The sequence below is a fragment of the Pteropus medius genome, unplaced genomic scaffold, assembly GCF_902729225.1.
Source record: "Pteropus medius unplaced genomic scaffold, Ma_sr-lr_union100, whole genome shotgun sequence".
In the NCBI taxonomy this organism is placed as follows: domain Eukaryota; kingdom Metazoa; phylum Chordata; class Mammalia; order Chiroptera; family Pteropodidae; genus Pteropus; species Pteropus medius.
In genome coordinates, this window is record NW_024349800.1 from 42,057,735 (window position 1) to 42,128,970 (window position 71,236).

The 71,236-nt window shown below is 41.1% G+C and overlaps 1 protein-coding gene and 1 long non-coding RNA gene across 4 annotated transcripts; one reads left to right on the plus strand and one right to left on the minus strand.

Moving 5' to 3' along the window:
• Positions 1-12,745: 12,745 nt before the first annotated feature.
• Positions 12,746-18,630, minus strand: LOC120621765 (uncharacterized). The gene is made up of 2 exons (XR_005658291.1): positions 18,508-18,630; positions 12,746-12,902 (listed from the first exon to the last, which is right to left on the minus strand). It is a non-coding gene; the product is annotated as an uncharacterized LOC120621765 (long non-coding RNA).
• A 27,125-nt stretch (positions 18,631-45,755) lies between these two features.
• Positions 45,756-54,284, plus strand: CYP1B1 (cytochrome P450 family 1 subfamily B member 1). 3 transcript variants are annotated; one of them, XM_039887389.1, is made up of 4 exons: positions 45,756-46,163; positions 46,318-46,499; positions 46,587-47,630; positions 50,510-54,284. In XM_039887389.1, exons 3-4 carry the CDS (start codon positions 46,588-46,590, stop codon positions 51,087-51,089), a joined length of 1,623 nt encoding a protein of 540 aa, XP_039743323.1. In that variant the 5' UTR covers positions 45,756-46,163; positions 46,318-46,499; position 46,587; the 3' UTR covers positions 51,090-54,284. The 3 variants fall into 3 exon arrangements, with proteins under 3 accessions (XP_039743323.1, XP_039743322.1, XP_039743324.1); XM_039887388.1 differs by having other exon boundaries at positions 45,757-46,163; positions 46,318-46,451; XM_039887390.1 differs by lacking the exon at positions 46,318-46,499 and having other exon boundaries at positions 45,757-46,163.
• Positions 54,285-71,236: the final 16,952 nt, after the last annotated feature.

A 71,236-nucleotide genomic window follows, 5' to 3' on the forward strand; every position in this document is an offset into this window, starting at 1 on the left:
CAGAACATGAAGATATTCCTTGAACATCCAGAGGAAATTTTCCCAGGTACAGGGAACTGCTGAAGCAGGAATATTTCTTTTGGTGCCCCCCATGTGTACTTTCAGAAACCCCGTTTTGCTTCCCATTCAACCCTTACACCCCCTTCTTCTTCCTTGCTCTCTCCTATCCTCCTCTTCCCCTCCCTTCCTTCCTTCTTCAAATATTTATCGAGCACCCATTATGTGCCGAGGGTTTAGCAGAAAGTCTCTTCTCTCATGGATCTTATGTTCTAGTCAGGCAAGCCACACTACAAACACACATGTAACTGTTAAACATGTCAAGTGGTAAAAAAAAAAAAAAAAAAAAAAAAGCTATGAAGGAAAACAAAGTAGGATAAGGGTGCATGGTGGCCAAGAAAGATCAGTCTACCAAGATGACATTTGAGCAGAGCCCTGGATGAAAGGAAGGAACGAGCCATACAGATAAGACGAGGGTGGGCAAAGGCTGCGCGCTAGGAGCACATGTGGCTGTTTGAGAATCAGCAAAGAGGCCCGTGTAGCTGCAGCCAAGTCAGGAAGAGAAGAGAGTGGGGAGAATGAAGTCAGGGGTAACCAAAGGCCAGACCATGTGGTAGGCGCTAGCTATATCTCATTCGACTTCAGGAATTTGTCGTCCCAGGGTAAATTTTCTCAGTGGCTTCTCAAATACTGACTAAGCATCAAAACTTAAGTGAATCATTCTAGAGTGTCCTTTCAACATCTGGGGGAGAAATGCTTCAAACCCCACTATTAATATCTGCCTTTCACAGCCTTGCTTCCCTTCTCCTCTCTAAAAGTTGTTTTCAGGCTGAAGATGTGGGGGTGGCAGAGGAAGGGGGACTTCCTGCAGCAGGAAAAGAAAACATCAGACTGTGTTCGCTGGCAACAGGCCTCCTCCCACCCAACGGATGTCTTTGGGGAGGGCTGCAAGGCGTGTGGGAAGTAGGTGAAACACCCCCAGTGGCTTGAGCCTGGCTTCCCCTGCCTCATCATGCTGAGTCTCATCTTCCAGTGGCTCAAAATCTCTCAGATGTCAACAGGTTTTTCTTCCTAAAATAAGATTAAGCCTCAGGATTCTGTGAACTTTAAAAAAAAATGTGCTCACAGATTTTTGGGAAACTCGTGGTTCCCATTTGCTTTCTGGAACTTTCTCTGACATCTATGAGGTTGAATAATCAAAAGCTTTTCTGCTAAATTTGAATGTTGAAATGAATTATTTACCATTTTGTTTTCCTACGGAGAACTGGTGTTTAAAATTGCACTTAACATATGGAAAGAGAAAGTTTCTAGTTCCAAACAAATTAGTCATTGGCAGTATTTAGTTAAAGAAGAGATAGAGTTCATGCTTTCTTTTCTTTTCTTTTTTTTTGAAGGACCAAATACTTGACTGAAAGTTCTCTTTTAGTGAGGAATGTACGTCTTTGTGAAAGGAAAGATCGGTTTCTCCCAATATTTTGCCCCTTCACTAAAAAACTGTCTTTCTACTTTTATGTGTCTGAAATGACAAAAATCACCCAAAAATCAGAGAAATAAAACATGACATGAGAAGCAAGCATAGATAAAAATGCCTCAAGTCTATCTGATTTAATAGTCAACAAGCCACTTTACTCTTGAGTTCCAGACTAATGTATTGTCTTGAGTTCCAGACTAATGTATTTACTTGTCCCATGATGCCTTTCTGCCCCCGACATCCACCTTGTGTACTCCATTTAATTTCTGGAGCATCCTTCACATCTTTCCTTACCTTTAGTTTTTTATCCCTAGACCATGGATTCGATTTCCACTTTCAGAAGCTATCTCTATCTCGGCAGTAATTGTTGACATCAACTCCTTTCTGGCCACCAGTCATTGTTTCATACTTGGTCTTAATAATCACCTTCAATTCTCCAGGATTAGCCTCTTCAGTACAATCCCGAACCATATCTTTCCCTTAGAAATAGGGACCTTGTTCCTCCAAGACAGCAATAGCCTAGCCCAGCCAGAAACTTGACAGTATAGTAGAGAATCCCTTGGAAAGAAATTTCTCATGCTGGAAGTAAAGCATTAAAAAGCAGATGAAGACTTGGAGCTTACGATCCCCTTGATGGCAGAATCATTCTGTTGGCTTCTCATGGCCTACAGGGAGGAAGGACAAAGTGAGTCACCTGTCCCACAGCAGACACTTTTCAATGACGGTTTATAGTTTATCTTCCTAGGATCAAAGTATCAATTTGAATATTTCATTTTTATTTTTAAGGAAGAAGCAAAGATTTCCTCTTACAACCTAATTTAAGGGATGAATTTATTTCGTTTCTGTGTTACTGGATTTTCTTGCTGTCTTACCATTCCTTTACCTCCTCTCCTGCTTAACTAATTTGCTATAGAGGTAGGGATAACTCTAAGCATGATTATTAAAGAGAACCATGAAGGAAAATTTTTATACTTGTTTAATAAATATTTATTGAACGCATATACTGTGCTTGATGCTGGATATATAAGAGTGAGCAAAATCATTTACAATTTTTGATTTCACAGAGCTTAAAATTCAGCAGAGGTGTCCTACATGAATGAAATAATCATGAAAATCAATGTAAAATTACAAAAGTTAGAAGCACTACAAATGAGAGGTACATTGTGCCACTGCGAACACAAAGGAGTGATATTTGACTTGGTCTGTTGGTCCAGGGAAGGCTTCCTCCAGAAAAGAACAATTGATTTCAGATCTAGAAGAGGGGGAGGAGCTAACCAGGTGGTGAAGAGAGGAAAGAACATTTCATACAGATGGAAGAGCATAGGCAAAGATTAGCGGCAGGATGAGAGATAAAGGACTGAGACGGGACCATCAGAGTGGGCACCGCAAAAGAAAAGATCAGTCAACTTGAACACACAGCAATAGAAAGCATCCAAACTGAAGCTCAGAGAAAAAAAATGCTGAAAAAAATTAAAAGAACAGAGCCTCTGTCATTTGTAAAACACTATTAAGTGCCCGATTGTACATGTAATTGAAAGCCCAGGGAAAAAAAAAGAGATTGAGATAGAAAATCTTCAAGAACTAATTGTTAGATTCCTCCCCCTCCAAATCTGATTAAAAGTATCAACATAGAGATTCAAGAAGTTCACCGAATATCAAACTGGGGGAAGTAAAACCGGCCAAAGAAAGTCACATCTTGGAACATCATAATCAAATTGTTGAAGAGTAATGACGAAAAGAAAATTTTAAAAGCAACCAGAGAATAAAAGACATATCAAGCACAGAGGAACAAAGATAAGAACGACTCCAAACTCCTTAGTAGAAACCACGCAAGCTGACATGTTCAAAGTGCTAACAGAAAAATTCTCAACTCAAAATTCCATGCACTGGAAAAATATCTTCCAAACACGAAGGCAAGATAGCGAGTTTTCCATACAAACTAAAACTAAGACACTTCATTGCCCATAGGTATACAGAAATGTTTAAGCAAAAAAAGTTCTTAAAGCTGAAGAAAAGTGATGTCAAATGGAAACATATATTTACACAAAGGAATAAAAAGCACTGGAAATAAAAATGTGTGTTAATATAAAAGTTTTTTTATTTCTTGTTTCTTCACATAATTTGCTGACTTCCAGGTATAGAAAACAATGGTGGCTGTTTGATTTTAAATCTCTCCATACAACTTAAAACAAACGAAAAAAAAAAAACCTCAATCCCCCCCAAAATCAAAACTCATAAAATAAAAAAGGAGAGAAAATAGAAAATAATATGTTTTCAGCCTTACTAAGAATCAGAGAATACTACAAGCTTCGAATTATCAAGTAGAAAAAAGAAACAAATTCCAACAATCTCAACTCCAGAAACTTGGTTAAAAGTCCAACTAAGTTCAAAGAATATTAAATACAACAGTTCAGAACTTGGTGGTTCACAGCACCAGCTACAGCGAAAGGAAATGGAAACGAGTGAGACAAGAAGTGGGGCCTGGGAGAAACACTGCTGCTTTGGGAGCAGAGTGGTGCGATCGTGCAGAAGGATAGCAGCAAAAGGAAAGAAAGAACTAAAAGGATAAAATTAATAATCTTGAAAAAAGGCACATTAAACCCTTTTCCTTCTTCCCGCCCTCACCGTCAACATCTTGCATGAAAGAATCTGCACAGAAAAAGGCAAAACTGACAGAAGATGCTGCTCTCACACCAGCAGCCCTCTCCGTAAAATGAATAGGAATAGGAAAAAGATCATACCCAAACAAAACCGTTGTTTGAAAATGTGAATCAAAGTAATCCAGCTAAAAAAATACCGCCCCCTAAATCCCAGGAAACTGAGGAAAACTAGCAAAATACTCCAATAAAAGTTAATTATCTTTAAAGAAAAAGTTCAAGATATATTAAAAACACTGTGAATCAGAAATATAAAACCTAAGAACACAAATGGACCAAAAAAAAAGAAGAAGAAATATAATCATGATTGCTGAATTTAGGAAAAATATAAAAGGAAAAGATCAAATCATACCAGAAATGAAAACCAAATTACAAAGCCCAAGGAAGAATACATTTAAATAGAAATTTAATCGAAGACATTTAAAGAAAAACAGGAAAACAACCAAGAGAGTAAAAATGAGATAAAGAAGTAAAAAGGGTCAGAGGAAAATAATAGCAATGGAAGACAAAGCATGTTCCTAAACGAAGATATCAAAACAATGGATCAGAAGTAATATTTAAAATTATAATCCGAGAAAACTTTGTAGAAATAAATCACAAACTGAATCTACACAGTAAAGGGATCTGGAATGATCATCTCAGAGATATATCCTAGTAAAACTGCTTGGCTTTAAAGAGAAAGAAAAAAAATCCATTGGGCCTTCTGACGAAAACCTGAAATAGCTTGAATGAAAGATAGGATTAGATTGGCATTAGATTTCTCAAAAACAACACATAATGCAGAACCATAATGGAGAAGCATTTTCAAGAAACTAAGAAAATACAAACCAAGACCTTATATGCAGCCAAGCTATTCTTCAAGTATTGAGGATGTAGAAAAACAGTTTTGAATATGCAAGAACTCAAAAATACTATGCACATGTGCCTTTCCTGATGAATCCATTCTACCTTCCAGATGTTTCTGGGGTGTCAGATCTATGGCAGCATTAAGGGCATATTTTGAATCCATTTTATCTCCCAGTAATCTATGATTTCTTCTAGCTTCTTGTTGATATTATACTAGGAGAATACGAACACCCCATTATAGCAAATGCTGTGCTTCTAAACTAGTTCACCTATAAAGCTACATTCCCTTGAAAACCAAAAGAATGGAATAAGAGAAGGCATTAAAAGGCAGGTCTTCCAAGGAGACTTGACAATTGCACCTACTGAAGGACTTCAGACAGTCCCACACCACCTTGTCCTGGAAAAAGGCAGCTGGGCTCGGTGCTGCAGTGAAGGGCATTTCTTTTAGGCCTGCTGCCTGAAATCTTGAAATTCCTGGCCTCTGAGAACCTGTTGAATTTTGTTGGCAGACTGGCATTCCTGACCCCTCTCTGCTGTCATCACCCTCTTCTTTGGGGACTCCAGGCTCCCAGCTGGAGAAGACTCAGCTGCAGATATTTAATTATTCAGATGCATTTTTGTACACACAATGATCTGTAGACCGAACTCCAGGCTCCTGTGGATTTATGTCTTGTGCCCCCAACCCCGGGCGCTGCGTCCTGCCTGGTGCCCCACCCAGCCCTGATGGAGGTCCCACCATATGTGCCACAAACTAGACAGGCCCCTAGAGTTTGGGAAAGTGTTGCGCACACACTAACTTTTGCGTCAGTGGCGCCAGCCCACGCCCCCCACGCCCAGCACCTGCAATGTCTTGTAGCTTACTAATGAATCGCTGTAAGTGGGGAATTTGTGGACTCGAGGAAGCTTATTTTGTGTATTTTTCAATTTGTGCTTCCAGCCGGCATTTTACCAGTACCCTGCTGCAAGCGATTACATTTACCGTCATCAGGAAGGCAGCCGGCCAGGGGAAGGATGGGTCGGTCAGTACATTCCTGTCCTCGGGTTCTGCACAAACAGTACTTCGAAAGTAATTAATGTGCTTTAAAAAGACAAACTTAGAGGGTAATTTCCAACCTCTTTCATCTCTCTTCTAATGCTCCAGAAGTTCACTGTATTTATCGCATCTCTGGGCATCGTTTCTATATACTAACTGCCTCGTTTCTGTTCTTTCAACCTGATTGAAAAAGAAACGCATTGAGAGAGGCATCAGTGAGCTTCTTAGAACCCCAGCCTCAGTTTCAGGGTCTTCCCTGTAGCAATAGTTAAAAAGATTCAACGAAAACTTGCTGAAAATGTTTTGAAACACAGAAGCTTCAAGGACATTCTTTAAAAGGGTATACATCATGCCAAGCTGGGCTATATACTGGCTATTTTGTTGTTATTCTGAACTGAGTGGGAATGTGAGCCCTGGAAGAAGGGTCCCAAACAGGGGGTGCTTCCCCAGCCCACACAGCAGTGAAGGAGATGGCCTAGGTGCCACTTCTCAGAGGAGCCCCTGGGCTCCTGGAGATAAGCGGCCAGGAGAGCAGAGGTCACTGGGAGGCAGAGCCAGGTTCAGGCAGCTCGAAGATGAGATCCAGAAAAAGACAGCTGCCTGTCTTCCATAATGTCAAGATCACATTCTGAAAACTCTGACACAGTCTCAGCTGTCAGGAAGAGGCTCATATTGTTTCTCTTTAAGAGAGGATGATAATACACATCTGGTGACAGAAGAGACATATTCGAAAGTTGCTGACTTTCGAGAGTGCCACTGAACACTCTTTACCCTGTACTAGACCCAAGCTAAGCATCCACAGTAAAGACTCACCACTCACCACTACTGCCAGCCCCACTCCAGAGCCAGGGGCACAGCCCTGCAGCATATTTGTGGCTTCTGTGTTTCCAGCCAGAAAACTTAGGAGATTGTGGCCTATTGTTGTGCCAGCCTGGACGGTGAGGGCTCTGGAGGGCCCTGAAGGCTCCCATCGTTTGACTTTGATTCCAATAGCCAAGCCCTTTTTCTCCCGGCTATGTAGCTGATACCCAAGACTTTCCCAGGGATCGACACTGACAGAAATCTTTTAAGAGGTATACATCAACTGTGTGAGGTTTGCCTTCATTTATTTTCTGGACCAATGTTCAAGCATAGACCTCTCTAGTTCCTAAAGGGCTTGACTCTTGCAGGGGCTGGCAAGCTACAGCCTATGGATTGCGGGCCAAATCTGACCATGCCATTCAATATCTATATCTCTATCTCTATCTCTATCTCTATCTCTATCTCTATCTCTATCTCTATCTCTATCTCTATCTCTATCTCATCTATCTATATATCTGATAACTTCTTGCAAATGGCAGAGTTGAGTAACAGAGACCAAAGGATCTACAAGAGCAAAAATTTAGTCTCTGGCCCTTTGCAGAAACAGTTTTCTGGCCCCTGCTGTAGAGTCAGACCAGTTCTCCTGGGGGCAAAGTGTTGTCCTTGCTCCTGGCCAATGCCCCTAGTAGGGGTGGGATAGGGGGTCCACTTCCCCACTTGATTCTGATGAGAAAAATCAGGGTGGTCTGACTGGAACATAGCAATCCTTTAACTTTAGGGCATCAGTGTCTTTATTTTAAACATCCAGTCATTCCATGGAACTAGAATAGAAGCTCCTCACAGTAGGAAATCGTGACTCTTTGAGGACCCCTGTAAAATACAAACAAAAAGAACAAGTAATTCATGTTTGTGTTTCATGTAAAGTGAATTCAGTTACCAATACTGTGAAGCTGGTTTCCAATCACTGACATGGATACAGTTGTGATCATGTTCAGGCAGATGTGATTTAGAACTTCCAAGAAACAGGCCTGTGCCTTCAATCAGAGGTAGCCCAAACAACGAAGCTACAATTTTTCCATCTACAGTGGCTCAGGAGACAGAAAATAGCCTTAAACCCTGTTAGGCTTCTGCATATTTACCATACCTGAACCCTGAGACAAAAATCTAAATCTAAATCATCACAGGTAGTTACCATGATCATATTTTCCCTTAAGAATCATATGTGAGATAGAAGATAATTAATCTCTCAAAGGTCATCACTGCCAATTCCCATGTCAGCACAGTTGCCTGGGTCAATACTTAAAACTGGTGTGGGAAGACTTTTTCAAACCCAGCTCTGTCTTTGTGATGATCTATACAACAGCCTCCATGTGGAGAATCACTATGAATGTATGCTTTTCTCTCATGCTGATGAGGCATTTTATACTCTGGAAGAATATTCTGGAGGAAGGTAGTTAGTTAAAGATGGGCAAAGTAGAGAAGACATTTTAACAAAATTTTTATATTTACTTGATCTCACTATGTAGCCTCCATATCTTTTTCCAAAGAACATTTTAGCAGTGACTATTTTTTTGGTATGCTAAAAAGTGGCATGCTGATTAGATTATTTGTAAGTTGTAGATCGTACTAATATAAGAACATAATTTTGGAGTTTAGTGGGATCTTGGAAGATTCTCTATCACCAGGCAGAGAGTTGCCCCTTTTGCAGATAAGTAAATAAAACACCAGAGGTTGTGTCACCAAGGTCCCACCACATCCTCTCCTTCCATTTACCACCAAATCCTTAGTCTGGTTGCAGAAAATATAAAAGATTTCTTTTTGTAGCAGTCAACTTCTCTAGACTATATTGACTCTATGAAGAGAATTCCAGAAGCAACTCTTAAATTCAACTTTTTTGTTGTTTATTTCCACCACCACACTCCACTAGCCATGTGACAAGAGTAATGTACAGTAAGAATTAAAAACAGAAGTGAATTACAACAGCCTTTACACCCTCCTACGTTCACCGCTGTTGGTGACTTGCATGGTGGTAAGTGGCCACGCTAAACAGTACCCATCCCCAGAGATGGCTGTGTCCAGGGAGGCTGGAATTACTCATCCTTTTCCATCTGTAGCCCAGGTTTTCCCCTCTCCCTAACTTCCATGAGAATGCAATTGTAGAACAGAGACTCCCCTAGTGAGCAGAACCCCAGTCCATCTGGAAAAGGTCCTGAATCTGGTGTAAATTCTACCATGGCTGAAAATGAAACCCAGTGGGACATATCAAGGGCAAACTTGAAGGAGACAGAAGTCACAGAGCAATATGGGTATAGGAACTGGACTAGTTACACCAGTCATTTTCTCCATCGCCTCCCCTTCTCGTGAACCTTACCTTGCCCACAGTTTCTGAGATGCAACCACATGACCCAAACCCTTGGCCATCAGAAACTGAACCAGGAGTGGACACCTGGCCCACTTTGAGCCAATCAGATATTTTTATATAGAAGTTGGAGTTGGGACACTGAGAGCCTATGGCTGTTAGTTGTCTATAGGTGCTGGACTCCTAAGATTCTGTGGCAGGATCTTGGGAGACAGGCAGGCATCTTAAGTCATGTACAAATGAGGGAAAGCAGATCAGAGAGAGAAGATGAAATGGATTCCCAAGGACAAAGAAAATTGAGAAGAAGGGGAGAACTCAGGCTTTTCAGTGCCGTGGGAGTAATTCTCAAAATTGGGTTTCCTAATATTCCTATATAAATGTATAAGCAATCCCGTTTGTTTAAGTTAGTTCAAATGGGTTTCTGGCTAAAGTAAGTGAATATTACCCCACTCTAAGATGAGATGGCTGGAATGGAGGTGGGGGGCAGCTAGAGAAGGAGCCAGGAGGAAAGATACTCTGGGCACTTTTCTGGAGAGAATCAATCTGCGAGTCCAAGTGCATGCACAATATCCACACATTTTAATTTTATGAGACAGTCTTATTTCCCAAGTGTCAGCTTGCCCAAATGTCTGTTTAGAGATATATGACGTATCTGTTTAAATATGTAATCTTAGCATGGAGAAGGCCTTCTTCCTAAGTAAGACACAAATCTGGAAACCATAAAGAAAAGATTGACAGATTAGACTACCCATCTTCGAATTTTAAATAACCTTTGACAAGAGACATCATAAACAAAATTAAAAGTGAAGGATCTACTTGAGAGTTGGAGACTTCCCGCACAGTTCCAGACTCCCTCTGGCTGAAGATGAGATGCTCCCTGAAGGCTGCTAGAAGGGGTCTGACCACAGCTTTGTGGCTGCCATGACTACTGAGAGTGTTGCAACTGTTGGCAGCAAGACCATGGCCTCTCGGTGTCCCTAAATGAGGAAATGAAAGGGAAGAAAGAGGAAATAAGATAGAATGAAAAATAGATGGGAATAACAGAGAGAGAGCAAGAAATATTGAGAAAGATAAAAGAAATGAGCTGTTTATCTCTCTTCTGCTTCTGGACCCTCTCCTTTGTGATTCCCTGGTCGTGCATTAACTTGCTGAACCGTTTTTATCTCAGTCCTGGGCTTAGTGTGGAAAAGGAGTTGTGGGAACGAAAATGAACTGAGGGGTTATGAAGATAGTTTAGGAATGCAATCCACTTCATCTGACCCCAAGCCCTCACTTGGGTTAATTAAATCCATTGATTATCCAAAAGACTTCTGAATAAATCTTTAAGTCTAAGATTTCCTTCCCATTCTTATCATTTCCTCTTCTCCTACATTAAATTCCCTTTAATCTACCACCCATCAGAATGGAGAATTGAAATTAGTTTTTTTCACTTAATAGCTTGCCAAACTATAAACAACTCTCTCAAACTAAGCCGCGTCTCATCTAGGGAGAGGGCAATAAAAATAATGATCTATGCGGTCAAGAGTCCACTGAGACATTTTTATAGCATCACAGATGGTTTTCCAAATTGCAGAGCAGCTTTCTTTCTTTCTTTATATATCAATTTCTCAGTCCATAATTTGAAAATAATACCAACTGCCTGCTGCCAATTTTTCAGGTGAATTGGTTAGATGGTGAGAGTTTCTCTCTATAAAAGCACTTAGAATCTTAGAGAGAAGGTGGAAAAAATCATAGGGGAGCCTTGTGTAATGAGAAGGCTAGGTATATTGCAATGTTTGGGGGGGAAATGATTTGGCCCAGAGAACACTTGACTTTATGCAGTGTAAGCTGCTTAAGAGGATTCGAGTCTAAACAGTGAACCGATATTTCAGATACATCTTCAATAGATTTAGAGTTTCAATAGTTACAGGAAGTACCTGTATAGCAAGATGGTAAGAAATGGAGTGGGATGGTAAGAGAAAAAAGATTAGCATTTACACCCTAATCCTCCTACCAATTTTAAAAATAAAACTGCTTGACTTCGATTTTCATCATGGTGCCTTTGTGACTCTGGCCTCAGTCCCAGCTCTATACACAGTATCTGTTCTAAACTCAGCCCTAGATGTTCGTTAGATTTGTTCTCAGCACACTACCTTTTCTCTCTACCCAAACCAAGGGCACTGGGTCCCTGAGTTTTGACAACCCAGATCAGAAGTGACACCTACTGTGTTGACAGCACTGGCTCCAGGGCAAGCCTGCCTTTCTGACCTCCTCATCTATAAAGTGGGTGTGACTAAAATATTCAATCATAGGGCTATTGGAATAATGAGACAGGGCCAACAAAGCACTAGCACACTGCTTGTTATAATAAATGGTGACTAATTTTTATAGGCATATTGTGAAAAACATGGTGGTGATTGAAAGGGTAAAAATATTTGGAGTGGTCACTATAGAAAACAGTATGAAGTTTCCTCAAAAAATGAAAAATAGAACCACCATATGATGCAACAATGCACCTTCTGTGTATATACTTAAAAGAACTGAAAGTAGGGTCTCAAAGGAATATTTGTACACCAATATTCGTAGCAGCATTGGAAGCAGCACAAGTGTCCATCAATGGATCAATGAATAAGCAAAATGGGGTATATACATACAACAGAATATTATTCAGTCTTAAAAAGTAAGGAAATTCTGACTTGACACAATGTGGATGAACCCTGAGGGCATTCTGTTAAGTGAAATATAAACCAATCACAAAACACAAATACAGTATAATTCTACTTATATGAAGTACTTAAGATAGTCAAAATCATAGAGACAAAAAAGAGAATGTTGGTTTCCAAGGGCTGTGGGGGAGGGAGGAAAATAGAGTTATTGTTTAATGGGTATAAAATTTCAGTTTTAGAAGATGAAAAGTTTTGGAGATGGATGTATCGTTGTGCAACGATACAAATGTACTTAATACCACTGAACTGTACACTTAAATGGTTAAGATGATAAATTTCAAGTTGTATGTATTTTACCATTTAACGTTTTCCTTTGCTTTTATTTTTTCTTACCGAAAGTGTGTTCTAAGTTGAGGCCAAACGAATAGAATTATTATTTATGGTTTTACAATTTGCACAGCTGAATGAATATACTTTTGATACTTCCATCAAGTTTCTGATTGTTACCAAAAAATTCTTTGTGTGTGTGTATGTTCTGAGATTCAGGACACTATAGCAGAAAATAAGTATTAAATTGATATGGGGCAGGGACCATGGAATATATCTTCTAAAATCCATTACCCTCACACTCTTACATTATGTTTACGTTAACCCATATCTTTGAACTTGGGACCAATCATCAGATCCCCACATCCTAGGGTTCCTAGAAAAAGAACATACTAATTAAATGGGTATTGAACATTGTCTGTGGGTGTGTATTGGAGTGCTTTACATGCAATATCTCATTCAGTCCTCAACACTTTGAGGCAAGTACTAACATTAGCCTAATTTTACAGATGTAGAAATTGAGTCTTAGAAAAGTAATTGCCATAGGTCACACATCTAGGAATGATGGAGTTAAAATTGAACCAAGGGCATCTGGATTCAGAGCTCATGCTTTAGCAACATGCTGAGGCTTTAATACATCAGAATGTGTCAGCTCCAGGCCTGCGTAGACCGGCTTTGACTCTGAGTTGCTCTGCCATCCTACAGCAGTTGACAGGTTCATGTGAGACAACTTGCAGCTGGTGTGGTATCCTCTCTGAGTCTGAAGCTGATAAGAAAATCAATGGCACATGGAAGAGATGAAGAAAGATTATATCAGATGGAATGTGATGTCAAGAATGTATCTATATATTTAAAAACATACAATATCTAATTTTTAAATAAACTCCACATGCAGAGAAATTTCATATGCATTTCTCTAAGTGGGAACATACGTTAGCTAATTTATTCCTTCTTCTTGATAAAATGGTTAGAATTTGCTTAGAAATGCCTTTTATCGTAAAATAGAAATGATCAGCATTAACCATCTCATTCACTACCTTGTTTCTTCTCTTATTTTTAAAATTCCCTTCCGTCCTTTCCATTTCTTTACCTCTGCTCTCACTTTACTCCTTAATAAGAATTTAAGCCACGCATTTAAATGTCAAGTCGAATGTTCTTCTGCTTGGATAGAGATCACGTCCCTTCCCTCCTTGACTGGCTGGACCGATTACCTTTGGGTAACAATTTTGCCAGGAATGTTGAAGAAAAGAGGGATAGCATTTCCCCTTAGAAATCCGGCCTGTGTGACATTTACCATCTCACAATGGTTTTATAAAGGCCTACAGCTAACCTTCTCAAGTGCTCACTAGGTACTAGGCATGGTGAATGTACTTGCCCGAGGTCATTAGTATGTGGCAGATTTAGGATTTGATGCTCTTAACTACTATACTATACTGTTTTTCCAGTCAAGGGTAAGCTCAATATGTTTCTTTGAGGTACCTTTCTCTAGGAGGGGAGACAGTCATGGCAGAGTCACTAGGTGTCACCTGCTAGAGCTAGCTCTTGGAGGTGGCACCAGACTGTGGCTGGACTTTCTGTTCCTTAGGCAAAGAGGAATGAGGGTGACATGGAAGATTCCACTTGAACAGGCTCAGAGAGATAGAAATCCCCAAGATTTAGGAAAAAGAATATGGTCAAACATGTGGAATCTGATAATAGTATTTCAGATCTTTGCTGGACTTTAACGATGATCTTCTCTACCTCCTTTACTTGCAGTTGAGGATGCTGAAGATCTGAGAGATTAAGTGAATCGTCTCAGGACACACAGCCAGTTAGTTGGATGCAGTGCCAAGAGCTAACTTTTCTTGATTCAGAATAAACTGCTTTTTCCACTCCACCTTCACTCTGCTTAGGCTGTACTTGTTATTAAGACATTTCAAAGATCAGTAAATTAAATTGCTTTTAGCAATGTAATTTCATATTATACAGTTTTGCTGAAAGTAATTATAATAATAATGCAAGCAGATCTCCCAAATCTAGGGGTTCCAAAATGTTTCTGCCTTTTGCTAAGTTAATATACAGAATTTCAAGGTCATATTTATACCACATGAAATTTCTAAAGAGCTGGGCAATTTCCTATAAAAACTCAGTTGTGTACTGATTGCCAAGTTGGAAAATTCAGGGTTTCCTGGCAATTCCCACTTTCCTTGTGTTCCAGAGAATGCAAATTGCTCAGCAAATAGCCTCGCCAGACTTACCTCCCCCACTCGGCCTTTTCTGATGTTCTTGCCTCTCTTGCTTACCTTTCTCAAAAGCCTACAGTCTTGCCTCAAAGGCTCATCAGTTGTATAACCTCAGGTGATAAATTCCTGGGATGAAGGGTCCATATTTCTCTCACACAAGAAGGAATATTAGACTAGAACTCTGGTCCTCATTCAAAATTAATGAGTCCTTTCAATTCCCTGGTCTTTAGTTTCTTCATGGAAAAAATATGGACAATAATCCCTGCCTACTTATCTTTCAGAGTTGTTCTGAAGATTTTGGAAATTAGAGATTCCTAGAATCATGGGGACAAATTGAGCCTACTGTGTCTAGTCCCTCATGTTGTAATTGATAACAAGAGACCCAGAGGTTCTGTGGCCTCCTCTGCACCATCTGCTCAAGGTCACTGAGGACTAGGTTAATGGTAAAATCAAAACCAAGCTTTATTCCTTCCAGAGGCTCTTTTTCTACTCAGCGCTGCCTGTGATGATAAATATGAAAGCATGTTTGTAATTATAAATCATGAAACTGGCAACATGTAATTATTTAGGCATTAATTAATAGACTGTGTGTAGAGTCAGCACTAATTAGATTTTTTCATGCCTTAACAGGGCTGTAGGTTGTTAGGAATTTCTAAAACTGGCAAAAGCATCATATCCAAAGTCGAACCCTTCCCCTTTCAGTAAAAACAAGGAAAGCAGGACGTTTAAACAGAGCTATTTAAGCTCAGCCTCCTCCAGTAGCCATCTCTTATCGCTTCTTTAAAAATTGTTATTTTTGAGACACAGTTCACATATTATAAAATTCATCATTTTAAGGTTTACACTTCAACTTTTTTTTAGTATATTCATAAGGTTGTGGAACCCTCACTACTCTCTAATTCTAGAACATTTTCATCATCCTTCTGCTTTTCAAATATCAGTCCGGTCAGGTGGAGTGTAGCGTCACTGACTTAACTCTTGGTTCTGGTCCTAGTGTTATCTGAGCCGAGATGATCACATATCCCAAGCTTACTCTCTGTTTGGAAGGCTCGGTGTCTGCTAAAGTTCTGACTCCTCAGAGATGGGCCAGGAATGGAAAATGAGATAGGCGCAGAACCTTCCAATAAGCCTCGGCAATCACACTCAGAACTAGAAAAGCAAAACTCGGCCATCAAGGCTGATTAGCACAGCTAAAATAGGAGAAAATCTCCCAGGCCCAGAGTGAGTAGAGTGGAAGTGGGAAGTGTGGTTGGTTTCAGACCCAGGTTTTACTTGTGCACTGTTAGTGAGATTGCAAATTGGTACAGCCACTATGGAAAACAGTATGGAGGTTCCTCAAAAAATTAAAAATAGGACTACCTTATGACCCAGAATTCCACTTCTAGGTATTTATCTAAAGAAAACCAAAACACTAATTCAAAAAGATCTATGCACCCCTGTGTTCACTGCAGTGCTCTTTACGATACCTAAGATGTGGAAGCAATCTAAGGCCCATCGATAGACATGAAGAAATTGTGGTACATATATACAATGGAATATTACTCAGCCATAAAAAATGAAATTTGACCATTTGCAATGACATGGGTAGAGCTAGAGGGTATTATACTAAGTGAAATAAATCAAACAGGGAAAGACAAATACCATATGATTTCACTTATCTGTGAAATCTAAGGAATAAAGTAAACAAACAAATGAAATGAAAACAGACTTAGATACAGGGAGCAAACTGATGATTGCCAAATGGGAGGAGGTTTGGGGACTGGGTGAAAAAGATCAGAGGATTAAGAAGCACAAATTGGTAGTTACAAAATAATCACAAGGATGTGAAGTACAGCATAAGGAATATAGTTAATAATAATATTGTAATAACTATGTATAGTGCCAAGTGGATAGTAGACCAATTGGGTTGATCACTTTGTAAATTATATGTGTCTAACCACTATGCTGTACACCTGAAACTAATATAAAATAATATCTAATGTCAACTCTAATTGAAAAATAAAAATTAAAAAAAAAGAAAGATAAAGACAAGTTTCAGGTGGTTCATGCTTCGCTTTTATGCTCCCTGAATCATCTCCTGCCCACTCCCTTAATCCCCTGATCTAAGCCTCCTAGGATGCCCGAGAGCCCACTGCTGAGGTGCCTGAACCTCCCTTATCACATCCCTTCTCACCTTGTGTGTGCCATGATCACAGGCTCGCTTGTCTGCGTTCCTGAATGGGCCATAAGCTTCTCAAGGAAGGTAGTCCTTTTTCTGTTACCTACCTACCCTGCTCTTAACATCATCTGGCACCACACACAAAGATTTCTTAAATAAATTATTAATTTGTCCACAAACCCCAATTTTTCTTTCTATATTCCTCTAATACTCAAATTAAAATCGAGTACCAGGAATGTACCCAAGCATCCCATAGTTTTTCAAGGTGGACCCACATACTGTAATGATCCTGGGTCAAAGTTGCCTCCCTACAGTTTCCACTAAGTAGACCTAGATCCGGTCCAAAGAACAGGAGAAAATAAATCTCTGCCCTCTTCTCTATGGAAACCTTTTAAGCATTTGAAATGAGCTGTTATGTCCTCTACATATTTTATTTCCCAAATGAAGCCTATGTGCTTACTTCAACAATGAGGCATAAAATATGGATTCATTTACTCATTCATTCCTTCAACAAATATTTTTGAGCGTGTTGTAGGTATCAGGCACTGTGTCAGGGTCAGTGGGTACAAGAGAGGACATGATACAGACTCTGCCCTAAAGGAGTCTAAAGTCTATGCTTGTCGTGATGTGCTCGCTGGCGTTTCTCTAATCGGTCAATATCCCTTTCCAATTGTGGTTTCTAGAACTTGACACTATATTCCCAAGTGGTCTGACCAGTGCAGAATTCAGAACTATTATTTCATGATATGGACCCTGTGCTTTCAGAATTTAAGATTGTTCATATTATCCGTAGGAAGTGCTCAGGGTGTACCAATGTGTGTGTGTGTGCGCGCGCGTGCATGCGTGCACACACGCACGTGTGTGTTCGTGTGTGAGATATAAGATCTTCTATTAAAATTTTTGCAAGACTGTTTGCTCTTTGTAATTAAAACCAAATATATGATAGGATTTCTAGTGATAAAAATTCTAGTCAAACACATCCCTATCCTGCCAAAAAAAAAACAAAAAAAAAAAAAACCCCAAAAAACTGCAAACCCAAAACCCTAAGAATAAGCAGATTGCAATCTTCACAGCAGACTGAACTCATAAGGATGAACAGATTTTTTTTTTAAAGAAAAAGACATTTCACACCGTCACTAATGGCCCTTTATGGTGTTTCTGAAAATAATTGGAAGCGAAGCGTGGACATCTGGCATGTGCATAAAGCTGTTTCTAATTATGGGGGCTGTTTGTCTTCAAAGCAGAGCAGACAGTGGGTTCCCTTGGATGTGCTCTTCTTTAATGATACTTGCTCAGGACCTGGCAGCCTCCAACGTTCACCTATTTGAAGAATGTGGGGTGGGTGGGCCACTTCAGTTTTGCATCTGCCCTGAATAACTTTGGTTCTTAAATTCCTTCAGGCTTTGGGCTTTTTTTTGTTTGGGTTTTACTTTGAGACTGAAAATGTGAGCTTTTTGGTTCTGCTCTTTCCTGGGTGCTTTTCATAGGTGCAGATGGAGTCACCAGGGGCCAGAAGGTCAACAGAAGAGAAAATGCTTCTCTCCTGTGACAACTGGGATAAATGTGAGAAAACTCCTCAAGACTTGGGTGGTCAGGAGACCCAGGAATGATTCCAGAAAAAGCAGAATGTGTAAGAGTCATTCTGTCCTTTGCCATTATATAATTTGTAGCGGACATTGTGTTGAGTATTTATAAGTTGGTAATTTCACGGTTTAATATTTTCTTTTTTTTTCTGTTTAATATTTTCAAATCATTTTTCTTGGCCTAATATCTCTTCATTTACCCAATATTTATTAGGCACCGAGCTTTAAACATCAGAAATAACACTATTATCATAAGTGTTGTCTTAAGAAGAATCTGTAGCATTTTGTTCTCCCCATGACCCTCAAAGTTTCCACTGTGCCTCACTCATCATCCATAGATACGATGACCACTCTTTGAAGGCAGCTCAGGGTAGAAATTTTAGAATCCTCCCAGGTGATGTTTCTTACCCTAAGATTTCATCAGCATTGAAGACAGGTCTGAGGAGGCTGTTGCAAGGGCCATGGTGAGGGCTGTTGCCATTCCCCTGCACTCTACTTCCAGAAATCCTTTATGAAACCCTCTGGGACCTCGCAGCTATGTGTGAAAATCAGTGTTCAAGTGAAAAACAAATTATTTAATTAAAAATATTTGTTTACAATGAACAAATATTTTCCCCCTGATTATAACGTCCTCATATTCTCACCAAAGAAATTTGGAAAATAGAGGTAAGTAGGAAACTTCTCACAAAGTAGGAAATGAAAATCATCTGTTCCTCCACTATGCAAAGATAAGGGGTGATGAAAGGTTGGTGCATATATCTCTTCATCCATTTAGATCTGCTTTTCTTTCACAGCAGTTTTACAGCCTAGTCCACTTTTATGTAACAATATATTGTGACCATTTTTCCAGGCCATTGTCTTTTCTTCTACAGTACAATTATAATAACCATATGACATTTCGTTGTGTGTATGTACTATCATTGATTTAAGTAATTACATATTATTAGGCTCTCAGGTTGTTTCCACTTATATATGAGAGGGAGAGAGAGAGAGAGAGAGAGAGAGAGAGAGAGAGAGAGAAATGTTTACATATATTTATCCCAGTATATATATGTAAAAACATGTTTTTCTCTCTTTATTCCTATTTTCCCATTCATTATTTCCTTATAATAATACCCAGAAATAGGTTTTCTGGGTAAAAGGATAAGCCAAGAGTTTAAAACTTTTGGAATGGACTTGGAGAAGCCCTGGATTCTTCTGAGTAGTAAGGTCTTTGTCCTGAGCTCTAACCTAACCATGTGACCTTGAGCTTAATTAGACCATCTGTAAAATAGAGCGCATAGTCACATATCCCATTGTATTTCGAAAAATGATTTTGAAAAAAAATTCTGTAAGACTTTTGAAATACAGCATGTGGTAGGCACACTGATGTTTGCCTGTTCAGCAGCCATTTTTAACTTCATGAATCCAACAAATCTTGGCTTTTTTTCAGGTAGTCACCCTTTCCCCATTGTAGTCTTTGTACCTTTAGGGTGAGCCTAAATTGTCTAAGTATTATCTCATCACCCCTGCCAATGATAGGTTTAAGAAAAAGCATATGAACCAATTTGGTTTCATGAGATTCAAGGGGAAGTTTTCTGGGGCTTCTGGAAAATTCCCCATCTTTAAGAGAGAACCAAAGGAAGGGAAAGTTTCTCTCCTTGGACTTTGTTATGTGCCAATGTCAAGCTTGGCCATATTGCTGCAATAGCCATATTACCCCAGCCTGAGAATTAAGCTGAACGCAAAACTGTGCATGATGGGGAAGTGAGAATGGAGCCATTCAATTAGCCAACCTTGAGGCCTTCCTCACCTCTAGACTTCCAGTTATGAGCCCTATCACTGGTGGTGTCTGCTCTTGGAATGCTGCAGCCAAGCTGAATCACAACTCTAATTTTGATTGTTGTCCTTTTCATTTTCTTTCTTAATTATAGAAAATGTGTTTTAGTCTCTTATAAGTTTCCTTCCAGCTTCTTGTATCCTCCCTTACCCAGTTTTCCAAAAAATTATCCCTCAAGGGACTACTTGAGTGAAGAAGATAGTGCTTATTACAACAATTCAGAAATGATTCTTTTAAATGTACTGAGCTGAAAGAGCCCAACCCTGGCCTTCCAATCTGGTCATAGAATCAGATGTTCATATTGGAAGGAACCTTGGTACTTAACGAGGAAACTGAGGTTCAGAAAGATTTAAGACAATTTGCTACACAGCTGGTGTTTCCCAGACAACAGCTGTAGGAGACTTACCTGGAGTACCAGTTTGACTCCTGCCATGTTTTCATAGGGAATTCAAGCCAAAACATATCATAATTGGCTCTTTCTCTTCTTTGTTTCTTGGTAAATCAAAGTGCCCTATTTGTAGCAAGAACCCAAAAAGCAATGCTTCTATCCACTGCATTGGAAATCCAGTCTTCTTTTAGTCCTCCCCAGTGATTTTTCTCCTAGAAGATTGGATTGGGGTCTTACAAATAATCCAGACTTCTTCGTGCAGTTCTACAGTGCCCTTGATCTTGGTCTTCACCTCTTGCTGCCTTTCTACTACTTTGACTATTATTTCTCTGTACTTCTGGGTCACAATCCATGCTTCTGCCAAACTCTCCCACATGTCATTTGGGTTCAACCCATAGGTCATTGTCTATGCTCTTTCTGACTATCCCTGGATTGCCCTGTTCTTCCTCCTCTCCAGCCAATAAGATAACTTGTTTTTGATGGCTGCTGATTCTGAATGGGTTCTCTCAGCAGAGCTAGCTTCTCTGGTGGACAATCCTTTGCTCTCTTACTCAGCCTGCTCCTTCCTAAACAACATGTGTCTCTGGGAATGGGTTTTACCAGGGCTGGTCCTGACACAGCATCACACTGTGTGTAAGATCAAATCTCCCTCTAGCATCCAGCTTTGCTAGGCTGTTTCTTCATCTGTGGTGTTTCTCAGAAACCTCACTTCCAGATTATGGGGTGGGACTAGAGCAGGAATTCTCAATCTATGAACTTTGGGGTGGGCATTCATTGGATGTCCATGAACCTTTTAAAACTATATTCAAAGTTTTGTGTAAAAATAACCTTGTATAATACAAAAAACTTTAATTTTTATCAGAGTGTCAAAGGGGTCTGTGACCCTATACAGTCAGCTTCACAGGCAAATGTCCTTGTTCATACCACTGAAAGTCAAAACCCACAAGGAAGTCTTCTAGGGCTCTACTAAGCATGGGCACCATTAAACTCAGAAGAAGGAATAGCCAGAGTGCAAAGTGTGCCAGCAGGGCACATCTAGTATTCCTCTTTGAGACCTTTCAGCAGACCACAAAGCCATTCACACTGAGGTCAGAAGTTATTATTTTTGACTCTCAGGTGATGACTTAGGTGTGAAGAAATGAGGCTTATATCAAGAGGGTTGGGAAGTCACCTTGAGTTGACAGCCCCATACTCCATAGCAGCTCATATCTTTTGGAGAAACTCCATAGGTATAGCTTCCGTGGTCCCTCCAGGGTCATACCAGTTATAAGAGTCATTGCACTAAGAGAAACCCAAAGATAAGGCCACCAACCTGTATTTGCAGTTGTCTCAGTCCAGCTAGAGTTTACCAATCAGGGTTATTTTTATTTTCTTTTATCAGGTTTCTAGGGAAACTGCTAGAAAGTTTATAAATAGTCAAATGTTTCTGCCAGAGAGGAAAGGGTTTTGTTAGTCATTTACTCATAACTCTTCAAATAGTTAAATTATAATTTCTGACAAAGCATCCGATTAAACAAAAAGGAGTCAGAACGACAAACTGCTACGAAGAACTAAATCGCACAATGAAATTTGTCACCTTTTATTGGTTATAGTTCTGTTCCCCACCTCACACAAATTGATAGTGATTGAGCTATAATTAGAACTGAGATGCTTGACAATGTGCCCGTCAACTATCACATTCTTTCCTAAGAGAAGAAAGAGGAAGCATGTGGAAAGGGAAGAGAAGGGGTGCTGATCTATGAGAAGGCACGAGAGTGAGAAAGGGGAAGGCATGAAGGCATTTCTTCCTAACAATGGCTACTCCCCTGGTAGCAGATTGGCGTCCTTTGAGATGCCGGATGTGCCTCCACATAGGTAAGAAAGGGAATTGGGACAATAATTTGTGAACTCTCCGATTTCGCTTTTGTCTTCAGAAGAGGAAAGCAATGTACTACACCAATCAACCTGCAGGAGCTTTGAAAAGCAAAGAGAAAAACTGTGAAGAGATGGTGGCTCTGGGCTGGGACCTTTCCCTACCTGTCCCTACCCACTAGTCTTCTATAAGGTCAATCTTTGTAGATAAATGGACTAGATATATTGTCCGTATACCTCTTTTTCTTTCACTGAAGACAGGAGTCCCCTTGGATATATTATGTATTTAATGTAAATAAAGACATTTCTGGATCTTCATATAATAGGGAGAGCATGATGAGGAGAAACTTGGAAGATGGTTGCAAAGCTACTGTCACTTGTGAACAATTGGAAGATGAGGAAGAGGCTCTCAAGAAGCAACCAGGCCACCAGTGAGAGAAGAGCAAATTTGAAGCATGGATGTGGAAAGTTTGGCCTGAATGAAGAATGTCCTGTGTGAACAGTAAAGCCTGGAGAGGATTCCTATTGGACTGAAATTAAGAGTAGGGGCTGGAGGAAGCAAGCCAAAGAACTTCCCTTCTCTGGCTAATGGAACTCTGAGCAAGAACTCCAATTCTTACAGGGATAAGAGCTAGGGGAAAAAAAAAAAAGAAAGCAGAGATGTCTGTGCTAGGAAGGGCTTGAATCAGGGAGCCATCTGCCACAGCTGAGCAAGGTCGAACATTTACTTATAACTTGCACTGGCCAAAATGGAGTTCTTGTCCAAAAAACCCTGAAACACGAGTGAAGCCCCATGAGGAAGGAAGTTTTCTTCTCTGTCACTCCAGTTCTTGGGAATACTTATCATTGAGTAAGTTATTCAATATGGCTGAACAGATATGGTCTGTAGGGAATGCTGTTTGATTCCTCACTATTGAAGAAACAATTTTCCAGGGCATTCCTAATTTCTGACTCACAGCCAACCAATGAACACTGATTTTTAGTTTAGAAAATGTTCTTGTTCTCAGGATGTGAAGAGTGGCGGAGAGTCATAATTCATGTGATGGACCCACGGGGTCTCAGGCAGTGACAATATAGGTGACATCAGAAGAGAGCAGAAATATTTTGCTGTGTGTATGTGTGAGCATAAATCATCCAGGATCCTTTTTTAGCACCTAGCTATGTCTTTTTTTTTTTTTTTTCCCAGCTTGGTGACATCTGGCGGCATTCAGTCTCTCCTTCAAGCTATTGCGCAAAAACACTAAGGTGACCTGGTGTCAGTAAATTGTCGCCAGCTGTGTCTAGCTTTGAAATCTGTTGATATCAAAGCTGAATGCTACTTATTAACCAAACATTACTTATTAATCATTTACAGATATGTGCTGATGGTTAGAGTTCAGTCCCCAAAGACAACACCCTGGCAGCTAAGAATCTGAAGTTTTACAAAGAGAATAACAACAGACTGGGAGGAGGGCCACCAGGATGCAAAAGCAGAAGGACATCGGAGAATACAAACCTTTGCCTAATACACTGTTCTGTTTAAACTGCTTTTTAGAGAAAAGGGATGACACTACCCTTTGAGGAAAGGAAGCAGTTAATGTCAGAAGAAACCTAAGCCTCTGAAAGTGAGGATGCAAACACAAAGCTGGAGGGTCGGGCAGTGAGACCCTGCTTCCTCCCTCAGTTGGATACCAGCAGCCTGAGGGTGCTCATCGGACAGTCTCTCCTTTCTCATATTCTTGGAGTTTATCAGTTTAAGGGTCAGCTCTTGGAGGTATCCTTTCTAAAGCCTGTTGAATGTGGTACCACCTGTGAGCCCTGTTGCCAAAGGGCTTATAATCAAAGCAGCAGGTCAGAAAATCACGGCGCTGCTCCTTTTCCTCCCTTCTCCTACCCCAGAGAGTAACAGTGGAGACCAAAATTAGGGTCCCCGATGGCTCTATTAGAGCTGAACCAGGAGTGGCCACTTGCCAGAAACCTTGGTAGAAGACTGGGGGTGGGGAACAGTACTAGGAGAATGTCCACCAGAAATGTGGTCTGAGGTTACACAGGGTTTAAGAGCTCACCAGAGACAAAAAGGATCCTGGTTGAGATTGAAGGAGCAGCCCAGAGCTCTGGAACACACACACACACACACACACACACACACACACACACACACACACACACACACACTGTATTCGTGCCATATATGCGTGTAAATGTACATTTGTGGAGAAATGGTCACAATTAGGATACCAGCTCATCTGACCAAACTATTCCTGAGTTCTGTTTCTCAAATTACGGTAGAAACACTCGATCGTTGTAGAGAAAAAAATCAGAAAACAGAAAAGTACAAAGAAGAAAAGCCCATCCCCAAGAGAAACATTTAACGTTTTGTATCTGGCACTTTGGTCTTTTCGCTTGAGGGGTCGAGGGTTCTTTATTTTGTTTTTCAAAATTGGGATGCTACTCAATATATTGTTTTATTGTGTTAATGACGTAGCTGTTAAACTACTTTAAGTTAAGGATGGGTTATGGATGTTCCCCCACATTCCCATGATTTTCGATATTGGTCTAGGATTCCATGTCCGGATGTACCTAACCGTACACTTTACCTATAATCAGGATAAACATGTTGAGCACTCATTACGTTGGTTCAAGGAATAAGTAAAATGACTAGGTCTCTACTCGGGCCCTGTAACCTCCAAAGTCCCATGACACGAGTATTTTACTTGGGGCTGAGGGCGCAGAGCAGGACTGCCTGTGTTCTATCTTCCTTGTGAGTGTTTCTGGAAAGGGAGATCATTTTCTTCTGTCCTGTGACTACATTTTAGTTTTTTTTTCCTCTCTCCGCTCACTTGTGGTCTACTGTTTGCCAGACATCCCTATGTCTGTTGTGTTAGCATTTCTGAGTGGTTCAGAGCCATAGGAGAGATGGGGTAGCTTCGGCACTTAGGGAAATGCAAACCTCTCAGTCTCCAGTGCCTATCAATCAGCCTGCCGGCATCCCCTGGGCCTGAAAAGCAGCTGTCACTCTCTACAGCTAGTGGCAGAGGAAAAACAGTAGTGGGGCCAGGGCGGCCTGTGGTGTGGGTTGGGAGCCTTAACTCCCCTACCCACTGCCATTTAAAACCATCTGGGGGCGGGGAGGTAATTGGCTCAGACCTTCCTTCAACTTGTGTGACCACACACATTCTTTAAAGAGATGTTTACTAGCTTTCCACGAAAATAAAAAATTCTCCTTAGAAAAAAGTTCAACAAAATATTCTGTTTTCTCTGCTTTCCCTATGTCTGATTCTCCATGACAAGGGTGTCTGTGGCCTCACTGAATCATGCTTCAAATTTTCACTTGGGTTTGGCTTTTCCCTCCCCATCTCCTCTTGCCGCAGTGAAATTCTGTTGCCAGAGGTGGCTTTCCTTTCTTCCCTGCTCTAGTTCTCAAGATAATCCATGGGCCCATGTCTCAGCAGGGGAGGGAGGAACCAGGGGCTCAAGTCCTTCATTTTTCTGACTCTGACAGCCCAGCCTACTCAGTCCTGGTGGGGAGGAGTTGAGCTCAGATGTAGGTGAGGCAGAGGATCCAAGCTACTGACTGGACCCATCGAGGGGTGTGCACAGGTTGAGCAAAAGCTCCAGACCTTCTCTTTTTAAAAATTCTTCCCTGCTTCTTCTGATTTCTTCTCTGTGTCAACGACCCAAGAATAAACCTAGAGAGAAAGAGAAAATGTGATAACTCAGGCTTATGGAAAGTGAAGAAAGGCAGGATAGGAACAAATAACAGATAATAATGAATAACAACACACTGCAGTGGCTATCCACTGCAGTTTATAAAGCAATTTCATATCCATTATCTCAGTAACTCCTGAAGAGGAATACACAACAGACATTATGGTTATCTCTATAAATATAGACTGGGGACTGCTGTGGTATGCCACCCAGATGTCCCCTCAGGACAGATGAACTCTTCCCCTCAGCTATCAGGACTGTTGGCTGCTGATGGCCACTGGGGATTGCCCTCCATTGAAGGGATCTGCTTTGCTCAAGGTTTCACTCCCTCCCTGGGCCCTTGCTTTGATTCTGGACAACTCCAAAGGGCCATCCTAGCTCCAGAGCACCTTGTAGGACCAGCTGAGAACTCCGTAGGAACCTGCATCGGAGTCGAACAAACAGGTTTTTACTCTATGTATTGCTTTAAGTACTGAATTTTTTTTCACTCGATTACTCATTATGGCATCTGTCCATATCAACAAATGTAGACATATGCCTTTAATAGCTGCAAAATATCTCATTGTATGGATATCTCATAATTTATTTATCTTATTCCTTATTGTTAAATATTTAGGTACTTTCCAATTATTTGCAATCAATTATAAAAACTCTGTTGAACATCTTTGTATATACATCTTCTCAAACTTGTCTAACTATCTTTAAGATGAATTCCTAGAACGGAATTGCTGGGTTGATGGAGAGAGCCCTCCAGAAAAATGGTAACAATTTACATTCCCACCACAAGTGTTGGGAAAATCCCCAAATCCATTTCTCTCAATTCAAACTGATGATGATAAAACTCAAATGGAACGCTCAGCACTGCAATTTTGCCACACATCCCTACATAGCTTGCTTTCCTACTTTTCAAGATAATTCTTTTAAATCTCTTCATTTCTCCTTAACCCTACCACATCCCTTCCCCCACCCCTCATGTGCCCAGCTGATGTCCTTCTTTCATACCTAAAAAAAAAAGCCACATAGGGCAGCACTCCCTTCTGTCCACCTTAAATCAGTATACACACACATACCCCCCGCATGCACTATATTCTGGAACCTGTTTTCTCTGCCTTCCTCCTTCACTGTGGCAGAGTCCACACACCTAGCAATGGTCACCATCTTACCTGAACCACATTTGCCCAACTCCTCCAGGACCTCTATTCTGTAAGATCCCTTTTCTCTCCTACATCATCATCATCTCTTTCTCTCTCCTGGATCATTTCCAACAGCATTAAAAACTAAACATATCAAAATCCAAAAACAAACAAACAAACAAACAAACAAACAAACAAAACCTCTCTCATCTCCCATCTTAAAATACAAACAAATCAAAAATAGCAAAATAAAACAAAACCCTCTCTTGAGCTCACGCTTCCTCTAGCTTTCACTCTATTTTTCACAGGTTCTCTCCCCAGCAAAACTTCTTAAACAAGTTGTCTACACTCTGCCTCCAATTTCTCATAGCTCATCTACTCTTCACTCACTCCAAGTGAGTCCCCATCACTGACTCCTACTATTCTTTTCTAGATCACTGATTCTTTTAATGTTGCCCAATCTAATGGTCACATCCCGGTCCCCATCTTAATTGTTTCTCAGAGGCAGCGGAAAGAACTGACCACTCTCTCGAAAATACTCTGCTGGTTTCCCTTCTGCCTTACAGGCTTCTCCCACTCAGACTTGTCTGTTAGTTCCTCCCCTTCTACGCGAACCCTGAATACTGGAGTGCTCCAGAGCTCAGTCCTTGTTTCTCTAAGCCCGTCCCCTCATTCCCTCATCCCTCCTCTCCTTCTCAGTAATTAGTACATAAAATCAATACCAAAACTTGACAAAGACAGCCCAGAAAGAAAATCAGAGATATAGATCAATACCATATCATGTGTTCACTCATTTGACACATATTTATTGAACACCTACTGTGTGCCTGGCACTGAGGGGAGAGAATGGTGAATATGCTAAACAAGGTTCTCAAGAGTTTTAAAATCTAGTGGTTAAAACAGATATAATCAAGAAACGAGATAAGCAGATTGCGATGGATGCCAGCTAGAAGGGAGAGGGTGACAGGATTGATAGCGATGGGACGAAAATTGGGAACTGCCCTGGAGAGGAAGGTCAGGGAATCATGCTCTGAGAAGACTTATATGATGAAGCCGGCCATGCAAATATTTGGGAAGAATTTTTCAGGCCAAAAAAAAAAAAGAAAGAAAGAAAGAAAGAAAAAACCCAACAAGGCCAGAAATTGTGACGTTTCAGGCTCTGCAAGAAGACCATTGTGGCTGAAAAGCAGCACATGAACAAAGTTAATAATGTTCCAGAAGGGGGAGACCAGAGTACGGGCCTGGATTCTGCTGTTAATTCATTGGGGACACATTAAAGAATTTCAAGCAACATGATTAGAATTTCATTTTTAAAAGAACTCTTAAGTTAACCTGTGGAAATGGAATTCTAAGGAAATTCAAACAGCTAGTTGAAAATGATCTCATTTTTTTATATTGAGTCATATGAGACTCCAATAATACGATAATATATTTATTTAAAAAAAAAAAAGACTCACCCCAGAGGATTACAGCATAAAGTGCAAAAACCCACACTCAAAGCAGAGGTGAGTTAAGTCGAGATCCCTGAGTGGTATAACTGCATGTGAAGGCCTCTTTTTCTTTTTATTTAAACATTTGGTTTTATTAGCCATTTTCTTTTTTTTTATTTAAGGAAAAGGGAAAACCAGGTTTATGCCTCTAAAACAATTTTGGCATAGATTCTAAACAAACACGCTAAAGATCCTCTAATCTTCTTAGATTCATAAATGAGCCATTTCCTTACTTAAGTACAATTAGGAATGGCTTATTTTCTCAATTTTAAGTGAGTTTCTGAAACATATCATATGACATAGGGATAAATGAAAATTAAAAGCTGTTGCTGCTCTTTCTAGGTCACAAATCATACCTTCCTGTTTTTCTTCTACTATTTGCTGCAAAGATTGTATGAAATCTAAGACTACTGCCATGAAGTAACTTATGATTCAGAGTTAAAAGGACATTACCTAACTCAGCACTGTAGGTGCTTTGTTTATATCATGTGTGTGGTGATAAGTTGGGAAATCTTTTGTGTATTTAAGTTCCTCAGAGGAGGACTCAGAGGAGGATCTTAAATACATTTGGCTGTTTATGTAAAAGATGGGGGCCGGGGTTCGTCTGGAGCTGTTTTCAGATATCCTAACACACATTTGGAATAAATATGTAGAAAAATATCATATATTTATACATGTGCAAATTATTCTCCCCTCAAACAGTCGTGATGATGAACATTTTTTGCGTGACACACACTTATTATTCTACTGGTTTTCTGGCTTTATTGTTCCCTCCCCTTCAGACTTTGTGGGACCCACTGCGTGAACATCCTGACTCATGAATTTTCTAGGCCAATTATGCCAGTGGATTTAAGCCAGTTTGACATGGAGGCTGTGGTTGGTGCTATTATTATTCTAATATAAATGTTTTTGCCCATTTCACTATGCTCGTCTCTAAGGAAAGACTTTAAACTCCAAGAAGTGCCTCTGGGCCCTAGGGACTCAGGGCAGGCCCTGCTTCTCTCTGTCACATCCTAGCAGCCTCCCATTACTGCAAGTTGTTTTGTGGAATTCTGTAAACAAAGACTATTGCACGTGGTGTTGATAAAATAGACAAGTATCTAATGGGATTTTTAGAACAGAGGTGAAGGGACTCTTAAGCACGGTGTCATAATTGTTGTAGACATTACTGCAGGAGATTATAAGGTCAAATATCACATACCTTCCTGGCATTCCTGGTGTCTGGCTCTCCTTTCCCTCCCCTACAACTTTCTTCAGCTCAAAATGTCCCTTCTCAACCTTCTCAGGATCAGAAAGGGAAATGCCCCCCTCACCCCGTTCCCCTCCCCCCCCACCTCCCGCAAAATCGTTCGTGTTGCAATTTTATTTCCCTCTCTGGTCTCTTGTCCTAAACACTTGGAGTCCCTCCACTCTAGCCAAAAGCCCTCTTTCTTCCTCCATCTTTCCCCAGCTACCAGCTTCAAAGTGCCAGAGCCTTTCTTATTCTCCTTCTTATCTTCGAAAGCCAGCTTTACTGTGTTCGGTATCATTTCTGAGATGTCTTATTAAGAAATAGAAACCCCCAAGTCGGCATTCCAGCGGGCTAGGAGGCGAAAGGTCAGCGTTTAGCTGTCTCTGCCCTCTGGGACCTGAGATTTTATTCATTTCCCTCCATTTGAGGAATGTTGCTCCCCCATCTACATTTTTGGTAGCAAACAGGTTTTATCTGCTTTGTTTCTCAAGCATTTACTTGACCCGTCTCAGTCTCCTCTAGCTCTCTTCTTCACTCTGAGAATATTTTGTGAAATTGCATTTGTCATGCTTATTCCAATTATTAAAGAAAAAGGGCACGGGGAAGACAGAAATTATATTCTGGAAATTATTAAGTGCCTTTTCTTCAACTGAATATTCAATTGAACTCTTATTTAATGTAAGGAGGAGGAGAAGGAGGAGGAGGAGGAGGAGGAGGAGGAGGAGGAGAAAAAGAACAGGGACACTTAAAAAGGACACAACTATCGTCCAATCCATTGAATTCTCCACATAGCCTCTTCTGGTCACCATAAATGACCTCGAATCCTCCTCTGGCTCTTGGTGAGCCTGGGAGTAATACAATTCCTAATTTTCTTACTATTAATGACTACATGTGACAACTACACAGATTCGTCTTTCTCAAATATCTTTGCGAGAATTTTCACATATTTTAAGAAAAAGGCATCTCTCAGGACATAGTTTTCTTAGCTCTTAGTTCTTCCAACATTTACAATATTTTTACCAAGATATTTAGCTTTTCCATCGACTTGATCCTTTTCTGAAGAAATTGTTCAAAATTTGCAGCAATCACTACTCCATCTTCTTTGGGAGGGCATCAATCAAGAATGAATTTTAGAACCTGATTTTTTTTTTTTTTTGCCACTTTTCGTGACAAAACTTCTGTGTTCGTTTGCCTGATAAAAGCTTTGCTGAATCTAAAATCACCTTTTCAATAACATAGCTCTTCTTTACTCTCTACCACTGTGTTTAAAAACACTTCATCTGAACTTTTCTTCATTAGGCTAACTTCTCAAATCCTCATTCATTTTAAATTGAAAATCCAATTTTCTGCAAAATCTCTACCTGATAAAAATCAAGGATTTTGCTTTAAATTAGAATTTCCATTCAGCAAGAAAAAGACAAGCCCACATAGGCCTCGATGGCTCTGAACATGACTTTATATCAAAGGCAACAAAGGCATAGATGTATTTAAGGGTCCACGTTGGAGAAAGAGTAGGACAAATGAAAATGTTCATGTGGGAGCTGCCTTTTACTGGAAGGAAGAGCCTGGGACAGGTGAACTTAGTAGCAATTTTTTTTTTTTAAGTTTCAGAAAAACCTCTAAGAAGTAATCCGAGGTGGATGTTATTTACAGAACATGTTTCTAAGCCTAGCTGAGATAGGGGCATTTGGCTCTCTTAGCAAGTGAGGCTAGACCAGCCTTTGCCATTTTTCTCCAGGACCCCACAGTATATGCTCCTGGGGCCCCAGAACAGCACCCCAAGCCCACAGCCTCCCCTTCATCGCCAGCTTAACTGGGCTGTGTCAGAGGATGGGGATCGGTGCTGCTCAGCCTGGCTGTAAACTTCTAAACCAGAGAGCGTTCTTATCCCACTGTGATGAAATCCATAGGGTCCAACAATTTAATCCTTCCATGAATATTGAATGTAGACCAGGTTCTGGGGGAGGGAGGGAAGGCAGGCAGAGAAGCTGGGCTGCACAGATGACCAAGTCTCTGCTTTCCAGGTTCTAAAGGGCTGGTGGAGCAGAGATATATTGGATGTGAAACCAAAAATCACACCAGAGAGAATGAAGTCAATGGAATAATAGTGCAAAACGCTCAAGGGACCTGGAAGAGAAAACAAGTCATTCCACAATGGGAAAGGAAAAGGGAGAAATTTTTCACAACAGAGAAAGGGAGGGGGCGTTTCTGTCTGGCGCGACTATGGGGGAAATTCAATAATTCAGTGGAGAATGAGACGGATACGAAACCTCCATATCAAATCCTACCACGGCGGGCAGAGGAGGGTGCTGGTGGCCAGCATCCTTGTTTCACTTGAGTTGGGCCAATAACAGTATTTTTAAAGAAGAATTTTAAAAGAATTTGCCTGGCTAATAAAATTTTTGGAATCATCAAAGAGAATCACAGGTAAGAATAATAGTAATAGTTATAATAATAATAATAGCTTTTATTATTATTTTGCCAAACTGGAAGTGATTTGGGACATACAGAGTCTTTTGGAGCTAAAGGAACTTGAAAGATCATCTCATTCGACTCCATTATTACGGATGAGAAAATCGACGCTGAGAGAAAGTCCCTCTTCTCACATCCACAGCTAGTTAGGGGCAGAGCAGGGTTGGCGTAGAGATCTCCTTCCTAAACCAGATCACTTTCCACTCAAATGTGCCAATCTGCACCCCTCCCAGCTGTTTTTCAGAGAAGGAAAAACAGTGGTTGAAGTTTAAAAGTTTTGCCTGTCGTCCCATAGCCACTGGCGGCTCAGCTGTAATTCAAACCCAGGACATTAGGGACAGCGAGCCAACATTCTGCTATAAACATTCTTACTAAAATTAAACCCATTCACGAGGGGTGAAGCACGAGACAGAAGAGTGAGTGCAGTGATTAAAGCCCAAGAATGCACGTTTCTCCAATCATGACCTGGGGAGGAAACGCAGGGGATGCAAGGAGTCTGCTTTGTCTCAGCTGCCATCCAGCCTAACCACGCACAAGCCAAGCTGCAGGGAGCTCTTTCTTCACCAAAGGCTTAGCTGCAATATGGTTTAAATTAGACATTTCTTGCCTGAGTAGAACAAATCACTTAGGTTATACGCTGACAAAAAAGGGAACAGTCTGCATGCTTGGAAAGCTTAGGGGGAATTAAATTATGTGCTGTCACTTCAGAGCTGTTCCTCTGTCCTCTCCACCACCACCTCTTAATTGCCCTCAGGAGTCCTGGAGCCTTGCGTGCAAGCCGAGCTGTAACCCAAGGCTTAACATAAACTTTGGGCTCTCGGGTCATTGGGAAATAACAGGTATATCCGGTTGGGCCTTTTGTGCTTGTCTGCACGCAAATTAAAAGCTTGTGCAAAGCTGAACTCCTTAGAGCCTCTGGTTAGGGAGAAGTGACAATTCCTTGGAAGAGAATTCTCACATAATCTCCGTTTATTTTTTTCAGGGACTTGGGGATAAACTTTGCACCTCTGGGACACTGGGCTCAGAAGGGGCGGGATGTGGAGGTGGCCTTATGCCAGATGGTCTGCTAGGGAACAGGGCTCCAAAGGACCTCAAGTCAGAGCTCTGAAGAGGCGTAATTCTTCTAGACCTTCAGAGATGGGCTGGAGGTGGGAGTGCCAACTCTCAAACTTCCTGGTTGGTGGCCACAATGGCAAGACAGCTTGCAGGGCAGAATTGGGTGGGGAGGGGCCTGAAACCAAGGGGCTGTGCAAGGAGAGCTGTCACCTCCTCAGAGTTGTGATGACCCCAATACAACTGAGCTCTGAAGTCTCCAGAACACTGGTTGGAGAGGGAAAGGAGTGTCCACTCTGTCTCCTTGCTCCATCCAATGGAAGCAGTAGACCTGAATTCAAATTTTGGCTCAGCTGCCACAGGAGCTGTGTGATGCTGGTTCATAATTTCAACTGCTCTCTCCTTGCTTTATTTGTCAGTAGAAAAAAGATTACATCACAGTTACCTCAAAGGGTTGGTTGTGAGGGATTAATGACATGATTTATGTCAAGTGCTTGGCACACTGCCTGGCTCAAAGTGCTCAACAAATGGTAGTTCTTCCATTATTATTAGCATATTGTTATTATTGGCAGAGCAGCCATCCAAATTGTCACTGCGATGTCAGGCTGTGGCTCAGATGCCCTCTGACCCCACACCCGAGCAGGATCCTCCCACCTCTTCTACAGAACCACGGTCTCCCAGCAGCCTGACTCAGACACTGCCTGGGCTCTGGGCAGCAGAGATTTGGGTACCACTCTGTCTTCTTCCTGGCCCTGCTTGAGGGTTGAGGTGCATCATCCCAGCCAGATACCTGGGGTGGCACCTCTGCAACAGCCCAGCAGGGTTGCAGCGCTGTTTGAATGTGCCCACACTTTTCTCAGGGGCTTTCCTCCTAAAATCACTCTCTCTGAAACCTACCCCCACTCCCACCAACTCTATGTATCAAGACCATAGCCTTTTAGATATTCCTTGTATGGAGACACTCACAAGACAAATCACACTTTTGAGCTTAGACAGTGGTTCTCAAAGAGTAGCCTACTCCTTGAGAGGGTGGATCCACAGGTTACAGCTATGGTCGTTAAGATATCCTTTGCCTTTCTCACTCTCCTCCTCTTGCACGTTTACCAGGAGTCTCTCAGTTTCCTGACGTTTGATATCACTGCAGATTGAACGCAGAATCAGATAGGAGTATTCTGCTGTCTTCTGTTAAGTCAAAAATTAAAGAGATTTGTAAAACTGTAAAACAATGCCACTCTTACTCAATATTTTTGGTTTGGGAAAATATAGTTATTTCTCACTATGTTATTTATGTTAACAGGTATTATGTTTATTTTTTTAATGAATAAAGATTTTAAATTTTGTTCCATTTTAATTTTTAAAATTGTAAAACTTGATAGATATAACTTAGATTAAACAATAGCTCTTTGGGTTCTACAATAAGTTTTAAGACTATAAAGTGGACCTGAAAACAAAACATTTGAGAAGCACTGAGCTAAGATTTTGGCATTGGAGCCTATGAAATCATTGCTTTGCTCACTTACTTCTAAATAAAACTATCATTTCTGGAGAATTGGAATAGTGTGAATTTTATAGTCATTTCAATATAATGAATTTGAGTGTAGCAGATCTAGTCATGAAGCCCATGTAGAGGCTTCATTACAATTCTCTGCATGTGGCAGCCACTGTTTTAAAGGAAAAAAATTTAAGCCCTTCCAAGATTAGATTGTAAATTACAGAGATTAAACCGCGCTGGGCAGATACCACGGGGAGGCGAGGAGGAGTATTAAATGGCATCAGCGCTCCTGGCTGGGGAGAGGTTTAGGGTCACCCAGATCCTTACCTGGCATCATAGTGCTGGAGAAACCTACATTTAGTGTAGAGTTAGAAGGGAGGGGCTTCTGTAAGGTTCACTACCAAGACGCAAAAAGTTAACGAGTGTTTACTGGTACGGTATAGGTGGGCTTTGGAGCCCACAGACTTAAATTCATATCTTGGTCCCCACACTTGCAACCTGTATGACTTCCGGCAAATAGTTTACCATCTCTGAACTTTAATCCCCTTATATGGAAAGTAGAATAAAAATACCCATACTTTTACAATGATAAGGAGAAGTAAATGAAACATTAGATGTAAAGCATAGAATACAATGACGGTTGGAGAGAATGTAAGCCTCTTTCTTTTCTCTGTTCCAACTTGCTCTGTGGTGTTAGGTTCGCTGAGAGAACAGAGGACCATAAGCCATAGGCACTGGCATTCTGATTATTACATCAGAGAGGAAGGTCATCCTCCCATTTAGCTGGGCACAGAGTTTGGCTTGTGACACTCTAAATTGTTTATTCTTTGTTAAATGATATGTGTAATTAGATTTCCACCTCTCTGATACACCTCAGGGAGCCTCAGGTATTGTGCTCAGAGCCCAGCATAAAAGAGAACAGGATGAAGGCACTTGCTGGTCCAGACGGGAGAGAGATTTCCATTTACCCCATAGACCCAGGTATTCCACTGGGGTGTGGCGCTTATAACCTGGGAGCTCCAGGCTCAGTCACATCCTTATCAGGAAGTCCCTGAAATAGTGGACAGAGAGCAAGGTGCCTGAGGGCACAGCTGGTGGTAAGAGACCACACCTGAACAGGCCACGGTGCCTTGCTTTCAAGGCTCAGACACTGACAAGCTTCTCCTTCCTTCTGCATTCAGAGCCTTAAAATGAATGGGCAACCACAGCCTGAGTCAGCACAATGAGAAATGGAAAAACGAAGGTTAGTCACCACCAAAGTACAGACTATTAAATTTAACTTTTCATTTTGGATGGGGAAGTATTCTGGACAATTTCCTCTCTCATGTCAGAAGGGAAAGGTGAGGGGCTCCTGCCTTGCCTTCCGGTCCAGGCTCCTGACATGGCCTCAGCTTCTTTGGTATAGTGGTTGGATGTGCTGTATGTCCTAAGTCTGAGGTCCCAGTGCACTTTCACCCTGACCTGTCACATAAGAGAAGAAGGCGGTATCTTCTGGGAAGCTGGGCAGCATTGCTTCATTTGTTCACATCACTGGGAGGTCCCACGACAGCACTCCCTTCTGTTCTCTCACATTTGCACTGTGTGGAGTGATGTTTTCTCAACTCCCCTTGGCAGGGAATTGTAACAGTGTTGTCCTGCAGCCTCATTCCTTCTGGTTCCCAAAGCATTCATGAAAACCACGGAGGGCCTGGCCCGAAGCCTCGCTTGGAGGAAATTACTGCATCGTGGCCTCCTGCAGGATCTTTCTGGAACTTGGCATCATTCTGCCTAAAGAACTGCCTCTGCATGAGAGGTCCTGAGTGGGCGCCTCTGAGTGAGATGAGAAAGAGGTACTGCACGGCTGTATCTGGGGATGGGAGGAAAAAGGAAACTGGCTATTGGTGCTGAAACCCTCTGCCAAAGGCAGATGGCTTTGAGGTCAGCCTTTTAAAGGCAAGAGCAAGCAGCCTCGGACAGAATAATCATGAAAGCTGATACTCTCTGAGGCCTGACCAGGTGGCACTGTTCTAAAAGCTTTATATGTATTAGCTTATTTAGTCCTCAGCACAACTCTAAGGAATAAATACTGGTGTCACTTCCATTTTACCTAAGCGCAAACTGAACCCAGAGAAGTGATTTGTAGCAACTGAAGTCACTTAACTATGAGCAGTAGAGGTAGAAGATGCAATCCCTGGCTGGCTCTGGAGTGCTGCTATTTACCACTCAAACTACCAGCTCAGAAAGATGAGATGATTGGTGTCGCCTTAGGCTTCCAGGAGCTTGCAGGTGGGAAAGGGCTTGTCATCCCAAGAGCCATTACAGGGAACCAAACAGGCCACGTCTTTATTCCTGTGAGGTCCAAGTCCTTGCATGACTCTGATTTTAATGAACAGGAATAAGGGCTTAGTAGTGGCAGCAGCAGTATTAGTATTAGTAGTAATAGTAATGACTAACTTTTATTGAGAGCTCACTCTTTGCCTTCAACTACACTAACTGGTTTCCTCATATTATCTCATTTAACACTCACAACTGCCCTCTGAGGTTGGGATATGATTATTCCTCCTGTATGAATAGGGAAACTTGGGCTAAGAAGAGTTAAATAACATGGCCAAGGTGACTGCTTACAAATAAGAGCTGAGCCTCACAGCCAAAGAGTGCCTGGCCCCAGAAGCCAAACTCCTAATGGTGTGGTATGCTGGTTTCATTGCTTTTAATCTCCTCTGGAGGATTAGACAAACCCGGAAGGCATTTGGGCCTGTGCCCAAGGGCTTGTAAAGAATTGTCATCATCTCAAAGGGGATATCCAGGCACTCTGAAATCTCTCTCTCCGCTTGGCTTCCGTGATATCTTCCACAGGGATGTGGAGAGCTGGAATGTACCCCTTTCTAAAGTCTTACGGGCTTTCATCTGGGGATTTCCCTCAATTGTTAAGAAGAGGAGCCTATCTGAACGCAAGCACACTTATTCTTTAAAGTAAGGAATAGGTCCGAAAGACAAGATATATTTTTGTTTTGTTTGTTTTAGATATATGTTTGCAAAGCAAAATTAAAACAACAGTTCTTTATATAAGGAAAAGTATTTTGGTACATTAGAACTTGGTACAAAGCCCTAGGTTCATGAGGATGAAAACTGGCACATGTTTTTTGGACGACAATGAGGTTGTATCTACACTTTTTAAAATGCATATTCCCTTGGTTCAAGTATCTCTACTGGGGAAACACTTGTAGGTATTATAGAATTGCAGAGAAAAGTGAAGTCATTGCAGTGGAGTCTACAGTAAGCTGGAAACAGCACAAATGACCATCTAAAAGAAATGATTAAATAAATTGTTACACTCATACTATGCAATAGTTTGGAAGCATGAGGTAGATGTATACCTTCTGCTGTGGTCACCAAGATAATTGTTAAGTTGAAAAAAAAGTCACCGAGCAGTAATTTTAGTATGGCCTCATTTGTATTAAAAATACATACATGTGTACAAACATATGCACATACATAAATGGAAGGCACACGATGCCTGTGGTTACATCTGAGAGGAGGTGGGAGTATGGGCTTTCCCGTTTTTCTGCACATTCTTGTATACTGAGTGTGTCTTCACAACAAGAATCTATTTATGTGCTACATGTGTGTTTTAATATATATATATTTAATATATTATACATATATAATATTGAAGATATAGGATATAAACTACAGTCCACATTTGGGGCATAGAAGTAGTCCAGCATGGGCTAGTGGTCACTGGACCACTAGATATACTTTCCCCTTGTTTTTCTGCTCCTGTTCTGGTCTCTGGCCCTCAAGACCAGCAAGTCTTTCAACATGGCCTCCATGGGCTAGAACACTGTCTTAAAGCTCCAAGATACATTTAACAAAAATAAATGTGTATTTTTTTTTAATCAATTGCAAAAGTACAATTAAAGACTGAGAATGATATCAAGTCTTATAGTAAAACATGAAGATTTTAGTTGATTTCAAGCTTAGTATGGGCACAACAGTGGGATGCAGACATTTTAAAATAGTCCAAAAATTTAGTTTGCTTCAAAATAAACACTGCTGGGAACTAACTGTGTCCTTTTGGGCTAGACAAGATGTCACCTTTGGGGTATTGTGTTCAGTTTTAGGTATATACTTAGACATATGGAAAAACTAGATTGTCTAGTAGGCACAGATAAGCTGGATAAGGTTCTAGGAACCAAGTTATTAAAAGAATGATTGAAGGAACTGAGACATTTCTTAGTGGAAGGTTGGCTCAGCTACAGCACAATAGCCATCTTCAAACATGTTAAGGGCTGTTATGTGAAAGAGAAATTTGTCTTGGTTTATGTCACTCCAAGGGGTAGCTCTAAGTTCAGTGGAAGACAATCACTCCAGATTCTTTCTTAATGTTGGGAAAAACTTCCCAACGTTTAGGGCTTTCCAATCTGAACAGTCCAACCATAGGACAAGCCACAGCTGAGAAATGAACACTTCCACAGTAGAATGGGAAAGTCCTATTGGGGGTTAAGAGTCAAGAAGCCAGTATGTAATTATCCAGCCCTCACGTTCTCTTTTAGGACTGGTTGGTTAGGAAATAACCAATTAAGTTATTATCCTACCAATTATTTTCTTAAGCCCTGGATGTCATTATAATTTTTTACCTGAATTTTTGTCCTTGCCAGTAAAGAGAAGAAAACCTAAATGGAGAAAAAAGAATAGAACCTGGATTCTCAACCAAGAATCCATCCCGAATATGGAAGCTCTACCAGTTAACACACTCATGGCTAGATGTTGTGATTTAGCTGAATGCAAATGTACATTGTCTTTTTTTTTTTTTGTACTTTACTTTATGCATTGATAACCTGATAAATATTTATTTTTAGGGAATTAAGATGAAAAATAATATCTTTCATCTACCTCAAGATTTTCTGTGCTTGATCAAAGAATTAGGCAAGTAGAGTTTTTCTCTGTTGACCAAAGTAATGGACGCAGGCTCCCAGCTCCCCTGTTAGAAAGGTGAATTTTAGGAACTGGATGGGGTGGTAGTCAGAGACCCAGGAACAAATGTAAAGAACAACTTTTGCTTCCTGTGGCATCGTCATTGTCCTGAGTTCGTGAGAGCTTCATGTCACACATATATTGAGCAGGAGGCACTCACGGATTGGCTGAGAGACTAGACTAAATGATCGCCAACATTCTCTTTCAGCCTTGGTCTTTGCTATTTTCCTCCTTTTTCTTTTCTTGGTTGTTCTATCTCCCTGACCCCTTTTCTTACACTTTTTGTCACTTCCACTTCAGTAAGCAGGAGAATGTAGAGAGGAAGGGAAAGAAAGCCTAGCCGAGACGATGGCAACTTGAGAAAAGAATGGAGGTCTCTGAGAGTGAGGAAGAGAAAAGGATGGACCCAAGGAAAGGGAGGGTGAGAGAGAATGAGAGAGAAGAAAGGAGAAAGAACAGCCAAGGGAAGAAAAAAGGCAGAGAAGGAAGGAAATTAAAGGAAGCGGGAAGAAGCAATTAGAGAACTGTTCTGCTTGCTACATATATGAAGCACAGGAAACTTAAAGTTTACTTAAAGTAAACTTAAAAAAGTAAACTTAAAGCAAGAACATAGTGAAACTAAGGGCAGGTACCCTTTACATATTATATTCCTTCCATTTTCACAAAGAATTGAAGGAGGCTTATGATAAAAGACAGAAATACATTTAAACCATTCAAAGAGCAAGGGCAGCCTAGAAGGTAAAAGATCATGCTGGGGAAACTAATGTAATTGAGCACAAAGTTTTTCTTAGCCCTGAACTCGAAGAATGATGTGTCAGATGGAGGACATTGACTGACCTATCCATCCCAAGTTCTTTTTATGGTCTTTCCTTGTAAGAAGTTTCATAAAAGCTGAGAGGACAATGTAAACTCAAAATGTTATGAAAATATTTCTTATGCCTTTTTTATTTTTAGTAATTTTTAATTTTGACATCATTTCAAACTTACAGACAAGTTGCAAGAACATCACACCCACAAAAACTCTCATTTACCCAAATTCTCCAATTCTAAACATTTTACCACATTTGCTTTAGCATTTTTCCTATCTCTCACACCCTCTCTTTCTCTTGTCTTTTTTTCCTTGAACCACTGAGAGTAAGTTGCAGACACTGATGCCTCTTTACTTCTAAATATGTATGAAAATATTTTGGTAGGAAACTGAAATAATACAGTGTAGCTCTGTGGCTTCCACTAATACCAGACCACATGGAAAGAGCTTAGTGGGGCAAGCAAGTTGGAAGGGGAGGAAGGCTAAGAAACCTGTTTTAAGCTGTGCTGATTTAGCAAGTGACTGTCTTGTACTTAGATTTATTTAGGTTGACTAAATTAGCAAAATATCCCAAAGTAGCTTCTACCCACACTTTATATAGGAATGGAAAAACATCAATTATGCACACCAAATATTAATAGAAGGAGGCAGCAACATGAATGGACCTAAAGGGTATTATGCCAACTGAAATAAGTCAGATAAACATCGTATCATCTCAGTTATATGTGGAAACTAAAGAGCAAAATAAAGAAACAAAACAGAAACAGACTCATAGAAACAGAGACCAAACTGATGATTGCCAGAGGGTAGGGTGGTTGGGCGGCTGGGTAAAAAAGATGAAAGAATTAAGAAGTACAAATTGGTAGGAAAAAAATAGTCACAGGGATGTGAAGTACAGCGTAGAGAATATGGTCAATAATATTATAATATCTATGTATGGAGCCAAGTAATACTAGACTAATCAGGGGGATCGCTTCATAAATTACATAAATGTCTAACTACTATGCTATACACCTGAAACTACTAGACAATAATATTGAATGTCAACTCTAATTTAAAAAAAATTTAAATATTAATATAAGTGGGGATGGCTTGAATGGCCCCAATTGTTCCATCCAAGAAACCTGAGGATGACCACTGCTTAACACAAAGGTAGAGGATCTTTGCTGGCATGCATAGTGCTTTGTTGACTCTAAAACACACTTGAAAAAAAAACCTTAACATCTCCGAAATCAGAATATGTCTTACAATCAATAGCGTAATTATAGTTGGCAGCCCCCTGCTTTTATATTAATTAGTACATAAAATAGTGATGCATCCGACAAATGATAGTTTCTTAGATTAGATGAAATAAAATCTGTTTTTTAGCTCTGTAGTTCTCAGCCTGTTTATTTTCAGGAGAAAGGAAGCAGAAGTAAGTCAGGTAGGGTGTGGAGTTTCGATATTAATGATTAAGAATCCTCTCAATTCCCAGCATATGATGTGCAGTATCCTACAGCTCCTCCTTCTGTCATACTCTCAGTCACCTTGGACAGCTGACGTGTCTTCTTATTCCTATTTTTTCTACTAGCATGTGTCTGATTCCTGATTCCTGCCCACCCCATACATCAAGGACTTGTGAGAGATTGTGCTTCTACTCCAGTCTCTTCTCAGTGCACGTGCATATGTGTGTTTGGAGGAGGTTGGAAGAGCGGCGTTTACCCATAAAATCAACACAGAGATTATTCTGGAGAGAAAGCCCAGGAAGAAAACCAGCTTCTAGACTGATTATGTAAGAGCTGAGCTTTCTTGGCTACTGACTCCAGGAGCAATTTATCTATCTCTCTTGCTGATTTAAACGAATCATCATCATCATCATCATCATCATCATTATTATATAATATATAATAAAATTATTTTTATTATTATTATAGTCCTCCAGTCCCCAAAAGCAATGAACAGAAGTGGGATACCTGTGGACTGACAGAGCTGTTATCTTTGGCTTCCCTAACACGTTCCCTCCTCCCGGTCCCTCTTTTTCTGATAATAGTCCTAGCTCCTTGACCACAGGAGTGGCCTGATGCCAGCTTGACACACTGGAGTCCTCTAGGGGCCTGTATAATGAATGACTTTGGAGGAGAATTGGTCTCTTTCTTGGAGTGGTTCATTTGACACTGCCCATGGCCAGCTTTCCTGCCATGTGGAGAGTTTGCAGAACAAAGCCCAAGCAGAGACCAGCATAGACAGAGATGAAGGAGACCAGCCCAGGTCCCTCTATGCTGTGAGGTAATAGTTATCCTTCCTGGCACATGAGCCAGTGCATTCTTGTCCTGCTTAAACAAGCTTAAGTTGGATTTCTGTTCTTTGGAATCAATACAATACAAGGTATTTTAAACCTCCACTTTAAACTCTCTTTAGCTTAGCTGTTCTTTTGAAAGTTATTTGCAGCAAACAATTCGAGTTTCAGAATCTGAAACTCCTATAATCTGTGCTGATCTCATTTGCCTGAAATGAGATCAATGGACCTTAGATGCTGGTGTTGGTTGAGAAGTTGTGATGATAATTAAAAAGACTGGTGTGAATTCTCACTAGAGGAAGGCCCCACCTTGAGCTGGATCAGGGGTACCCACAGGTGCTTTGGATTTCTCTTATATCTTCATTAAGTACTAGATGGGTCCTGCAACAGAGGTCTACACCACAAAGCCTGGGAAAACCTGAGGCCAGCAGATTCTGAAGAAGGTGCTACCATAGGCAGTCATTTTGGTTTGTCATAATTGATAAGGGCTTATCTTTCTGAAGGCATTTGCTCAACTGGTTCCTCTGCCTTTTTAAGACATGTCCTAGAATAAGAGCTAAGCTCAAGGCATCATAGCTTGGAAGCTTGAACTGTTTGTTGTGGTAGGAAGGTATGCACTGAGTTTATCTAAAAACAATATTCAGGAATTAAACAGGAGGTCTTAGGAACAACCTTGTTTTACACGCTTTAAGATAAGAATTTACCCGATGTAAAGATTCTGGAGGAGAAACTGCAATAAAGGTTTTCAGGAATGTAGAAAGCTCAGAATTGGCATTAGCCCATAGACAATTCCTATCCACTAAATTAAAATCTAATACGAGACTGATGCATTCATAAGTCTTGAATTGTTAGGTGAGGACCTTGCTAAAGCTGGACATTGTAAGGTTGCTATAAAACTCACTTTCAAGGTTATGTAGGCCGATACAGCTCTGGGAAACCAATGCTTATTTAGCCAGCTGCTCAGAAACTAACTTCATCATGGTTGTGAGTACTCCATCATGGTATGTAGACTCATTTCCAGAGAACCTCTCAAAAGCTACCAAACGAACTTTTACAAAAAGGCATTTTCTTCTCAGCTCAGATAGCTTATCATTGGTTTCAATCTCTCAATAAGTCAGACATCCCTTTAAAATTTAACCATATTCCAATGTTTGCTACTAGGCACAGTCCCTAGGCCTCCCTCATTCAAAACCAATTTAATTGCAAAAGATGAGCATACTATTTCTTCTGTGTGATCCTCAGAACCCCCAATTCTGTAAACAAACACAACTATTAAAAAAATCACTTCCTAAAGTATATGTCTAATCGCTGTTTTACACCTAAAATTTATATCTATTGTATGTCAACTGTAATTAAAGAATGAATTTTAAAATATTCTTCTAGCTGTCTTTTTTGTTTGTTTGTTTTGTATTTTTAAGGCATAGAGATCAGAGAGAACAGACAGGAAAAAAGGCATTTGTGTCTTTTATCTGAAGATTTCCTTCCGCATAAACTTGTATAATGGCTCTAGAGTAGGACTTAAGGGGTTCAAATCCTCCAGCTATTGATTGATAGCTGTGTTATCTTGGAAGAGTCATAATCTCTCTGAACTCCGGTTTCCTCCTCTGTAAAAAGGGAAACAATAGATATTCGCACCGCATGCAAAGCTCAAAACACAGGGTCGTCACGTGGTAAGCGCACAACTTTTATATTTACACTTGATGACTCCGGAGGCCTGGAGGTACAATTCCTACTTGATTAATTAAAATACATCTCACTTTTACCACGAGCTTGCCCTTTCCTCAGCCTTGCTGAGACCTTTTCTCTTTGAAAATATTTTGTACCAGTCCGTAGGAAAGGATAGAGCCAGCCGGGAGGCCGCCGCTGGCCCGAATGCCTCTGGCTTCTCCTTTGAAAGAAGCGTCCCCAACACTAGCGCACGCGCGCCCAGATCTGGCCCGCGGGCGGTGGCCTGTGCGTGCGCTTGGAAGGGTGGTGGCGGCCCGCACCCCGCCCTCAGCCGCCGCCGCCCCTGCGTGTCAGGTGCCGTGAGAAGCGCCGAGGGATATGACTGCAACCGACTTTCCAGAAGCAGCGCACGCAAGGCACAGCTCCGCACGCAAGGGGGAGGCGACAGCAAAGGAAACTTTCAACCCGATAAACTTCTCAGGCGCGCGGCGATTTGCCTCCTCCTCCTCCTCGTTCCCCTCCTCCCTCTGGGAATCTTCAGAGCGCCCTCCCTCTCCTCCTGTCCCTCGCGTTTGCCACAGCGAGGCTCCGGGGCAGCGCCAAAGGCCACGGACAGAGCCTGCGCCGCCCGGCGTCCTCCAGTGGGAGGCGTCAGTTTCTACGCGGGAAACCTCAGGGCCAGACGCGCCCGCCAGAGCTGGCCTTTGTGTGCCAGGGACAGTCGGAGCCTCGGGGCAGGGGAGAGGCGTCTTGCAGAGATTCTTGATGTCTCTGCACGAGGTGGATGGTGAACTTTGCGCACCAAAGGGCCTCATGAGGGCCATTTGTTTGCCGGAACGTTAAGATAAAATAACTAGGTTGGCTGTAAGACAAACCACCATCACGAACCGAACTTTCCTCATTTCCAAATTGACAGTTTTCTTTTACCGGATTTGGGGGCCCAAAGATCCAGAGCAGTGTTCTCTCGGGAAACGAAGCTCGAGTCACTGGGAGAGAAGGGAGTTTCGGGGCGCGCTCCCACGGAGAGCGCAGCGCGATGGGCAGCTTCTGTCCTGAGCGTGCTTCCGGGGAAACCGTGCGGCCACCTTTGGGAATGATAGTGATTAAGTTCGGCTTTCTGGAAAACGAAAAGTTCATACCGTCGCTTTTAGTAAAGCCACCAGCTATTTCACCAATCACCAATGCCGTCGGGGCGCGCCTGGCCCGCCTTGCGTGACACGCGCGCGGCGATCCCACTTAGAATCCGAACCGCGTGGACCGTCCGGACGCAACCTGCCCCGCCCCCCGCAAGCACCGCCCCCGCCAGGTCCCGCTGCCTCCTCCCTCTATACAGACCTTTAAAACGGGATGGCGCGTTTTGACTCTCTGGAGTGACTGTATGCAAACGGGCCACGCCTCTGCGACGCCAGCTGTCAGAGCCGCGCGGGGGGCGTGAGGGCTGGGTATTGACTCCCCTCATCGACCCTCAACCTCAATCCCCACGCTGTAAGAAAACTCCGACTTTGTTGAGGCCTCAGGTGTAGCAGGGCTCCGCAGAGGAGGCACCTTCAACGTCCCCATCCCAATCTAAGTGCCTCTGGCTCTGACGACGCCTCGAGACTGCAGGGTGGGTGCTAAGGCTCGCAGAGCTGGTAGCAGGTGTCCGGGGCGGGCCTCTAACTTCCTGGAGACACTCAGGTTCACATCTTGTCCTTCTTGGAGTTGGCAGTCCCGTGCCGCTGGAAACCGCGCCTCCACGCAGGTTAGTCGGCCCGCGGAGCCGCCTTCCCGCGGCATCTTTTGTTGGGTTCTCGCAGATCCGGACTGGGGTCGGGTGCAGGGGCTGGGATGATAGGCACTTAGAGGGAACTGAGCGCCACTGTCTCGATGGCCGTCTTGTTGCTCTTGAATTGCAGGAACCGTTAAGCGACTGGATTAGAGGGAGGGCTGGAGGCAGCGTCACAGAGGAGCTGAAACGCGCCCCTTCCCTTCTCCTTTGGGGAGTGGGTTTGGGACGAGAAGGGAAGTCTTCAGCTGCTTCTCCAGCGAGGTAGCCCTGACCTGACCTATGTACAACTTCCCTATCCAACAGCGCATGGTAGTCCGAGGCCGCCGGTTGGGGCGTGGGGTGGCTGCTCCTTTTTCTGCACACCTGAGTGTCACGTCTTTGCCCTTCTTTCTCCAGCATGGCCACCAGCGTCAGCGTGGACGATCTTCTGCTGCCGATCTCGCTGTCCTCCCAGCAGACCATGCTTCTGCTGCTCCTCTCGGTGCTGGCCGCCGTGCATGCAGGCCAGTGGCTGCTGAGGCAGCGGCGGCGGCAGCCAGGGTCCGCGCCCCCGGGTCCCTTTGCGTGGCCGCTGATTGGAAATGCGGCGGCCCTCGGTCCCGCGCCGCACCTTTCGTTCGCGCGCCTAGCGCGGCGCTACGGCGATGTCTTCCAGATAAGACTGGGCAGCTGCCCTGTGGTGGTCCTGAACGGCGAGCGCGCCATCCGCCAGGCCCTGGTGCAGCAGGGAATTGCCTTCGCCGACCGGCCGCCCTTCGCCTCTTTCCGCGTGGTGTCGGGTGGCCGCAGCCTGGCTTTCAGCCAGTATTCTGAGCTCTGGAAGGCGCAGCGGCGCGTAGCGAACAGCACGATGCGCGCCTTCTCCACGCGCCAGCTGCGCAGCCGCCGTGTCCTCGAGGGCCACTTGCTAGGCGAGGCGCGTGAGTTGGTGGAGGTGATGGTGCGCGGCAGCGCGGGCGGCGCCTTCCTAGACCCGCGGCCGCTGACGGTGGTGGCGGTGGCCAACGTCATGAGCGCGGTGTGTTTCGGCTGTCGCTACAGCCACGACGACCCCGAGTTCCGCGAGCTGCTCAGCCACAATGAGGAATTCGGGCGCACGGTGGCAGCGGGCAGCCTGGTAGACGTGCTACCCTGGCTGCAGCGCTTCCCCAACCCGGTGCGTACCGCGTTCCGCGAATTTAAGCAGCTCAACCGTAACTTCAGCAACTTCGTCCTCGACAAGTTCCTAAGGCACCGCGAAAGCCTGCAGCCCGGCGCCGCCCCCCGCGACATGATGGATGCCTTCATCCTCTCGGTGGGAAAGCAGGCGGCGGAGGGCTCGAGCAACCACGGCGCGCGGCTCGACGCGGAGTATGTGCCGTCCACTGTCACCGACATCTTCGGCGCCAGCCAAGACACTCTCTCCACCGCGCTGCAGTGGCTGCTCATTCTTTTCACCAGGTAAAGCCTCCTGGTGTGGGTCGGGCCTTCCTTTCCTCCTATAAAAGGTGGAGTGGGACTGAAATAGGCCGAGGTCACGACCTCCGCGCAGGGAGGGTTTGAAGTTTCACTCCAGGTCCCCACCTCTCAAATCTGAGATCACATCCCGAAAGCGCAGCTTGGGAAGGCACAATGCGTACCGAGACACGTGAGCGCGCGCCGCCCTCCCACCAGCCCCGCCAGGACCGCTCCGCCTCTCAGATCTTGCCGCTACCTCTCTGAGTGGGGACAAATCTGTGAGAAACCCCTTGGAAAAATGAGATTTTTCAAGTGCCCGCAGGTCAGCCCCGATCTCTTCCTCCCTGACACAGAAGAAGCAAAATTGGAACGGTTCCGAAAGAAAGGGTAACGCGGTAAATATGTCAAACACGGCAGCCTAATCGGCTCGACCAGCTCCCGGCGCGGATCCGAGGCCACCCAGCTCTGGCGCTAAAAGCCAGCACGCGTCCCGGCTTTGTTCTCGGGCAAAGGAAGCTTTAGGACGGCAGTCGGGTGGTCCGCAGACCTGGGCTTGCGGACGGTTAACTCGCCTGGAAGCTTTAGGAAGGCAGCCAGAAACCAGCGGGTTGTGCGGTTGCATAAAACCGCCGGGCCAGTGATAAGAGAGGGTCGGGTAAAGAATTGGAGAACCAGTCACTTTTACCGAGCTCAGAACAGCAAAGGCAAATATCGTATCTAAGAGGCCCCAGCGGACCTCTCTGGTCCTTGGGCCCGGCTGGATTGGTTAGCTGGGACCGGCTGGGTTGGTTAGCTGGTCTCCAGTGCCCACGTTGATTAAGGTCGCGGACCTCTATGAAGCTCTGAGCAGGCGCTCCAACAGGTTTCTGGTATTGGGTATTGCCAGATTTATCAAATAAAAAACTAAATTTTACATAGGAGATACTTATAAGAAGATTAGCCATGGTTTATCTGAACTTCAGATTTAACCGGGCGGCCTCTATTTTGTCTGGCAACCCTACCTCAGGGGCAAATGTCTCGCTTAAGGCAAATCTTGATTGCCTGGAGAGACTAGAAATCCTGGTTGTGTTATTTCTTGGAGCACAAGTTAGCGGTGGGGAATGCTGAATTTGCTGGAGCCTCAGAAATTGAAAGGCAAAGACAGCTGCTTTTTTAAAATTCAAATCCACTGTAACCCTTAGAAACTGTACGGTTGTTTTCACAAATTGAATTTTTTGTATATTTAAAATCACTTTTCAGTATTATGATCATAGAAACACCTATGGGGGACAGAAATTGAATAAAGAGAAGTCGATAATTAATCATCCCAAAATGGGATTAATAGGCCCTTAGCATCCCCAGATAAGCATGTTATCTTTTGAAACCAACTTTGTTTTTTATTAGAAACAGATTGATCAGCAGAAGGAATAAATAATTTTCGGGTTACTTTCAATACAATGTAGTTGATGAGTACTTTTTCTTCTTTTTAGTGAAAAAAAATATGACAGAGATTGGCAGGTTACACTACTTATTTCTGTATCTTTGATAAAATTTATAAAATACATGTATGTATTGTCTGTGACTGCTTTTACATTACAGCACAAAGCAGAATTGAATAGTTGCAACAGAGAGGGTTTGGTCTGCAAAGCCTAAAATATTTACTATCTGGCCCCTTATTAAAAAGTTTGCAGACCCCTGGAGTATGATGCTAATGAAGCAATTTTTAAAATCATTTCATCACATACATACTTAAATTTTTTCAGAGTTGCAATAATTATTTACATTTTTTTACTTCTGACATTTTCACTTATTGCAATGGACATTTCCCCATCTTTTAAACTTATTTTAGTAATTTTTAAAAAATCTTTATTTTTTTATTGATTGCAAAAGTATCCACCATAGTAATTTTCGATGGTTACATAATATTTTGCCATAATAAGATATCATTTTATAAAATCATTTTTTGAGCTTTAATGTTGATCACATCTTTAAAATTTCAGCTATCGTTGGGGTTATATATTTATGTGCCTGTTATTCCCTGAAAATACATTATCTAAACATGGATCACTGGGTTTAAAAAGAGTGGTGAAGGGTTGCCCTTATGGATATTGCTTTATACTAAGATTTTGTTTTCCAAAAGGATTGTGCTAGTTTATATCACCAACAGTGAATAAGTATTACAGTTTGTACCATAATCTCATGAATGCTAGGAATTGGCTTTTACATTTAGAAGATCTGTAGCTTTATTTATCAGGATACTAACTATTTTCGTATAAAATGAGAACAGTAGGAAGATGAGAAAAAAAGATCTTTTTCAGGGATGCATTTTAACTTTTGTGGGCCCTGGGTGCTTTTGTCTTTGTAGACTCTTTACTCTATAAAAAATATTTTTAATTATATTTTATGACTACATTGGTATAAAGATAAATATATCTAAATTATATATTAAAACATTTTTAATATATAATTTAAAAACATTAAAAAAGTTCATTTTTTTCCCCCTTCTGATTTTGAAAGTAATGAAAACATTTTCATGGGCCCCGGAAAAGTATCGTAGATCCTGGACGCTGTGCCTGCTGAGCCTAGTGGAGAAGTTGGCTTTGTCCATCACCATGCTTTTTCAGGCCAAGAAAAATTAGACCTTTTTTGACTTGTGAAAAAGGAAAGATAGCATTAGCCATGGGAAGCTTATTAAAGGGAATATAACTTTTAACTTACTCATCTTGTAATTTAGTGAAAAATTAAGAAATTGTTTTAGTTTTTTTGGGGGGGGCAGAAACGTTCATTCAGTCACTGATTCAGATAAAAAAAGTGGGATTCACATAAATCGTAATGTGCTTTCTAGATGAGAGAAAAATGAATTTTCCTCACTGTATTCTCCCTCTACATTAAAAACCAAACAGGTACCCTGAAGTGCAGGCTCGGCTACAGGCAGAATTGGATCAAATCGTGGGTAGAGACCGTCTGCCCTGCCTGGACGACCAGCCCAACCTGCCCTACGTCACGGCCTTTCTTTATGAAGCCATGCGCTACTCCAGCTTTGTGCCCGTCACCATTCCTCACGCTACCACTGCCAATACCTCTGTCTTGGGCTACCACATTCCCAAGGACACGGTGGTTTTTGTTAACCAGTGGTCAGTGAATCACGACCCAGTGAAATGGCCTAACCCGGAGGACTTCGACCCTACTCGGTTCCTGGACAAGGATGGCTTTGTCAACAAGGACCTGGCCAGCAGCGTGATGATTTTTTCAGTGGGCAGACGGCGCTGCATCGGGGAAGAGCTTTCCAAGATGCAGCTGTTTCTCTTCATTTCCATCCTGGCTCACCAGTGCAATTTCAAGGCCAATCCAGATGAGTCCTCGAAATTGGATTTTAATTATGGCCTGACCATTAAACCCAAGTCATTTAAAATCAATGTCACTCTCAGAGAGTCCATGGAACTCCTTGATAGAGCTGTCCAAGCTAGAGAAGACTGTCAGTGAGAAGCCAGAAGCAAGCTGGAATTTTAGAAGTACTCAGTATTTGGGGGATAGGGAATAAGATTTTCTAGGTCCTCTGTGCCACTTTCTCAGCTGGCCTCTAATGCGAGCAGAAACCTACAGAAACAAACCAGCAGCTGTGTTTTACAGATGTATCCTCAGATCAGCAGTGGGCTCTGCAAGAGCTCTGGGAAGATTTTTTGAGTCAGAGTTAAAGGGCTCAGAAAATTTTTATACATATATAGAATGCTGGTAATAATTTTCCGAGGGAGCATTCTTTGGAATTAAAACGCATGCGCACACACACACACACACACACACACACACACAGAACCACCCGATGAAGAGGTACTTCCAATAACCTTGGCATCCAAGATCGATATTCTGTGTGCTAAAATCTGCTCCTTAGAAAACCATATTAAGCAAAGTTTCAGAATATGTTAAATATGCAAAGGCAAATGATTACAGCATAAGACATGTGATTGAGGGTGAGAAGGAAAAGGTAAGACCAGAGAGTCCCTTCTCACCTTTTCAGTAAAGTAGCTGAGGCAGTCTCTGCTATCTATGGATGGATTTATCTTTTTGCCTACTGATGTGCTTTCTCTTATTTTTTTGGATGGCTCATGAAGTCATTTGCTCAAAAAGAAATTAATAGTTATTGGTTTAGTGATTATAGTGGGTTTCAGTGGTTTATTATGAATTTTAAAGTGTAAGTTGTTAAATTGTCAAAAATTTCAATCTGTTTTGGTTGCCAAAGTACCGAATTTCAGTTATGAGCAAAAAGAAAACAAAACAACCTAAACAATAAAAACCAAGATTTACCAGCCCAGCTAAGTTTTAAACTATGTGATTGCAATACACTGATTTCAATACATCTTATAGATTAAAAGTCACCAAATAGTATTCAGTATATATACATATATTATTATTCATAGGCAATATATATTAGTTATTTTATTATTAAATAGTATTAATTATTTTGGTCAAGAAAAGATTGAATAATGTATACCTTTTATAATGTCATGGCAAATTGAAAAGTACAACTAATTCAACTATATTTGGCTCACATACACGAAATGAGCTTGATTAAATCAACTATCTTTTTTTTTCCTTGACATCATGGAAACCAAGTTGAAGCAAAGGCTTTTTCTCTCATCCAAAACTTGAGAAAACTAAAAAATCTAAAAATTAGATCTCTAAGATGTGTTACTTATTACTTTATAACATTTATTATGATTATATTTGTAATACAGAAATCTCTTTTCCAAAATCAATCTAGTTAATAGGTTGTAATTCCAAACTCTTGGCATGCTTAAATTTTAATTTAATTTTAGAGACATTTTGATTATTGAGTTCCAGTTTAACTTACTGGAAATCTGACCATTAGCCTATTGAAGGCAGAGAAATATAACCTGTGTTTGCCTGATGAATAGTGAAAAATGCAACAAATTATCTGGATGTTCTCTTTATTATGTAACAAGGGAGAAAATTCTCTTTATAACAGACCTAGTTTTTCTTTTAAATGGTTTTTAAAAAATAGTGCTAATGTCAGCATTTTGAAAAGCCAGAATCAGAAAGCAGTCTTGGGAGACTGTTTTAAGAATTGTATCATGTACCAGTGGAGCTGAGCAGATCAGATGCAACCTAGTGGCCTGTCGCTTTGGTAACTGTGAAAACATAAAGCTTGAACAAAATGTATACGTTCAGTTTATGTAAATAATCTGAAACCTTAAAAAAGTGGTAGCAGATCGTAAAAGTACAAAATGAAGTTTGAAGTTTTAACTTTCACTGCATGTAAAAATCCAAAGGAAGTTGTGCTTACGGCTTGTTACATTTTATCAAGCTTTTGGAATCTTTTTATCAAAATTATAGAGGAAGAAGTATATAATGGTTATGGGGGAGTAGTAAGGGAAAAGAGTGAAAAAGTGAAAAAAGAAAAAGATGGTTCATTCCAAATTAATTAATTTGAAGTATGAATATTTAGAAAAACTATGTTTCATGTGCCAGTGTTAAATCCCAAGTAGAGTTAAAAAAAATCCACAGTGTAGCATAACTGTTTTGTAATTTGAAATTCTTTACTATTTAAAATTTCAGATAATTTTGGTAATATCTTATAGTTGTACCTCTTTGAAAACCTTTGTGGCAGTGTTTTTAAAGGCACTAAAGTCAACTATAGAAATCGGGCTTACCAAATACGTTTACTTTTTTTTGGCACTGGCAATTCCAAAATATATTATCCTTCCGCCCACCCAGTAGAGCTGAAACAGTGATTTTGGGCTGTCGTAGCCTACTTAATCTGAGAGATGTGTGACAGAAAAAGTAATCATGTGCCAATCTGGATGCCTCATTAAGTCAACCAGATCCAGATGTGCTATAATCTGTTTTTCTGTCGGTTTTATGTATGTGGGCTCAGTTTATCTGGCACTTTCAGCAATGGGAAAGCTGTGCTTACACAGAAAAAAGTAAGGTGGGTTCTTGGTGGTTAGCTGATTTATTTAATATGTTTATAACCTAGTTAAAGGAAGGAAGCAAAACCAAAAACAAATAAATATAACCAAATTCGGGGGCTACCGTAATCATGTTAACTGGCTTAATGAGAAAACCTCATTTTATTTATGCCAGAGAAAGAATGTATTTACTGGTCACCATTATAGTCAAAACATCTCCAGATTATTGCAGTGAAGTATATTGTTTATTAAATGTTTCATTTACATATTAAAGCTTTGACTTTGTAAGAAAATTGCTGTTTTCCAAAACAAAAGATGTCTCAGGTTTGTTTTGTGGATTATCTAAAAGCCTTCATGTCTCAGAACTTAGCCTTTACCTGTGAAATGTTATTACAGCCTTAATATTTTCATAGTAGATCTATATTAAATCAAATAGTTGCATAGCATTATATACTAATTTGTGTGTTTTTTGCTATGACACAATGGTGTGATAAAAGGTATACTTTATTAGATGTTTATAAATCAAGGATAACTTTTTATTTAACCTTTTCTTATTTTTGTATTTTATCATTTATGCTTTTAATATGTACATAGTGACTGTAATGCATAGTTGTACCTGAAATAGATTTTGAGGACAAAGCATTACTATATAGTTTTTACTGTTCGATATACCAAACTAAAACAGTTCTGTATCTAATTACCTATAATAGGACACTATTACCAAAATAATAAAAATCACTTTCATAATCTTGTTATGAAGTTTTACTTTATGTTTTAGCAAATATAGTCAAATGCACCTATTCATTTCAACTACTGTTTATAAATGTTTCAATTAAAATGTTGCATTGTAAACATTTTATTTGGCCATTCTACATTTTAGGCTGCTTTCTGTCTTTTTTTTTAAAGTAGACTTTCAGCATCCAGTTACCTGCCAAATTCCTGATCTCTATACTTTTGAATTTATAAAACCAAAACAGAAATTAAATTTTAACAGAAAACAACAACAGTGTCAAAATTAATGGGAATTAATTTTTAATTTTGAAAGATTGAATAGATCGATACTTTTAAGACTCTGACCTTATATTTCTGCTTCATTTAAAAAATTCAGAACACATTTTTTCCTTTCAACAGCACTAATCCTTTTCTTGACATTTTCGTTCATTCTTTTTTATATATATATATGAAAGCCTTTGTTTTTAATTTGGTTACTACGCATTTATTCACTTTTTAAGATACATGTGTTTTAATAAGGGCGATTAATGTCCATTAAAATGGAGGAGCGTATTCTGTAATACACTATATGGGGATATTTTTCTGCTGACGTATTTACCTGGTAAAAGACTTGGCTTCACTGTGTCCCTAATGTAATTCTCCAGGCCTGCACTGCCCAACCCTCACAGGCTATGTATGGCAGGGATATACAATGCCAAGGGCCCTTATTTCTTCCAGACTTTAGCTCCCGTTACTGTGAAAACAGGAAAAGACATTGTGAAGTAAAATTGTATGCCAGGTTATTGATACTTTGGCTTGAGAACATCACTTTAGCAGCCAAAGGTATGGCTAGGAATGTGTTTAAGAGAGAGTGTTCACTTGTTTTCCAGATATACTAACATAGGATCTTGGAAATTGTCATAAAGGTTAAGGACAAGTAAAATAAATATTTTCGTAGGAAAAAAACTTCTTTAACGACATCATAATTGGGGTCAGGTGTTCACAAAGATGCTAAGTAGAGCTGAATTCTACCCAATCAACCCCCTGGAATATCAGACTGGAACAAAGGGTGGGAAATGAGTGCAGCTTTGGACTCAAGACAGGCTTGGTTGTTGCTAACTCATAGATGTTATTTCTATAACCTCGAAGCCAGTCAATTTTTCTGCAGAAGTGCTACAGAAGTTTTGGCTGTTAACTCTCCCTTATTTTGGCTCAGTGACGCATGTACTCTGCTCTCTGGTTTTGACCTATGAGTTACAATTCTCAGAGAAGGGAAGAGAAAGAAAGGAAATTAATATTCACATACAGTCAGACTGGAGGAAAATAATCTGGTTTAAATAGGTATGGAAAAGCTATAGGCAAACAGCAGCTTATGCCTCTAGCTCCTTTTATTCACTCACATACAGGCTGCATGGGCTTCATTAACACTTTTCAGTATGTGCCAGGTATAAGTGTAAAAAATGGAACTAAAATATGTTGAGCACTTATGTATGAATCACCATGCTAAGCGCTTGATTGCATTATCCCACAACAATCCTGGAAGGGGGGCAGTAATGTAACATGCCAAAATTATACATTTAGAAGTAGCAGGGTCTGAATTTTCCCTAGAGATGAACTGACTCCAAAGCCTGTTGTCTTCTTGCTATATAGCTTGTCAATCCCCAACCTACCCATGTTTGGGTATATAGTCTAGTCAGGTATACAGTCTAGATCATTTTAATCCCTATGATCCTTGGGTTCCACAAGCAATGTACCTCCCTTGTCCAGGGTGCATTCCACACCACATCCAGGGAGTAAATGACATTGTGAAGTGCCAGGAAGATTCATAACGCTTCTCTCTTCTGAGAAGCATCTTCAAGCTATTCCTTAAGTAAAAAGGAAAAATAGAGAGGAGAAAGAAAAGAAGCCATGTTTTATTTTACAATCCTAAAACCTTTGTTCTATAATCTGTTTGGGCCAGGGACCTTTGCCTGAGCAAAGGCTATCCATAGGTTGGACCAATTGCCTGTGAAGTGGCCTGATTTGAGAACTCTCTCTCTGATAGGGCTGCATCGCACTGGGTATTGATTCCTGTGACTAATTAGAGCCTTTCCTGCTCTCAGACCTTGAATAGAATAAATGCTGAGCACACTGGCCAGAGAGAGCAGAATGGAGGCATGAACAAGACAAACATGTTGATGGAAGCCTGCCTTTGAAAACAGCATAAATGGAAATGGTTTTAGACCACTTGAGATCCTTTTAGGTGATCAAGAGGCCAAATAAACCAACTAAATAAACTAAATGTACTAAATAAACTATTTATACTAAATAAACAACACAATATTACACAAATTATACCATATTACAGCACAAACCTAACCCACTGAGAACCCTTCAAGTCAGAGCTAGGAGTCTCTTCACAACCCAGAAAAATCTTTCATCCTCTTTTTATAGTTTTTAATTGTTTTTTTTTAAAATCTATTTCTAAAAATTAAAAATCTAAATTCTATTTTATTTCACTCCCTCTCCCTCTCAATTGTTCCTGTCCCTCTCAAAAGTGCTTAATGTGTACATTTTGTTTGTATGAGTTTCAGCAAAATTTGTATTATTGTTTTGTATACGTGTGTTTTTAATTTGTGCAAATTCTATACAAATCCCATCCTGTTGCTTAACCTCTTAGCACATTATTTGAAAGTCCGGTTGCCGTCTAATCCCATGGCTTCTAACCGCCGCCTCGTACTCCATGGTGTTCATCTGCCACACTTGCTCTGTCCGGACGCTGTTGGGAATGGGCACCGAGATGGCCTTCGACTCATGTGTCCCCAGTGCTATTATTTATAATAACACATTAAAAACAATCTAAATGTCTTTCGACAGGTGATTGGCTAAATCACCTGTGGTATGTCCATCCATACAAGGAAATGACACTCAGCAATTAAAAAACAAAAACAAAACAAATAACTATTGATCCACACAACAACTTGAATTTATCTCAGAGGAATAATGTTGAGGAAAAGAAGCCAGGCTCAAATGGTTATATAGTATATAAAGCTAGTTATGTGGCAGGCTCAAAAAGGCAAAACTAAAGTTATGGAGAGCAGATCACTAGTTGTCAAGGGTTAACGGTGGAGGGAGGGTATGACTACAAAGGAAGATGGAGTTTGGGGGAGTTTCTGATTTTGGTGGTGGTTGCATGGATCTAGGTATGTTGGAATTCATAAAACTGTATATTAAAATAGATTGAAAAATATTTTTAAAGGAGAATTGGTGCAAATGAGCTTAACTGAAGCTGGATTGAAGTTGGCAGATAGCATAATAGCTGCTGGCAGATATAAAAACACTGAACAAAGAAAGAAGGTCAAGCCCAGATGTGTGAACCAAGGTCATGGCCTGTGTTGAGGCCTTGTAGGCTGAGGGAAAAAGGTGGTACCAGGTCCTCAGGGCAGAATAGGAAAGTTGAACACCAGCCTTTGGGATGAACAACAGCAGGTATAGCCATGGGCTGGAATCTGCCATTCGGGACAATTTTAATTCAAGGTCGTAAGTGTTAATTGAGCATGTACTAGGTGGCAAGCGCTTTCTAGGCATTGGAGATACAACAGTTAACAAGATAGCCATGCCCTAAGCTTTTAAAGCCAACACTAGCTGAGTGGGTAGAAGAAGAGAAAATAAAGAAATAAGATTTCAGTTAATTGTAAGTGTGCTATAAATACATTAAAACAGAGTAGTGTGTATGTGTGTGTGTGTGTGTGTGTTGGGGGGACTCTTTAGAATGAGTAGTCGGGGAAGACTTTCTGAAGGAGGTGACACAAATAGGTGGGATTCAGGACAAGTATCTTCTTCTTCCCTCCCTATATGAAGGAAGTACTGGTCACTAACGAGTCATAGCCCTCAGTCTGAAATAAAATAATCTCAGCAAACCCATTGGCAGATGTTGTGGGCAAGCCCTTAATCAGCCTTGGCTTTTGGTTTCGTCAAATGGCATCAGTATGGTCCAGACGGTTTCCTGCCTTAGTCTCCCAAGTTCCTGATCATGTCCCCCTGGGAACATTGAAACGATTCCTGAAGAATTACGAGAAGGCAGGCTCTCTATGTACGTATGTTGGAGCTAACGTACTTGACAATGACATTTTGAAAAATACAAGTATAAATGGCCTGCTGATTCTTTAATTTTACATGCACCAAAGGACTTCAAACTGATTCTTTGAAACACATAGCAGACCTTTTTCCGGAATATTCTATACACTCTACCTCTCTCCCTTGAATGAAACTTTTATTATGTCTGATTGAAAAGGATTTCCACCCTAATCTCAGTGGGGTTGCTGAGTAGCCTTGGGTTACTGTTTCCAGGATCTCACCCTCTGGTGCTGTACTGCCCGCTCCACGATGCTTTCCTTGCTGTATGGCGTTTTACCACACGGCTCTTGCTATGGTCTAGGCCTTGGGATTTCAGAGCTCAGGTCACACCCAGCTTTGAGAGAGCCACACTATTCCTTCCCCACACTTAGAGAAAGCTGCTTGTGTTCCCTAGGGTCTGGCAGAGCCTGTGCTGGCCCTTCGGACACCTCCTTTGGTATCTCCTGTCCCCACTTACATTTCACTGCTGTCCCGCGTCAGGCCAGAAGGGCATCTCGGTTCTCTCATTGCCCTCCCCAGCAGCCACCGTTTAAATTTAAGACTCAGCTTCTGTGATTTCTACAGCCCCTGAGTAAATCCAGTTGGCACTCCGCTTTCCTGGAGCTTGGCATTGACACTGAAGAAAAGAGTGAGGAACAACAGCTGGACAAAAAAGTGGAGGAATAAGTTTGTTTTTTTACTGTCGTGTTTTCCACTGTGGTTTCCAGAAACTTATTGCAGAAAGAAGCAGAGTGATCCTGCCTGGCACTGAGTGTAAATTTCTAACTTCAAGAGATGGTTCTGGAAACATCTATCGAGACTTTGTTAGCTCGCTTGTTTGCTTATTGTCTATGACTGCTTTCCTGTTATGACGGCAGAGTTGAGTAGTTGTGACAGAGACCACACGAACTGCAATGCCTGAAATATTTACTATCTAGCCCTTTATAGAAAAAGTTTACCAACCCTGGTCCATAGCATCAGCTCCTCAAAGCACCAACTAATAATGAAAATAACCTCCTCACGCTTGTTGGGCACTTTACGCTCAACAAAACACTTTCACATGCATCATTCCTACCTCTGCCTCGAATCATCCTTGACTGTGCAAGAGGCCTGGCGGGCTGATGTGGCTTCATAGAGGACATGAACCCGCAAAGCCAGCACCCTAAATGAGGGAGCAGAAACAAGTCAAAGGCATTTTTCACAAAGGCAATATTCCAGATTGTTTGAAATGTAGGCATTTGATCATAGACTAGAGAACGCAATTAAATTCAGGCAAAGTTCAGACCCACACAGTGTGCTAACGTCACTGAAACAAAATTGAAGAACAGATTGTGGCTTCAGGACTTGAAGTCTTCGTTTGATTATTTTCTTCTTCCTGAACTATTTGGTCTCTGTAATTTTATGTCATTTGAGAGTATACTACAGTTTCACAATTATTACACATAGCCTAAGATAATACAGCAACCAAACGAAATTCCTCCTCTTATATAGTCACAGGGAATACTCTGAAATGTGTTTTAGAAGAATTCTCATATGTTCTTACATATAGAGCATAGTAAAATCAAGTATAATTTTACATACATTCAGATCAGCCAGGCTATTATTTATTCAGCATCTAATTTATGATTCTAAATATTGTTAAGCACTGTTAAATATTGTTATGAAATAAAACTGTTGTAAAAATAAACACATTTCCTGATTCAGAGGTGTTTATTTTCTATTCCAGGAGACACACTTAAACACCCTGAACATAGTGTGGTGGATGCTATAACAGAGATATGTATGAAGCGCCATGGGAATAAAGATTAGGAAATACCTCATTCTCCTAGGGAATGAGGGGAGACGAGGGTTAGGAAAAGCTCCATAAATAGGTACCATGAAAGCTGGGCCCAAAAAGATGCTTAGGGGTTGACCGGAGAGACACATTACTGGGGCAGGAGGATGAGAAGATCCCAGACAAGTCCCTGAGGCGTGGTCATCTGTTGTGTTCCCTGCTGGACCCCCTGTGCATGGTACAGTACTGTAGTCTCATATGCACTAGGTAAATATCTTTTGAATGAATGAATATGGTGTGCTTGGGGGTGGTAATCCAGGTGAAGTGCTTACTAACATGATATTTGGGAACCATTTTAGGGACTAGAGAGACTGACTTTTAATTCAATATTTCAAGTGTGTAAACAAACAAATGGTACTTCTTAAAGCTCTTGGAAAGAACTTGAACTTTTTTCAGCAGCATTTTGAAGCTCTCTCCTGCTCTGGCATGTGCAGGTAGACAATGTGTACATGTTTGACATTCCCGTGGAACCCCACAAACTTCCCAGGACATTTAAGCTAAAAGTACTGAGAGAATCAGCTGTTGAAACTTCAGTAAGGGCCACTTGTCATTCAATGTCCGGACTTAGGTAAGACCGGCTGGGTGTCTTCAGCAACTGAACTTGGAAGAAATGATGTTTTCTCTCACTCAAAAAAGCTTATCACGATTCAAGTGAGAAAGTTGTTAGAGGGATAATCTTATATCGACCACTCATGCTCTTATCTATTTTTAAGGGACATTATTTGTACTTGTCGGTACTTTATTTTTAGTAATAAATTGCTTGCAATCTCACAATGAATTAAGATGTAATAACTGAAATTAAGAACCGCTGTTTTGAACAACAGAGGCTTGACATTTGTAGATTGGGTAGTCACGGAATTCGAGACTGAGGACCAGTTCCACACAGTGATTTTGTGAAGGCACAGATTTGAATCCTGTGGACAGCAAGGCCAACATATGGGAGTAAATCCGTTAGCTAGTGAGCCCAGCCTACTGCCTACCTTTTCCTGTCAAAGTAGTGTTAACGTTTTCTACCTGACTTCAGAGTCTCTGTAATTCTTGGGAACTGATTTAAAACAAACAAACAAAAGTTTGTTAAAAATGGCCCCAGAAAAAAACAACAACTGCTGGTGATGGCAGTAAAAAGAAAAAGAAGTCCTTAAAAAGAAGGGTCCTGAGGCAGGTTCATAAATGTCTATGGAGGATCTTTAAGAATATGAAGTTTATTAAAATTTTTCATTTCCACTTGACTGCACTGTGCAGAGGAAATTTCTAGTTCCATCATCATTCGCAAACGCCTCCGGGCATATCCCAAGTGAAGGTAAAGGGTCAGCTGTATCTTCAGCATCCCCCCTTGCAATTTTGTTTTCACTGTGAATTTGCATGACCCTCAGAAAAGGTTCGGCAAATCAAAGATAAACATCAAACCAGACTCAGTCTAATTGCATAAATTCCAGATTAATGAAGCCTGAGCTAATGAGGTTTCATGCCCTAGAGTAAGTCTTAATCCTTGTCACTGGTGTTGGTGATGTCTTTCCTGAAGAGGCTCATTCCCCCCAGGCAGCCTCATGAGGCCATGTTACGACTTGTTCTCCCCTCTTCACAATTCCGATTCTGGCACTTGTAAACAATGCCCTTCATGACTCTTTCCAGGTAATTTTTTCCAGGTAGAAGTTTCACAAAAGCAAATGATTACCCATGAGCCTTCTTCGTATGCTGCTTTCTCTCTCATTTCCTCCTGATTCTTAGGCATCAACCGGGTAGGCGTTGCCCAACCTGAATTCTAAAGTTCAGTGGATCGCTTTTATAGCCAGAAAGCTAGATTCAGAGTAAGGATTACTATTCAATTTTGAATCATGATGTTTCTGTTACAGCACATTGAGAGGAAATCATAAATAAAAATCATAGGACTAATCATCAAAAATTTAAAAAGAGGCCACTTCAATTTCTTAAACTCACCTTTTAAGTAATAACTTGTTTTCACAGAGTGCTCCTAATTTTTTAAAGTCTTTTTATATTTATTGCCTAATTTTCTGTTTACATAGATCCTAAAGATGATAATGTAAATCATAACAATTCAATAGAATAATACATGTTATGATATCAATCTAATAGATGAAGAGTGAGAGTAATCACTTGGAGACATATAGTGAAATGGTCCTTTGTTCTTACATTAAGCAATGTGCGTATAATTCATGCAGATTCACGTTTTGTCTCTGTTCCAAGTTCTTAATGAAGTGACCAGGAGTACTATTAGAAATTGAACCATGGTAGTATATCCAGGCCAGTTTTTCTGTCCAAGCATTTTTGTCAGGCAGGGCATAGGCCCTATGGACTTTTTAAGCCTCGGCAAAAACTTTCGAGATCTGAAAACACTTTAATGGGCTGGTCACATTGCTTGCTTTTTCAGGAACATGAGAGGAAAATCAGAGAAATTGAGGCTGTATGTGGAAATATATGGAAGGAGACATATGGTTAAGGAAGGTATTTTCCAAAGTAGATCATACCTAGGTGTTTTTCAAAGTAGGTGTGTATGTTGGCCATAGTGGTCCAACAGGGAGAGAGGAAGGGATGAGGAAGGGATGCGGCAGGACAGGAAGGAGCCAGTTGTAGGAGTGAAGTCCCTAAGGAGGCACGAGGGGAAGAGGATGCATGGTACTTGGAGACTCTGGGCTAGGCCCATGGCGTTCATGTAATGTGGGGTTAAGAGCTTTCTTCAAATCATGTGTTCAAATCTTGTCTTTGCCAGTTTGTAGAAATGTGTGAGTTTGTACAAGTTAACCTCTTTCAGTGGCCATCTTCTCATGTGCAAAATGGAGTAAATAAGGTCTCAAATTCATCGATCGTTATAAATATTCAAGTAAATAATGCATGCTACATGCTTAACACAGCACTTGGAATAAAGTAAGCATGCCACAAATGTTAGTTACAATAGTAATAATAATTATTATTATTAATATTAGGCACTGGGGCTGGGGAAGCAAATGACAAGTAGATGTATAAATCATGGTCTCTGCCAATGAGGAGTCGAAAATTCACTGTGAGAGAAATGTGTAAACAATGATAACTCAAAGCAGAATTGAGTCATTGCTTCTAGTCTTCACATTTTACCCTCAGCAGGCATTTGGAGGACAGTGAGAAGCTTGGAATGTGTTTCCTGAGGGTACAGGATTGGGCCCCTAGGTGTCCATTTAATTTTCCTCTTTATCCCTTCATAGCAGGATGGTCCAGTCCGTTGTCTGGCCTTCGTGGCTCTGGTTCACTTCAGGTCGACAGCCCTAACTTTCTCTCCCCACTCCTCTTCCTTCCCTCCACTCTCTCTCCTTCCTCTAGATGGAGAAGGCAGCTGCTCCTCAAGAGGTAGACTTTCCAGGTCTGATCTGCTGGACCCCCAGGGACAGAGTAACAAGCAACAATCTCTCACACTGTGAAGAAACTAGCCCTGTCTGAGAAGCAGCTTTCTGAGAAAGAGGATGGAACCATGTTCTCTATATTTTGCAGACTAGAAAATAAAACTCTACAAGACCCTTATATCAATGAGCAAGTTACTTAAGGTCATCAACTAAATTTTATTCATTTTATATCCCTGTCATCTAACATCATACCTAACAGTAGGCAGGCACTCAATACTTGTTTGTTGAATGATTGGAATGAGTTCTTTTATCTTTTAAGGCCATATAAAAAAATCTATTGGTCAGTTGCAAATGGATCTCAGGTCTGCCAACTCATAGCTTTATAGTTCTCCCTGAATTTAAGTTGCAATAAGTTTGGTGCTAATAAAGCCTCCCTTCCCCATCACCTACGTGGGTTGACCAGGGTGTAGTCTAGATATTTCTACAATTTCATTCTTCTGCAGATCAACTCCAGAGAAAGCAGCTTTTACTTGAAAGGATTTATAGCTCTCTGATGGTTCCATTATTTGTTAGAGACTTTTTTTCCAGATGTGTTGAATCCAACTTTGAGTCATCAGTTTTCTTTTCACAGTTGGAGCTCAGTTCTAGTCTTTTACGAATCAGCCTTCTCAGTAGTTCATTCCTTTTCATTGTTAAATATTATTCTATATGTATAGATATACCATTTTTGTTTATTCCTTCACCAGTTGATGAACATCTGCTATGAACATTCACATACAAGTCTCTGTGTGGACATGTTTGTATAAACTAATTTTTACCTAGGTAATTTGTCTTTTCCAGTGCACTTTTGTGTCTTTATGTAGACTTAAGTTTCCATCGGATGTCATTTTACTTTTTCTGCGAAGAACTTTTTTTAACCTTTCTTGCAAGAAAGTTAGTTAGCAATAAATTCTCAGTTTTTACCTGGGAATGTCTTTATTTCATCTTCATTTCGAAGGATAGTTTTTCTGTATATAGACTTCTTGGTTGACAGTTTTTCCAGTTTAGACTTTGATTATGTCATCCAACTTCCTTTTAGCCTGTATTTTTTCATATGAGGAGTCAATTATTAATTGTTGTTCCTCTGTATATAATGAGATTTTTTTCTCTTGCTGCTTTCAGTATTTTTTCTTTGTTTTTGTTTTTTAACAGTTTGACTATGATGTGCCTAGGTGTGGATTTCTTCGTGTTTACCTTGAACTTCTTAGATGTGTAGATTAGTAATTTTTATCAAATTTTGGAAATTTCTGACCATTATTCCTTCAAATATTTTTTCTGTTCATTTCTATGTTGTTAACATTTCTTAGTTTTTTTTTTTTAATGTCATTCTTATTTTTTTCTTAAGCTTGGTTCTTTTAAAATTTGTGATAGTATAGCTTAGTGGTCAGCCAATGACGGGTTAGAGGCTGTGCTCAAATACTTTGAGTCAGGTAGTCTTATGTCCTTTGCCACTGAATCTTTGTGCAGGTTGGAAAATGCACTCAAAGTTCAGACAGTTTACAAGTCTACCCCAGACTTTTACTTTTTTTGAAGCTGTTTTGTGTTTTACACGTGCTGGGACTCATGTGCAGCGAAGGATGTGTGAATAGCAAGGACCCTATCTGATCTCTCCTGAGTGGATATGTAGGCATGGGCATTTGTGCAGCCTTTCAGACTGCCAGGGATATGTGGGAACTCACTACGTCTACCTCATTCTCTGGATTATGCTGTTAAATTTCTAGCTAGTCTGTCTCTCTGTTGCTTGCCTCAACCAGGATTACAACTTCAGGCAAGCTGTGATGTTGGCCTTCCATGTTTGTTTCTCACCAACATTGTTACTATTTATGGCAATACCCACTGGCATTAGGTTTTTCCATGCTTTCTTCCAAATTAAGTCAGCAGCCCTGATAGAGAAGCTACAAGGTTTTATTGCTTGCCCTACCCTGGTAGAACTACCACACCAATTGAGTTAGGGGTGGGGAGGAATGAGAACAATTCCAAGCAAAAATGCCACAGATTTTCTTTGTTTTAAGCTGTTTCAGTGATTTTTCTTCAGTTGATGCTTCTTAACTAGTTACATGCTTTTTACCAATTCCCAGAGTCCCAAAATTGTTGTTTTAACAATTTTGTGTAGTTCTACCATAATTTTGGATGGAAACCACCAAACTCTGATGAAAGAAATCAAATATCTAAATGAATAGTGAGATATCCATGTTCATGGGTCAAAAGTTTCAATATATTAAGAACTCAATTGTCCCCAAATTAATCTGTATATTTAGTGTGGTTCCATTTAAAATCAAGTTATTTTAAAATCCTGACAAACTAATTTTAAAGTTTATATGGAAAGTCAAAAGACCAAGCATGGCTGAAAGAATATCGAGAAGAGCAAAACTGAGGACTAACATTACCTGACTTCAGGACTAACTATGAAGTTATTAACATAGCATAGTATTGATAAAACAACAGACAAATAGATCAATAGAAAAGAAGAGGGATCCCAGAAGTAGAGCCGTGCAAATACAGTCAATTGATGTTTGACAAGGGAGTAAAGGCAATTCAAAGGAGAAGAAATAGTCTTTTCAGTAAATGGTGCTGGAACAATTGGACATCCACGTGCAAAAAAAAAAGAGCGAGAAAAGAAAAAGAAAAAGGAAGAAAAAGAAATCTAGACACATCTTACATGTTTCACATAAATTGACTCAAAATTCATTATGAACTTAAATATAAAATGCAAAACTATAAAACTTCTAGAAGAAAACAGAAGAAAACTGAAGCGACTTTGAGTTTGGTGATGTTTTTAGATACAACAACAAAAGCATAATCCATGAAAAAATTGATAAGTTGGACTTCATTGAAATTTGAAAGTTCTGCTCTCAGGAAGTCATTATAAAGAAATTGAAGAGACAAGCCACAGACCAAGAGAAAATATTTGCAAAACACTATCTGATAAAAGACTTGTATCCAAATTCTACAAAGAACTCTTAAAACTCAACAATAAGAAGGCAAACAACTCCATGACAAAAAATGGGCAAAATATCTGAACAGACACATCACCAAAGATATAATAATGACAAGTAAACATAAGAAAATGTGTTCAAAATCATATATCATTAGGGAATTGCAAATTAAAACGACAATGAAAAACTACCACACACCTCTTAGAATGGCTAAAATCCCAAACACTGATAATTCCAAATGCCAGTGAGGATGTGGAGCGATAGTACTCTCATTCATTGCTGGTGGGAATGCAAAATGGCACAGCCACTTTGGAGGACATTTCGGCAGCTTCTTACAAAACTAAACTTACTTTTATAATGTGATACAGCAATCACACTCTTAAGTTTTACCCAAATGAATTGAAAACATGTCTACATAAAAATCTGTATGTGACTGTTTATAGCAGCTTTATTCATAATTGCTAAAAAGAAAAAATGTATATAAAGAGCTTAGTGCAGGGCCAAGAACATATGGCATATAACAGATGCTATTATTATTTTATTGTTACCCTCTAGGACTATATTTAGATCAGTTTTCACCTTAAATTTTCCTCTAATTTTATATGTGATCTTGGACAAATTACTTAATATCTCTAAGTCTTTGTATTTTTTTTTAACCAGTAAAACGAGACTATTAACATTTCTTGCATTTTTGTAAAAGTTAAGATCATACATAAAAGATGCTCATTATGAAGTTTAGGATACAGTATGTAATCATAAGAGTTGTTAGCCACGTGACTTGAGCCATTCTGTTCTTTAGCAAAATAAACAGGAATAATAATACCTTTCTAACAATAATAATGAGAATAGTAAAACCTTTCCCACAATAGTAAAGCATAAGATCATAGTAGCTTAGTAAATTTAAATTACTTGTTCAAGTTCATATGTATGGTTATTAATGGGTCAAGACTCAAGCCCAGATCTAGATTATAGGTGCTCAAAAAATGGTGGCTATTAATTATAGCTATCTTCCCCAGTCATCTTTTTCTCTTTCTCTCATTTTCTCCGCCCACCCCCATCACACACACACACACAAACACACACACATACACACACACGCACACACACATGAGTTATTCATATGTGGTGAAAAAAATTATATCTCCAATCTTTCTAACAGTGTGCCTTCTCATCACTGGGCTTCAGAGCTGGCATTCTCTGTCCTCTGACCCCACATTGTCCTCCCCACAACTTAAAGCTGCTCTTTGCTGCTCGTCCACTGGGTGCTGAAGGGCGGGGGTCTTCTACCTTCCTGGGACATGATTCTGCAATGATGAGCGGGTAGCCCCTCTGAGGAGGTTGGCAGCATGGCCCAACCGAGAGAAGGAGGTGCTCAGAAGCGGGAGAAGCGGGCAAGCAGGGACTGCAGTGTGTTCTGTCAGACATTAGGCTGAGCACCTTCGTGTCCCTTGTCTCACTTATCCTCACAGAAAGACCTGATCCTTGGTTTCCTGGGGCAGAGGGCAAAACTAGAGATATTTGGGAACCCTTCAGGGAACCCCCAATTCAGCCTCAGACACTGGATGATTTTCTGGCAAGGGAGAGAGAGGAATCTGTCCTCATCTATGCTCAAACCTGATTCCTCTGAGTGATGCAGGCCCTTTTAGTTAACAATAGGCACAAACGGGAGGGTGAATGTTTTAGTCAAAACAGAATAATATATCAGGGGCGCAGGAGGTATGGGTCAGAGGGACTGGGCCCCTCAAGTAAAGGAAGTCAGGGCTTTTGAGATGGAAGTGAGAAAATGGAATGTTTAGGGGTGCTCAAGAAAAACTTTAGAGACTGCATGGCAGCTTCCATTCGTGGCTGGTCCATGGACTTTGGAACCAGACAAGTGTGAGTTAGAATCAAGTTTCCGTGACTCACCAGTTATGTGACCAGAAGCAAGTTACTTAGCCGTCTGGGCAATAGTTTTCTCACTTGTAGAGGAGTATGGAGGAGAGACTGTTCCATGATGTGACCACTGACGGACTGGCGAGTGGGACCCAGGCCATAAGTGGGAGAGTGCTTCCCACGAGCCCCCGGAGAGACTGTCTGATTGTAATGGATGTTTTCTTCGGACATAAACCAGCACCTTTCCCCTGCTTTCCACTACGTGCTGGTTCCTGGAACAGGCCATTGTCTTGGCCTGGTCAAGCATGTAATTTCCGGTACCTGGTAGCATTCACGTACTGGTCCTCATGACTGTCTCTATATGATTATTTGGTGCCAGTCAAGTGACGTGAATAAGACGTGCCTCTTATGTAAGTTTCTCTTAATAAACTGTTAATTGCCAGACTGGAGTGGTCAGCCTCTTTCTTCAGTTTTTCCCTGCCTTCTTCTTATGAAGGGAGGTGGTCAGTGTTAGGGCTATCACTTGGGTCTGAGTGTACTAGCAATGAGGACAATCCCAAATGACTAAATCCTAAAGGACAATCCTAAAATAAAGATTGCCTTTCAAAGGACAATCAGATGGATTAAAATGAGCATCAAAAAGCATCTGACTTTTCAACTGTGGCTCAAAAAATATTATTTTTATCGTCACTTACAAAACTCGAATCAAAGCTGGACACAAAGAAACTCCACATCGTTTGGTCTCCAGGGGGCATAGCTTGAGGAGAACAATGTGGATTCCAGAATCAGATCTGGTGAGACCGGGGTGTCTCTGCCTCTACTTATCCACTGTATACTTGTTAGTATCAACCCTGCAGGCTTACGAGAAGCATCCAGGGTAGTCCACCCATCTTCTATTCTGATTCCAAAACCTTCTACGGGGCGCCTGCTATGTGGTAGGTTTTATTCCAGATGCTGTAGATACAAAGACTGAAGATGTGTGGTTTCTGTTTGGCTCTATCATAGTTCCGGGAGATGAAAAGAGGACACTGTCCACGGCCCCAAATGCTAAGGTTCTCTCATGGAAGGCGCAGATAGCTCCAGGGCGAGGGATGCAGACAGTGGTAACCAGCCCTGAACCACGCAGGAGACAAATTTCCCAGAAAACAGCTTACACAACACCAAGTATCAATTTTCTCCTTGGCTCTTTCCCTCATGTATCAAGATAACTGAACCAGTAACACAGCATGCAGCTCATTTGATTGTTGGGAAAAACCAAAAACACCCCAAGGGAAGGAAGGGTAATGAGCCTTGTGCAAGGAAAGACTCGAAGTTAGCGGTCCGCCCCGCCTGGCCCAGACGCTCCTCGCGCTGTCCTCTGTGACGGGCTCCCGCCACCAACGCGAAGGCCCTCCCATGGAAAGTCCCCAGAGTCCTCCCCCTGGGCTGGGGAGATTTCTGCGGGCTACCATGGAGCTAGTACGTGTTTTCTTATGTCCGAAATAGGGGAAGAAATGGGAGAAAGAAAAGAAGAGGATGAGGGAGAACAGAGATGAAGAAAAGGAAGAAAGGTAGCAAGAATCCTGGACATCGAGCTTGCAAGAGAAGTCAACAACTACCAGGCTCTAGAGGCTTCTACGGGCTTACAAAACACCCGAAAGTGTTGCGTTTTTATGAATTTTAGAATTTTCCTAAAATCCTCATCCTCTCACCATCTCTTTCTGAAAGCGCTGGATATGACTCTCATCTCAGGCAGGTACTAGCTCTGCTACATTGTGTGAGTTATTGAACCTCAGGGAGCTTGCGTTTCATCTCCTGTCGAATGGGCACAGTGACCCTGAAGGGAGGATTAAAGGAGCCCAAGTGTGTGAAGCGTGTTGCACAGTCCCTTCTATGAGCAGTGTGTGGGTTTCCTTCCTTGCGTTTTTTCAAGCTTTCAGTAGCCAGTGGGAAACAGAAAACACCATCTAACAAAAACACACGAATTCAGGAAAGTATCACCAGGGTGCTGAACTATGTTTTGATACCCAGTTAAGTCAGGAAAACTGGCACCAACTCTCCATCTAGTGTGTGTGCAGCACAGTGTCAGGAACGATCCAACGTGCGATGAAGTGAAACACTCAGCTCCTCTCTCACAGTTTGCACAAAGTTCCTTTGAGGCCACCACGGACTTCTTTGGGGCGTTTGTTCATTGAGCTCATTGATGAGCTTGTTTCTGTAGATATTTATGAAACAACCAGAATCTAGAGGAATAGTCAACAAGCACCTCAGAATTCTTATATATGAGCAACTGGAGTGACGCTGCAACGTGGAATCATCTAGGGAAGACACAGATGGCCAGGAGTGTCTCTGTCCCTCCAGGAGGGAGCTGAGAAATAGTCTCCATTTCTATGTGCCAATTATTTGATGTGCATTTATTTAATCTTCCTACGAAATCCTGCATATCAGGAATTTTATTACCATTTTACAGATGAGGAAACTAAGGCTAGGAGAGTGTAAGTCACTTGCCCAAATTCAGACACAGAGCAAATCCAGGTCTGGATTTTAATTCGATTCTGAATCTAATACCACTTTACCCTTTTATGTCATGCTACTTTTCCCTAGAAGCCTAAATTTCTGGGAAATAAATGAACTCCAGTGATAAAGCAGCATATCTCCCCATGTTCTTTGCTTTTGATCCCTTCCTCCGCTTTCTCTGGAAATAGATAATGAAGCCACCAGGATCCCTGAGCAGCTTTGGTCATCCTAGCATTGTAGTCAGCACAGTGGATTTGGGGCCTTGTTGCTTTCCCATCAAACTTTTGGAGAAGAACACTGCACCTGCCAGCTCTGTTCAGCACTTCTCTGGCTCCCTTTTATCCGCGCAGGAACCCAAGAGAGTCTGTGTGTGTGTATTTGTGTGTGT

Bases quoted from the DNA above. Each gene is read 5' to 3' on its own strand.
- CYP1B1 (XM_039887389.1), top strand. From the start codon at position 46,588: ATGGCCACCAGCGTCAGCGTGGACGATCTTCTGCTGCCGATCTCGCTG. The intron at 47,631-50,509 runs GTAAAGCCTCCT...AAAACCAAACAG, and splicing joins CTGCTCATTCTTTTCACCAG to GTACCCTGAAGTGCAGGCTC.